The 72,089-nt window shown below is 36.1% G+C and overlaps 1 protein-coding gene across 1 annotated transcript; it reads right to left on the bottom strand.

The window, feature by feature from the left end:
- Positions 1-20,405: 20,405 nt before the first annotated feature.
- LOC139888337 (uncharacterized mitochondrial protein AtMg00860-like) lies at positions 20,406-30,635 on the bottom strand. The gene is made up of 2 exons (XM_071871350.1): positions 30,130-30,635; positions 20,406-20,580 (listed from the first exon to the last, which is right to left on the bottom strand). Exons 1-2 carry the CDS (start codon positions 30,633-30,635, stop codon positions 20,406-20,408), a joined length of 681 nt encoding a protein of 226 aa, XP_071727451.1.
- Positions 30,636-72,089: the final 41,454 nt, after the last annotated feature.

The following is a 72,089-nucleotide window of genomic DNA, read 5'->3' as shown; positions in this document are numbered from 1 at the left end:
AACAGTGATGGATCTGTGAGAGGCATATTGAAATTTGGAAAGAAAGTCAAGAAGACTGTTCCAGCATTCAGAGTTGTTTGTACTGTTGCAATACAAGCATCTTGATATCTTGTAAACCTTGAATCAAGGAGAGCTATTCGAGAGACTACTCCAAGTCCTTTTCTCCCATGAAAAGTAAGAGCTAATCTGATAGCACCAAAGTGCATATGTGTGTAACCTGCTCTCTGCCAATTAGGGATTAAATGTTTTGGTAATTCAAGAGATACCAACTGCTCTTTTGAATCAGAAGGGATTTGATATTGATCAAATCGAGAAGCTTGGATAAATTCTTTTGTTTTTGGATTTTTCGATGAGTGAAATACTTGAGAAGCTACTCTAGAAATTGAAGAAGAAGGTTTTTTATAAACATCATAAGGATTAACTACAGGATATCTAGATTCTGGAATTTTAGATTCGTCATCTATATATGATAACTGATATAGATAATCTAATTTTGAAGAGGGTAAAGAAGATGAGTTTGATGGAGATCTGAAAGACATATTTAGAAGTGATCTGGTATTACACACCTTTTGCAAAGTTTTCTGATGTTGGGTTTCAGGTTTTGAAAACAATAATTTTCTTTTACCAACTTCCTACGGCTACGTGTTCAAACAACGCCATTTCCTCGGCTACAATAACACTCCGGCCTCCGGGAATATCTTGTAAGAGAACATTATTGTACATATTTCTAGTCATTCAAACTAGATATCATCCATGTTTTCTGATGTAAAATTCCAAACATAGTTTGGCTAATACAGAGCATACTTATCTAGGATGAACAATAGTTTTACTAATAAAAGAAATAGCAAAACTTTTGATATTTAAGCACTCTTTGCATAAAAGGGTGTTTTACCAGATGAGGTGTTTAGTGACTCATTAATGGGTGTATTACCAGCTCTGATACCAAGGAGGGGGGTTGTCTCAGTGAGGAGAGAAACATTTAAAACAAAGTGGGAAAATAGAGAAGCAGAAGGAGAGAATTACAACAAACTGGGTAATTTATTATACAAGGAAGAAGAAGTTGTGATCTTTTTTAAGTTATGATCCAACTCCATTCTATCAATACATATTTATAGGCCATAAAAGTGGAAATGACCTGCTACCTCTTAAAGAGGTTACCGGATGACTTGTTACCTGCTAATCAGGTAAAAGCTCAATTATTGATGTAATGACATCATTGCTTACATCACTCACAATTATTGATCTAATTACATCATTGCTTACATCACTCACAATTATTGATCTAATGACATCATTGCACACATCACACCACACTATGACATCATTGCATACATAATATTACACAAATACATAAATACGTATTTTAATCTGTATCCGGCCACTCATCACTGTCGAAATCATCTCTAGGGTGCCTGTACTGTTCTTCTTCTGATGATGTTTCATCCATGTGATTGTTTGGATCTGTATTGATTATGGTTTCCATTAAATCTCTTTCACGAATAGTATTCTTAACAAAAGCATCCAAAGCTGTTGCTGGTGACTGGCTTAGAGGGTGATCTGCTTGTCGAAAAGATGTTGAGTCAATGAATGTATGAGGTAATCCGTTGAGCTGACTCATTTCTACCTTGAATAATAACCACTGTTCTGGGTGAACATCTTTTGTACTGATGAGATTATATCCATACCAGCCATGGATTTTTACAAATGAATCTTGATGGATTATTGTGCCGTTTGGAGACTGTGAACATCGGACCAGGTTCTGATGGAAAATAACTACAACATATGTAGTGAGGAAATTGCCAAATATTGATTCCCAATAAGACATTGTTTGATATCTTAGAAGGAATTTGAGAGTATTTCGAAACATTTGTTGTTCATCTTGGGGATTTCCTACTTGTGTTAAGAACAAATATCTGTTCATCACTTGTGCATTGAATACAATTGCAATGTAATGACACCTGGATAGATTGAGGAAGAAAGGGATTGCTTCAGGGACAAGGTGATATGGATCATGAATGTGGAAAAGGTTGAGAAAAGGGTATTCAGAATTGAAGGTCATTCCTCGAAATGGAGAGCTTCCATATTTTCTAGCAAGTATTTTCCAATATGCTGTCCATGTTTCATGACAGTAGACAGGAATTGACTTTTCTAGGATTTTTTCTGTGATTTCATGTGGGAGTTGATCCATTCTTTGCCATACTGTTGATTGAGGTGCTGATGATGAAGATGAAGATTCTGCATCTGGTTGTAAAACTGCTATAACAGGAATGAGTAAATTGCTTTGTTCTGCACCTTTTCTTGAAAGAAAATCTGGAAGAAAATTGGTTGATCCTTTTATGTGTTTGACTTCAAAATCATATTGGGAAAACCATTCTGCCCATCTGAGTAATTGAGGATGTGGGATTGTCTTGTTCTTGAATTGTAACATTTTAGGAAATGAAGACATATCCATTTCAATAAGAAATTTGTGACCAATAAGGTGAAAAGCAAACCTTTTGATACCATTTTTGACTGCAAGGATTTCTTTGAAAGTAGAATGGTAGTGTGTTTCAGAAGGTTTGAAATGACCACTTTGATAACCACAGATGTTGCGGTTACCATTAATTTCTTCTAAGAGGACTGCTCCCCAGTGTTCATCACTTGCATCTGTCTGTAATATTCTTTTTCCATTGGATGGAATTTGGAGGGGAGGGAGATTATCAGTTAGTCTCTTAAGTTGTTGCACTGCTTTGGTTTGTTGAAAATTCCAGGGTGGAGGGTTCTTTTTGAGCATATCATACAATGGTTTGGTTAAATGGGAAAGGTTTTTGATGAATGGGGACATGTAATTTACTATACCAAGAAATTGTTGAATTTCCTTGGTAGTGGAAAGCATGTCTGGGAATTCAAGTAGTTTTTTCGCTACATGAGGTTGAAGGTGATATTGAGAGTTGTTGATGGTCATTCCCAAGAAATCAATTTGAGTTGTTGCCAGAATCATCTTTCTTTCTGAGAGCATAATTCCATATTGCAAAAGCAATGAATGAAATTTGTTTAGCAGTACTAAATGCTCTTCTTCATTTTTTGAAAAGAGAAGAATGTCATCAATATAAATTACTGCACTTGAGAGAATTGGTTCAAAGATCTTGATCATTGCTTTTTGAAAAGCTGAAGGAGCACTTTTTAGACCAAAGGGCATCACTGTCCATTGATAGTGATGATCAGGGATACAAAAAGCTGTTTTGTATCTTTCTTCAGGATGAATGCCAATCTGCCAAAAACCTACTTTAAGATCAAACTTGGAAAAAACTTTTGCATTGGTTAGGCTTTGGAAGAGAGTCCATCTGTTTGGAAGAGGAAACTTATCATCTGCAAGGAATTCATTCAAAGGCTTGTAGTTGATTACAAGTCTTTTCTTGCCACGTATCTGTTCTGAATGTTTGTTGACATAGAAAGCTTCACACGCCCATGGGGATGTTGTTGGTTCAATCAGGCCTTCTTGCTGGAGTTGGGAAAGTTCTTGGACTGCAAGTTGTAAGTCTTCTGGATTCATTCCTTGGTGGCTTGCTTTTGTTGGATTGACATCTTCATTGAGCTTGAAAGGTAGTTTGATGAAAAACTCTGGATTCTGCCATAAAGGATTCTTGCATTTTTGAAGAAATTCTGTATGTGAATTAGCACAGGATGTACTAATTATCTTTGTTGAAAATTCTCCAAAATTGTTGTCAATTGTGTGTACCTGCAAATGGGTTAGTGATAACCAGGGTAATACAAAAGACTTATATTTTAGACCTTGGTTTGACCATGAAAGATTTTTGATTTGACTCAAGATATCAAAACCTAATAACAAATCGTTATTGGGAAGATGAGATCCTAAAACTCTATGACGTATTATACATTGTGGAAAGAGTTTTATGAGTAAAGGTTTACTAATAAGTTCTATAGAAAGAGAAGAACTATTAGCTGTTCGAAAGGTTTGAGAACATGGTTGCCACATATGAGAGGGGAGGAGATCTGGATTCATAATGGTTGAAGAAGAACCTGTATCAAAAAAGGCGATAAGGGTTTGAGGTTTTGAATAGTGGGTAAGGAGTATTTGGACTGGTGCATAAGGGACACTTCTTTCAACAGGATAGATTCCTTGAATATCTATCATCATCGATTCATTTTCTGAAGTATCTTCTGAGCAATTTGATTCAGAATCAGACAATTGGATCATTAAAATTGTTTCATCATTGGGCTCATCATCTAATGAAAATAAAGATTCGATGTCATGATCAGACGAGTCTTCTTCTGTAATCATCGAGACTTGTTTCATGAATTTATCTTTTTTCTTGTTTCTGCATTCCTTTGCAAAATGACCACTTTTGCCACAAATGAAGCATCGATTTTTCCCTTTAAAAGAATTTTTATTTTTCTTTCTTAGGAATTTCCATTTTCCTCGTTTGAAAGGCTTCATCTTGTAGTTTCTGTATTTCTTGAATCTTGTGGATCTTTTGGAAGAACAATTGCATTTTTCATCTTTGCACTTTATCTTAAATCTTCTGTCATCACATGCGTTGCCAAGCTTAGAGCCAGTTTCTTCAACGTATTTGAGAAATTTTTTGTGATTACAAAACTTTTCCAATGCTTCAGTAATGAATTGGTATAGAACACCTAATGAAACATCTTTCAATTGCTTGCCTGTTTTCTGGATAGTTCGTGTTGCTTCTATTGCCAGAGGTTCAGGAAAAGAGTTCAAGAAAACTTGTTTGAGATTAACATCATCTATTCCACCAAGCATATAAAATCTTTTTGACATTCGATTATAATGCTTATTCAGGTGTTTTGATTCGAAGGAGCAGCATTTCATTTTTAAAAATTCTTCACGAGCTGCAGTAAGCATCTGATCTCCAGTACCAAGAAATTCTGTGTGAATATAATTCATGAGATCAATTGGGGTTCTTGCTGAAAGGATTTCTATCTGTCGGTATTCGCCAAGAGAATGATACCAATCAGAGAGTCTGCCTTCAAGTCTTGCAACAAATCGTCTACAGACTTCATGCATATCATTTTCTTCTAATTCAGCCGTGCACCATGCAAGAAAATGTTGCATGCGATCTCGCCATTGCGAAAAAGGAATATCATCAATAGTGAAACTTTTGAACGTTATGGATTGTGATGTTTGATGGGTTTCCGTGTAAGGAGTTTCAAGATCATCAAAGTGAAGTTCTTCTTGATCTGCCATGTATAGTTCTTCAAAAGCTTGAAACGGATCAAATGGTTCTGGAATTGGCTTTTTTGGCTTGATATGGGGTTTCAGATTTAGTGGTTGTATGGTAAGAGATTTCAAAAATGCACTTATAGGGTTTTCTTGTTATAGGGCCATGGTTTCAAGGGTTTCATTTGCTGTTGAGGTTGAAGCACCAATAAAAGCATCGGGTTCATCTGGTTCAGTTTTGGGTACTTTTGGTTTAACTTGTGGTTTGGAGTCTATGGTATGTTTTGGTTTTAGTGAGAATGGGTTAACTGATGGGTGGAATGAAGAGTTTGCTTGAAGTGTTTGAATCTGGATGTTTGGTTGTGAAACTCTTGGGGAAAAAGGGTTTGAAGGAAAAGATGAGGGTTGATTTTGTTTATTCTGAAAATAAAATAATTGGTTTTCAAGGGCTTTTTTCTCTTGTTCTTTTTGAGAGAGGAGTTCAGAATAATTTATAGTACCTTTCATTGTAGTAACCACCATCATCAATTCTTTATGAAGTACATCAATTTTGGCTTTGATTTCTGCAGTAGTTGCTTCTATGGAAAAAACTTTAGATTTCATTTTTTCATTGTCATCTGAAAGCCTTTTTAATACTTTATTTTGAGCAACTTGATTTTCTGATTGCCAATTAAGCACTTGCTCAACAAGTGGTTGTTGAGTTCGTCTGCCTTGATGATCAATAGCTACAGGGGCTTCTATTTTCCATGAATGAGAGATTTTCTCTGGGTTTTGAAAAGGTTTAAGAGGTGGGAATTCTTGTTCATATGATGGGTTTTGTAGTTCAAACATGTTGCATTCCGGTTGTAGGATACGATTAGATCTGGTTCTGGGGTTTCTTCTTGATCGTCTGGTAGATGGTTGAGGATCTTCTATATCTTCATCAGATTCAGAATCATCTTGATGATTTAGACATAGATAGCATTTACAAATGGAATCATCATACCATATATGTCCTGTGACTGGATCTTTACCATGATAAACAGGATTTCCTTCACTTGTAAAATATGTAACTTTTAGTGGATCAGAATCTAATACGTTTAGTTCTGAGGGAACTACTGGACAATTCTGAACAATATTTGGTTTTGGAAAACGGATCTCAACTAGACCATCTGATCTAGTATGGAAAACTGGATCTGTTGATTGGGCTATTTGTGTCTGGGAGTGGATTGATTCATAATTTGTTAACCAAGAAGAAGGGAGTAATTCACAAAGGGCTTCTTTGGTTATTTGTTTTGGGATGTAGGAAAGACTAGGTGTAGCTGTTGAATCTATATTAAGAAATATAGCATCTTCTGTGTTTATGTGAGATGGAACTGGTATGTCAAAAGCATGGTTTTGTACTCTGTAAACCATTTGGTAGTGAAGAGTAGCAGCATATGTGTTTACCTGAGGTGCTCCAGTTATCTGCATCTGGACTTTCAAGGCTGTCAACAGTGATGGATCTGTGAGAGGCATATTGAAATTTGGAAAGAAAGTCAAGAAGACTGTTCCAGCATTCAGAGTTGTTTGTACTGTTGCAATACAAGCATCTTGATATCTTGTAAACCTTGAATCAAGGAGAGCTATTCGAGAGACTACTCCAAGTCCTTTTCTCCCATGAAAAGTAAGAGCTAATCTGATAGCACCAAAGTGCATATGTGTGTAACCTGCTCTCTGCCAATTAGGGATTAAATGTTTTGGTAATTCAAGAGATACCAACTGCTCTTTTGAATCAGAAGGGATTTGATATTGATCAAATCGAGAAGCTTGGATAAATTCTTTTGTTTTTGGATTTTTCGATGAGTGAAATACTTGAGAAGCTACTCTAGAAATTGAAGAAGAAGGTTTTTTATAAACATCATAAGGATTAACTACAGGATATCTAGATTCTGGAATTTTAGATTCGTCATCTATATATGATAACTGATATAGATAATCTAATTTTGAAGAGGGTAAAGAAGATGAGTTTGATGGAGATCTGAAAGACATATTTAGAAGTGATCTGGTATTACACACCTTTTGCAAAGTTTTTTGATGTTGGGTTTCAGGTTTTGAAAACAATAATTTTCTTTTACCAACTTCCTACGGCTACGTGTTCAAACAACGCCATTTCCTCGGCTACAATAACACTCCGGCCTCCGGGAATATCTTGTAAGAGAACATTATTGTACATATTTCTAGTCATTCAAACTAGATATCATCCATGTTTTCTGATGTAAAATTCCAAACATAGTTTGGCTAATACAGAGCATACTTATCTAGGATGAACAATAGTTTTACTAATAAAAGAAATAGCAAAACTTTTGATATTTAAGCACTCTTTGCATATAAAGGTGATTTACCAGATGAGGTGTTTAGTGACTCATTAATGGGTGTATTACCAGCTCTGATACCAAGGAATTGGCATTCATCCTGAAGAAAGATACAAAACAGCTTTTTGTATCCCTGATCATCACTATCAATGGACAGTGATGCCCTTTGGTCTAAAAAGTGCTCCTTCAGCTTTTCAAAAAGCAATGATCAAGATCTTTGAACCAATTCTCTCAAGTGCAGTAATTTATATTGATGACATTCTTCTCTTTTCAAAAAATGAAGAAGAGTATTTAGTACTGCTAAACAAATTTCATTCATTGCTTTTGCAATATGGAATTATGCTCTCAGAAAGAAAGATGATTCTGGCAACAACTCAAATTGATTTCTTGGGAATGACCATCAACAACTCTCAATATCACCTTCAACCTCATGTAGCGAAAAAACTACTTGAATTCCCAGACATGCTTTCCACTACCAAGGAAATTCAACAATTTCTTGGTATAGTAAATTACATGTCCCCATTCATCAAAAACCTTTCCCATTTAACCAAACCATTGTATGATATGCTCAAAAAGAACCCTCCACCCTGGAATTTTCAACAAACCAAAGCAGTGCAACAACTTAAGAGACTAACTGATAATCTCCCTCCCCTCCAAATTCCATCCAATGGAAAAAGAATATTGCAGACAGATGCAAGTGATGAACACTGGGGAGCAGTCCTCTTAGAAGAAATTAATGGTAACCGCAACATCTGTGGTTATCAAAGTGGTCATTTCAAACCTTCTAAAACACACTACCATTCTACTTTCAAAGAAATCCTTGCAGTCAAAAATTGTATCAAAAGGTTTGCTTTTCACCTTATTGGTCACAAATTTCTTATTGAAATGGATATGTCTTCATTTCCTAAAATGTTACAATTCAAGAACAAGACAATCCCACATCCTCAATTACTCAGATGGGCAGAATGGTTTTCCCAATATGATTTTGAAGTCAAACACATAAAAGGATCAACCAATTTTCTTCCAGATTTTCTTTCAAGAAAAGGTGCAGAACAAAGCAATTTACTCATTCCTGTTATAGCAGTTTTACAACCAGATGCAGAATCTTCATCTTCATCATCAGCACCTCAATCAACAGTATGGCAAAGAATGGATCAACTCCCACATGAAATCACAGAAAAAATCCTAGAAAAGTCAATTCCTGTCTACTGTCATGAAACATGGACAGCATATTGGAAAATACTTGCTAGAAAATATGGAAGCTCTCCATTTCGAGGAATGACCTTCAATTCTGAATACCCTTTTCTCAACCTTTTCCACATTCATGATCCATATCACCTTGTCCCTGAAGCAATCCCTTTCTTCCTCAATCTATCCAGGTGTCATTACATTGCAATTGTATTCAATGCACAAGTGATGAACAGATATTTGTTCTTAACACAAGTAGGAAATCCCCAAGATGAACAACAAATGTTTCGAAATACTCTCAAATTCCTTCTAAGATATCAAACAATGTCTTATTGGGAATCAATATTTGGCAATTTCCTCACTACATATGTTGTAGTTATTTTCCATCAGAACCTGGTCCGATGTTCACAGTCTTCAAACGGCACAATAATCCATCAAGATTCATTTGTAAAAATCCATGGCTGGTATGGATATAATCTCATCAGGACAAAAGATGTTCACCCAGAACAGTGGTTATTATTCAAGGTAGAAATGAGTCAGCTCAACGGATTACCTCATACATTCATTGACTCAACATCTTTTCGACAAGCAGATCACCCTCTAAGCCAGTCACCAGCAACAGCTTTGGATGCTTTTGTTAAGAATACTATTCGTGAAAGAGATTTAATGGAAACCATAATCAATACAGATCCAAACAATCACATGAATGAAACATCATCAGAAGAAGAACAGTACAGGCACCCTAGAGATGATTTCGACAGTGATGAGTGGCCGGATACAGATTAAAATACGTATTTATGTATTTGTGTAATATTATGTATGCAATGATGTCATAGTGTGGTGTGATGTGTGCAATGATGTCATTAGATCAATAATTATGAGTGATGTAAGCAATGATGTAATTAGATCAATAATTGTGAGTGATGTAAGCAATGATGTCATTACATCAATAATTGAGCTTTTACCTGATTAGCAGGTAACAAGTCATCCGGTAACCTCTTTAAGAGGTAGCAGGTCATTTCCACTTTTATGGCCTATAAATATGTATTGATAGAATGGAGTTGGATCATAACTTAAAAAAGATCACAACTTCTTCTTCCTTGTATAATAAATTACCCAGTTTGTTGTAATTCTCTCCTTCTGCTTCTCTATTTTCCCACTTTGTTTTACGAGTTTCTCTCCTCACTGAGACAACCCCCCTCCTTGGTATCAGAGCTGGTAATACACCCATTAATGAGTCACTAAACACCTCATCTGGTAAAACACCCTTATATGCAAAGAGTGCTTAAATATCAAAAGTTTTGCTATTTCTTTTATTAGTAAAACTATTGTTCATCCTAGATAAGTATGCTCTGTATTAGCCAAACTATGTTTGGAATTTTACATCAGAAAACATGGATGATATCTAGTTTGAATGACTAGAAATATGTACAATAATGTTCTCTTACAAGATATTCCCGGAGGCCGGAGTGTTATTGTAGCCGAGGAAATGGCGTTGTTTGAACACGTAGCCGTAGGAAGTTGGTAAAAGAAAATTATTGTTTTCAAAACCTGAAACCCAACATCAGAAAACTTTGCAAAAGGTGTGTAATACCAGATCACTTCTAAATATGTCTTTCAGATCTCCATCAAACTCATCTTCTTTACCCTCTTCAAAATTAGATTATCTATATCAGTTATCATATATAGATGACGAATCTAAAATTCCAGAATCTAGATATCCTGTAGTTAATCCTTATGATGTTTATAAAAAACCTTCTTCTTCAATTTCTAGAGTAGCTTCTCAAGTATTTCACTCATCGAAAAATCCAAAAACAAAATAATTTATCCAAGCTTCTCGATTTGATCAATATCAAATCCCTTCTGATTCAAAAGAGCAGTTGGTATCTCTTGAATTACCAAAACATTTAATCCCTAATTGGCAGAGAGCATGTTACACACATATGCACTTTGGTGCTATCAGATTAGCTCTTACTTTTCATGGGAGAAAAGGACTTGGAGTAGTCTCTCGAATAGCTCTCCTTGATTCAAGGTTTACAAGATATCAAGATGCTTGTATTGCAACAGTACAAACAACTCTGAATGCTGGAACAGTCTTCTTGACTTTCTTTCCAAATTTCAATATGCCTCTCACAGATCCATCACTGTTGACAGCCTTGAAAGTCCAGATGCAGATAACTGGAGCACCTCAGGTAAACACATATGCTGCTACTCTTCACTACCAAATGGTTTACAAAGTACAAAACCATGCTTTTGACATACCAGTTCCATCTCACATAAACACAGAAGATGCTATATTTCTTAATATAGATTCAACAGCTACACCTAGTCTTTCCTACATCCCAAAACAAATAACCAAAGAAGCTCTTTGTGAATTAATCCCTTCTTCTTGGTTAACAAATTATGAATCAATCCACTCCCAAACACAAACAGCCCAATCAACAGATCCAGTTTTCCATACTAGATCAGATGGTCTAGTTGAGATCCGTTTTCCAAAACCAAATATTGTTCAGAATTGTCCAGTAGTTCCCTCAGAACTAAACGTATTAGATTCTGATCCACTAAAAGTTGCATATTTTACAAGTGAAGGAAATCCTGTTTATCATGGTAAGGATCCAGTCACAGGACATATATGGTATGATGATTCCATTTGTAAATGCTATCTATGTCTAAATCATCAAGATGATTCTGAATCTGATGAAGATATAGAAGATCCTCAACCATTTACCAGACGATCAAGAAGAAACCCCAGAACCAGATCTAATTGTATCCTACAACCGGAATGCAACATGTTTGAACTACAAAACCCATCATATGAACAAGAATTCCCACCTCTTAAACCGTTTCAAAACCCAGAGAAAATCTCTCATTCATGGAAAATAGAAGCCCCTGTAGCTATTGATCATCAAGGCAGACGAACTCAACAACCACTTGTTGAGCAAGTGCTTAATTGGCAATCAGAAAATCAAGTTGCTCAAAATAAAGTATTAAAAAGGCTTTCAGATGACAATGAAAAAATGAAATCTAAAGTTTTTTCCATAGAAGCAACTACTGCAGAAATCAAAGCCAAAATTGATGTACTTCATAAAGAATTGATGATGGTGGTTACTACAATGAAAGGTACTATAAATTATTCTGAACTCCTCTCTCAAAAAGAACAAGAGAAAAAAGCCCTTGAAAACCAATTATTTTATTTTCAGAATAAACAAAATCAACCCTCATCTTTTCCTTCAAACCCTTTTTCCCCAAGAGTTACACAACCAAACATCCAGATTCAAACACTTCAAGCAAACTCTTCATTCCACCCATCAGTTAACCCATTCTCACTAAAACCAAAACATACCATAGACTCCAAACCACAAGTTAAACCAAAAGTACCCAAAACTGAACCAGATGAACCCGATGCTTTTATTGGTGCTTCAACCTCAACCTCAACAGCAAATGAAACCCTTGAAACCATGGCCCTACAACAAGAAAACCCGATAAGTGCATTTTTGAAATCTCTTACCATACAACCACCAAATCTGAAACCCCATATCAAGCCAAAAAAGCCAATTCCAGAACCATTTGATCCGTTTCAAGCTTTTGAAGAACTATACATGGCAGATCAAGAAGAACTTTACTTTGATGATCTTGAAACTCCTTACACGGAAACCCACCAAACATCACAATCCATAACGTTCAAAAGTTTCACTATTGATGATATTCCTTTTTCGCAATGGCGAGATCGCATGCAACATTTTCTTGCATGGTGCACGGCTGAATTAGAAGAAAATGATATGCATGAAGTCTGTAGACGATTTGTTGCAAGACTTGAAGGCAGACTCTCTGATTGGTATCATTCTCTTGGCGAATACCGACAGATAGAAATCCTTTCAGCAAGATCCCCAATTGATCTCATGAATTATATTCACACAGAATTTCTTGGTACTGGAGATCAGATGCTTACTGCAGCTCGTGAAGAATTTTTGAAAATGAAATGCTGCTCCTTCGAATCAAAACACCTGAATAAGCATTATAATCGAATGTCAAAAACATTTTATATGCTTGGTGGAATAGATGATGTTAATCTCAAACAAGTTTTCTTGAACTCTTTTCCTGAACCTCTGGCAATAGAAGCAACACGAACTATCCAGAAAACAGGCAAGCAATTGAAAGATGTTTCATTAGGTGTTCTATACCAATTCATTACTGAAGCATTGGAAAAGTTTTGTAATCACAAAAAATTTCTCAAATACGTTGAAGAAACTGGCTCTAAGCTTGGCAACGCATGTGATGACAGAAGATTTAAGATAAAGTGCAAAGATGGAAAATGCAATTGTTCTTCCAAAAGATCCACAAGATTCAAGAAATACAGAAACTACAAGATGAAGCCTTTCAAACGAGGAAAATGGAAATTCCTAAGAAAGAAAAATAAAAATTCTTTTAAAGGGAAAAATCGATGCTTCATTTGTGGCAAAAGTGGTCATTTTGCAAAGGAATGCAGAAACAAGAAAAAAGATAAATTCATGAAACAAGTCTCGATGATTACAGAAGAAGACTCGTCTGATCATGACATTGAATCTTTATTTTCATTAGATGATGAGCCCAATGATGAAACAATTTTAATGATCCAATTGTCTGATTCTGAATCAAATTGCTCAGAAGATACTTCAGAAAATGAATCGATGATGATAGATATTCAAGGAATCTATCCTGTTGAAAGAAGTGTCCCTTATGCACCAGTCCAAATACTCCTTACCCACTATTCAAAACCTCAAACCCTTGTCGCTCTTTTTGATACAGGTTCTTCTTCAACCATTATGAATCCAGATCTCCTCCCCTCTCATATGTGGCAACCATGTTCTCAAACCTTTCGAACAGCTAATAGTTCTTCTCTTTCTATAGAACTTATTAGTAAACCTTTACTCATAAAACTCTTTCCACAATGTATAATACGTCATAGAGTTTTAGGATCTCATCTTCCTAATAAAGATTTGTTATTAGGTTTTGATATCTTGAGTCAAATCAAAAATCTTTCATGGTCAAACCAAGGTCTAAAATATAAGTCTTTTGTATTACCCTGGTTATCACTAACCCATTTGCAGGTACACACAATTGACAACAATTTTGGAGAATTTTCAACAAAGATAATTAGTACATCCTGTGCTAATTCACATACAGAATTTCTTCAAAAATGCAAGAATCCTTTATGGCAGAATCCAGAGTTTTTCATCAAACTACCTTTCAAGCTCAATGAAGATGTCAATCCAACAAAAGCAAGCCACCAAGGAATGAATCCAGAAGACTTACAACTTGCAGTCCAAGAACTTTCCTAACTCCAGCAAGAAGGCCTGATTGAACCAACAACATCCCCATGGGCGTGTGAAGCTTTCTATGTCAACAAACATTCAGAGCAGATACGTGGCAAGAAAAGACTTGTAATCAACTACAAGCCTTTGAATGAATTCCTTGCAGATGATAAGTTTCCTCTTCCAAACAGATGGACTCTCTTCCAAAGCCTAACCAATGCAAAAGTTTTTTCCAAGTTTGATCTTAAAGATGAAAACCTAATAACATCCGGAAAGTGGGAAATACAAAAGTTTTGTGAATAAAGATAGGGGGTATTAACATAATATATACAAAAATCATAATTTGTTAAATTTGTGGTTAACAAATTATGAATCAATCCACTCCCAGACACAAACAGCCCAATCAACAGATCCAGTTTTCCACACTAGATCAGATGGTCTAGTTGAGATCCGTTTTCCAAAACCAAATATTGTTCAGAATTGTCCAGTAGTTCCCTCAGAACTAAACGTATTAGATTCTGATCCACTAAAAGTTGCATATTTTACAAGTGAAGGAAATCCTGTTTATCATGGTAAAGATCCAGTCACAGGACATATATGGTATGATGATTCCATTTGTAAATGCTATCTATGTCTAAATCATCAAGATGATTCTGAATCTGATGAAGATATAGAAGATCCTCAACCATTTACCAGACGATCAAGAAGAAACCCCAGAACCAGATCTAATCGTATCCTACAACCGGAATGCAACATGTTTGAACTACAAAACCCATCATATGAACAAGAATTCCCACCTCTTAAACCGTTTCAAAACCCAGAGAAAATCTCTCATTCATGGAAAATAGAAGCCCCTGTAGCTATTGATCATCAAGGCAGACGAACTCAACAACCACTTGTTGAGCAAGTGCATAATTGGCAATCAGAAAATCAAGTTGCTCAAAATAAAGTATTAAAAAAGCTTTCAGATGACAATGAAAAAATGAAATCTAAAGTTTTTTCCATAGAAGCAACTACTGCAGAAATCAAAGCCAAAATTGATGTACTTCATAAAGAATTGATGATGGTGGTTACTACAATGAAAGGTACTATAAATTATTCTGAACTCCTCTCTCAAAAAGAACAAGAGAAAAAAGCCCTTGAAAACCAATTATTTTATTTTCAGAATAAACAAAATCAACCCTCATCTTTTCCTTCAAACCCTTTTTCCCCAAGAGTTTCACAACCAAACATCCAGATTCAAACACTTCAAGCAAACTCTTCATTCCACCCATCAGTTAACCCATTCTCACTAAAACCAAAACATACCATAGACTCCAAACCACAAGTTAAACCAAAAGTACCCAAAACTGAACCAGATGAACCCGATGCTTTTATTGGTGCTTCAACCTCAACCTCAACAGCAAATGAAACCCTTGAAACCATGGCCCTACAACAAGAAAACCCGATAAGTGCATTTTTGAAATCTCTTACCATACAACCACTAAATCTGAAACCCCATATCAAGCCAAAAAAGCCAATTCCAGAACCATTTGATCCGTTTCAAGCTTTTGAAGAACTATACATGGCAGATCAAGAAGAACTTCACTTTGATGATCTTGAAACTCCTTACACAGAAACCCACCAAACATCACAATCCATAACGTTCAAAAGTTTCACTATTGATGATATTCCTTTTTCGCAGTGGCGAGATCGCATGCAACATTTTCTTGCATGGTGCACGGCTGAATTAGAAGAAAATGATATGCATGAAGTCTGTAGACGATTTGTTGCAAGACTTGAAGGCAGACTCTCTGATTGGTATCATTCTCTTGGCGAATACCGACAGATAGAAATCCTTTCAGCAAGAACCCCAATTGATCTCATGAATTATATTCACACAGAATTTCTTGGTACTGGAGATCAGATGCTTACTGCAGCTCGTGAAGAATTTTTGAAAATGAAATGCTGCTCCTTCGAATCAAAACACCTGAATAAGCATTATAATCGAATGTCAAAAAGATTTTATATGCTTGGTGGAATAGATGATGTTAATCTCAAACAAGTTTTCTTGAACTCTTTTCCTGAACCTCTGGCAATAGAAGCAACACGAACTATCCAGAAAACAGGCAAGCAATTGAAAGATGTTTCATTAGGTGTTCTATACCAATTCATTACTGAAGCATTGGAAAAGTTTTGTAATCACAAAAAATTTCTCAAATACGTTGAAGAAACTGGCTCTAAGCTTGGCAACGCATGTGATGACAGAAGATTTAAGATAAAGTGCAAAGATGGAAAATGCAATTGTTCTTCCAAAAGACCCACAAGATTCAAGAAATACATAAACTACAAGATGAAGCCTTTCAAACGAGGAAAATGGAAATTCCTAAGAAAGAAAAATAAAAATTCTTTTAAAGGGAAAAATCGATGCTTCATTTGTGGCAAAAGTGGTCATTTTGCAAAGGAATGCAGAAACAAGAAAAAAGATAAATTCATGAAACAAGTCTCGATGATTACAGAAGAAGACTCGTCTGATCATGACATTGAATCTTTATTTTCATTAGATGATGAGCCCAATGATGAAACAATTTTAATGATCCAATTGTCTGATTCTGAATCAAATTTCTCAGAAGATACTTCAGAAAATGAATCGATGATGATAGATATTCAAGGAATCTATCCTGTTGAAAGAAGTGTCCCTTATGCACCAGTCCAAATACTCCTTACCCACTATTCAAAACCTCAAACCCTTATCGCTTTTTTTGATACAGGTTCTTCTTCAACCATTATGAATCCAGATCTCCTCCCATCTCATATGTGGCAACCATGTTCTCAAACCTTTCGAACAGCTAATAGTTCTTCTCTTTCTATAGAACTTATTAGTAAACCTTTACTCATAAAACTCTTTCCACAATGTATAATACGTCATAGAGTTTTAGGATCTCATCTTCCCAATAAAGATTTGTTATTAGGTTTTGATATCTTGAGTCAAATCAAAAATCTTTCATGGTCAAACCAAGGTCTAAAATATAAGTCTTTTGTATTACCCTGGTTATCACTAACCCATTTGCAGGTACACACAATTGACAACAATTTTGGAGAATTTTCAACAAAGATAATTAGTACATCCTGTGCTAATTCACATACAGAATTTCTTCAAAAATGCAAGAATCCTTTATGGCAGAATCCAGAGTTTTTCATCAAACTACCTTTCAAGCTCAATGAAGATGTCAATCCAACAAAAGCAAGCCACCAAGGAATGAATCCAGAAGACTTACAACTTGCAGTCCAAGAACTTTCCCAACTCCAGCAAGAAGGCCTGATTGAACCAACAACATCCCCATGGGCGTGTGAAGCTTTCTATGTCAACAAACATTCAGAACAGATACGTGGCAAGAAAAGACTTGTAATCAACTACAAGCCTTTGAATGAATTCCTTGCAGATGATAAGTTTCCTCTTCCAAACAGATGGACTCTCTTCCAAAGCCTAACCAATGCAAAAGTTTTTTCCAAGTTTGATCTTAAAGCAGGTTTTTGGCAGATTGGCATTCATCCTGAAGAAAGATACAAAACAGCTTTTTGTATCCCTGATCATTACTATCAATGGACAGTGATGCCCTTTGGTCTAAAAAGTGCTCCTTCAGCTTTTCAAAAAGCAATGATCAAGATCTTTGAACCAATTCTCTCAAGTGCAGTAATTTATATTGATGACATTCTTCTCTTTTCAAAAAATGAAGAAGAGCATTTAGTACTGCTAAACAAATTTCATTCATTGCTTTTGCAATATGGAATTATGCTCTCAGAAAGAAAGATGATTCTGGCAACAACTCAAATTGATTTCTTGGGAATGACCATCAACAACTCTCAATATCAACTTCAACCTCATGTAGCGAAAAAACTACTTGAATTCCCAGACATGCTTTCCACTACCAAGGATATTCAACAATTTCTTGGTATAGTAAATTACATGTCCCCATTCATCAAAAACCTTTCCCATTTAACCAAACCATTGTATGATATGCTCAAAAAGAACCCTCCACCCTGGAATTTTCAACAAACCAAAGCAGTGCAACAACTTAAGAGACTAACTGATAATCTCCCTCCCCTCCAAATTCCATCCAATGGAAAAAGAATATTACAGACAGATGCAAGTGATGAACACTGGGGAGCAGTCCTCTTAGAAGAAATTAATGGTAACCGCAACATCTGTGGTTATCAAAGTGGTCATTTCAAACCTTCTGAAACACACTACCATTCTACTTTCAAAGAAATCCTTGCAGTCAAAAATGGTATCAAAAGGTTTGCCTTTCACCTTATTGGTCACAAATTTCTTATTGAAATGGATATGTCTTCATTTCCTAAAATGTTACAATTCAAGAACAAGACAATCCCACATCCTCAATTGCTCAGATGGGCAGAATGGTTTTCCCAATATGATTTTGAAGTCAAACACATAAAAGGATCAACCAATTTTCTTCCAGATTTTCTTTCAAGAAAAGGTGCAGAACAAAGCAATTTACTCATTCCTGTTATAGCAGTTTTACAACCAGATGCAGAATCTTCATCTTCATCATCAGCACCTCAATCAACAGTATGGCAAAGAATGGATCAACTCCCACATGAAATCACAGAAAAAATCCTAGAAAAGTCAATTCCTGTCTACTGTCATGAAACATGGACAGCATATTGGAAAATACTTGCTAGAAAATATGGAAGCTCTCCATTTCGAGGAATGACCTTCAATTCTGAATACCCTTTTCTCAACCTTTTCCACATTCATGATCCATATCACCTTGTCCCTGAAGCAATCCCTTTCTTCCTCAATCTATCCAGGTGTCATTACATTGCAATTGTATTCAATGCACAAGTGATGAACAGATATTTGTTCTTAACACAAGTAGGAAATCCCCAAGATGAACAACAAATGTTTCGAAATACTCTCAAATTCCTTCTAAGATATCAAACAATGTCTTATTGGGAATCAATATTTGGCAATTTCCTCACTACATATGTTGTAATTATTTTCCATCAGAACCTGGTCCGATGTTCACAGTCTCCAAACGGCACAATAATCCATCAAGATTCATTTGTAAAAATCCATGGCTGGTATGGATATAATCTCATCAGTACAAAAGATGTTCACCTAGAACAGTGGTTATTATTCAAGGTAGAAATGAGTCAGCTCAACGGATTACCTCATACATTCATTGACTCAACATCTTTTCGACAAGCAGATCACCCTCTAAGCCAGTCACCAGCAACAGCTTTGGATGCTTTTGTTAAGAATACTATTCGTGAAAGAGATTTAATGGAAACCATAATCAATACAGATCCAAACAATCACATGGATGAAACATCATCAGAAGAAGAACAGTACAGGCACCCTAGAGATGATTTCGACAGTGATGAGTGGCCGGATACAGATTAAAATACGTATTTATGTATTTGTGTAATATTATGTATGCAATGATGTCATAGTGTGGTGTGATGTGTGCAATGATGTCATTAGATCAATAATTGTGAGTGATGTAAGCAATGATGTAATTAGATCAATAATTGTGAGTGATGTAAGCAATGATGTCATTACATCAATAATTGAGCTTTTACCTGATTAGCAGGTAACAAGTCATCCGGTAACCTCTTTAAGAGGTAGCAGGTCATATCCACTTTTATGGCCTATAAATATGTATTGATAGAATGGAGTTGGATCATAACTTAAAAAAGATCACAACTTCTTCTTCCTTGTATAATAAATTACCCAGTTTGTTGTAATTCTCTCCTTCTGCTTTTCTATTTTCCCACTTTGTTTTACGAGTTTCTTTCCTCACTGAGACAACCCCCCTCCTTGGTATCAGAGCTGGTAATACACCCATTAATGAGTCACTAAACACCTCATCTGGTAAAACACCCTTATATGCAAAGAGTGCTTAAATATCAAAAGTTTTGCTATTTCTTTTATTAGTAAAACTATTGTTCATCCTAGATAAGTATGCTCTGTATTAGCCAAACTATGTTTGGAATTTTACATCAGAAAACATGGATGATATCTAGTTTGAATGACTAGAAATATGTACAATAATGTTCTCTTACAAGATATTCCCGGAGGCCGGAGTGTTATTGTAGCCGAGGAAATGGCGTTGTTTGAACACGTAGCCGTAGGAAGTTGGTAAAAGAAAATTATTGTTTTCAAAACCTGAAACCCAACATCAGAAAACTTTGCAAAAGGTGTGTAATACCAGATCACTTCTAAATATGTCTTTCAGATCTCCATCAAACTCATAGTATACCAGATAACTGGAGCACCTCAGGTAAACACATATGCTGCCACTCATCACTGTCGAAATCATCTCTAGGGTGCCTGTACTGTTCTTCTTCTGATGATGTTTCATCCATGCGATTGTTTGGATCTGTATTGATTATGGTTTCCATTAAATCTCATTCACGAATAGTATTCTTAACAAAAGCATCTAAAGCTGTTGCTGGTGACTGGCTTAGAGGGTGATCTGCTTGTCGAAAAGATGTTGAGTCAATGAATGTATGAGGTAATCCGTTGAGCTGACTCATTTCTACCTTGAATAATAACCACTGTTCTGGGTGAACATCTTTTGTACTGATGAGATTATATCCATACCAGCCATGGATTTTTACAAATGAATCTTGATGGATTATTGTGCCGTTTGGAGACTGTGAACATCGGACCAGGTTCTGATGGAAAATAACTACAACATATGTAGTGAGGAAATTTCCAAATATTGATTCCCAATAAGACATTGTTTGATATCTTAGAAGGAATTTGAGAGTATTTCGAAACATTTGTTGTTCATCTTGGGGATTTCCTACTTGTGTTAAGAACAAATATCTGTTCATCACTTGTGCATTGAATACAATTGCAATGTAATGACACCTGGATAGATTGAGGAAGAAAGGGATTGCTTCAGGGACAAGGTGATATGGATCATGAATGTGGAAAAGGTTGAGAAAAGGGTATTCAGAATTGAAGGTCATTCCTCGAAATGGAGAGCTTCCATATTTTCTAGCAAGTATTTTCCAATATGCTGTCCATGTTTCATGACAGTAGACAGGAATTGACTTTTCTAGAATTTTTTCTGTGATTTCATGTGGGAGTTGATCCATTCTTTGCCTTGATTGAGGTGCTGATGATGAAGATGAAGATTCTGCATCTGGTTGTAAAACTGCTATAACAGGAATGAGTAAATTGCTTTGTTCTGCACCTTTTCTTGAAAGAAAATCTGGAAGAAAATTGGTTGATCCTTTTATGTGTTTAACTTCAAAATCATATTGGGAAAACCATTCTGTAGCGACCCCGACAAATCGTCAAGTGACGGCGTCGGCTACGTGGGTCCCATTACCTGATTATAAGTCTTTAAGATAACGTTTGACCAAAATATGTCGCCTTCATTTCAAAATAAAGATTGTTTCAAAGTTTACAAGAATTGTTCAACCAAAAGTTAAGTTACAACGTTATGAGTACGATTGAAATCTAGGCGACACGGTTTAAAGTAAAGTCAAAAGACGCTCCATGAAAAGCATGTATACTCGACATCCAAAGCAAGTATCAAATAATGAGCGGAAGCATGTATCACATATCGTGCAAGACCTGAGAAAAACATAGAAATCTGTCAACGAAAAACGTTGGTGAAATCATAGGTTTAGTAAGTAAATTGTATTGAACCACAAGGTTCTTTAAGAATTGCTCAACCAGAATCATTCACATTCCAAAATAGTATTTGTATCACGAGCACCCAATTATCAAGGCTTAACCGAATCTTCCCACTGAATTTTGAATTTAGTGTTAGAACTTACACTATACATTGTTGAAATTATATTTCATTCACTAACGGTAGTGAACCGTCTGAATGAGGGTTTGTTAAACCCGTATGGCCACACAACATAATTACACGCTTACACTTACACCCTGCAAGTGGAACTAATGATAATTGGATTGAGGACTTTTGTTCAAACTCGTATGCATCTTTGTATTCGTATTTGTTCACAATGTAAAAGCATGAAAAGTAAATAAGTATGAAATGTATGTGTTTCTCAGCCCACAATGTAAAGAATAAAAGTGATTGAAAAAGTGGGACTATGATCTCACCTTGAGTGCAAGAGTTAATAAAGTACTTCGACAAGTAAACGCGTGCAAAGACAAAGCTAGTCTTGACCTAAACATATAGGTTATATCAATAACGATAAACACAAAACGGTCAAAGATGTTCAATTAGTCATATGGCTCAATACGACTCGATTAATATAGCATGTGAAGCAAATTGTCAAGTTTCATGCAAGATACAAGTATAAAAGCATGTTAGGAAGATTGCATAATTAATTGGTTAAGTTTGACAAAAAGTCAAACTTGGTCGGGTCAAAGTCAACGAAAAAGTCAACATGTTCGGGTCGGGTCCCGGACTATTTTTCTATGCTAATTATTCATATACAAGTATATTAGAACAAGTTTCGTGTGAATCGGAGGTCGGTAGCTAGTCAAACATTTCACGTGAAATGGGACAAAGTGGTCAGAATCTGACCAGGCCAATCCGCGCGCCGCGCGGGGATGGGGCGCGCCGCGCCACCATCTGGGCAGAGAATTCTGGTCAGTTTTTCAAAGTATGCACGAACCAAAACCTTTTCCAACCCAACTCTTGACCCGCAAACACTTATAATGCCTATCATATATCGTTGGAAAGGTATTTTGACGAGAAATACAACTAAGCACTTATGGTCCAACAATAACATCATTTACAATAGCCGAAATCTCGTCAATTGATCAAGAAAGGTTTATTTTCAAAGTTTCAAGTTCGTAAAACGTATTTTATGATTCGGGAATCCAATTTACACATACGATATGCCGTTTCGAAGGTAATTAAGCATACATTGCATCTAAACACTTACTAACAACATTAACAAGCATTCAACGCATCAAAAGTTCATTTCAAAGTCTAACAAACCCTAACCAAAATTCACAAAAATCAATAATCGGGTTTTTGAAGTTTTCTTAATCAACCTACGCATCAAAACGAAGCTAGTGATACTAGTAACACAATTAAAACATGAACTTTAACAATCAAACAACATTTAATCTTCCAAAATGCAAGATTAAGCAAACCCATTTCAAATGTTCAAACTAGTTACTCAAAACAACAAATCGAGCAAGTAAATCATATATTCATGCTAGACACGAGCCATAGACACTAACTAACACCATTTCAAATCAAAAACACGAATTTAGAGAAATCTAGAGTTTTAGAAATGTTACCCAAACGAGATGAAGTTAGTATCAAATCGTAGAGAATGAAGAGAGGATCACGAAAATGTAATTTGTTTTGTTGTAAGCCTCCTAGATCGAATTTAGATGATGATTTTATGAAGTTGGGGTTTGTGTGTGTGTTCTTGCTAGAGAGAAAGAGAGAGAGAGGGAGATGGTTGAATGGTGGTGATTGGGGTGGACTAGTTGACCTAGTCAACTAGTTTGCCCCGTGCCAATTTTAGTCCCTCGAGTTTAGAAGCGGGTGCGGGATTTAACCGATCGAATATTTTTAAAACGCAAGTTAACGAGAGATGTTATAATTAAATAACGAGAATATTATGAACGTTCGTCAACGGAGTCGACGAATTTAAATACGAAAGATATTATTTAAAAAAAAAAGCCGGTGTTAAAATAAATTTAACGGAAAAACGCGGGATGTTACATTATCCACACCTCAAAAGAAATTTCGTCCCGAAATTTAGTTGGAAGTAGTAGTCGATATCTCTTACTCGAGACTTTACGTTGTTCATAATATGAATAAGTGTAGGTACGTCCTTGAGTGTTCTCATGAATTTGGATAGTCAGGGTTTTACGTTGTATTAAGGTTTGGTTTTACGATCCATGATTTCAACCAGTTTTCCCATGAAGAGGAGTTTGTCATCAATAGTTGGTGCATCTAAAAGGATTGCACATTCCTGTTCCGCATGACACGTTTCTAAGTTTGTTACACGAAATGTAGGATAAATGGAAACTTAATTGAGTCGGAAGTTCTAAACGGTAGGAAGCGGTTCTAATACGCCCCAAGGTTTCAAAAGGTTCAATATTGCGGTTATAACCTTCCTCGATTTCCCAAAATGGATTACACCTTTCCAAGGTGCGGGTTCTCAATATTACGCGATTACACACTGGGATTTGTGAGGTTTTCAACTAAGTTTGGTATAACTCTTCTGGCGACCATGGGTTGTCTCTAGCCCGCCTCGGACTCTAACGATCTCAATTGTTGTTTCTTGATGGAGTTCAGATTTGGCGATTTGCTTGCCGCATGCTTTGGTTAAATGAACAGGGGTATGACATTTGCGGTCATATAGGGTTTCGGAAGTGCTGCGTTAATATACGAGTGATAGCTGTCGTAGTAAGGGGAACTACTAAAGGTGACAATACCAGTCTGTAACATGTCTTTCCAAGATTGAATCGTACGTTTGCTCGGTTCGTCGGTTGTGGGGGATACGCGGTACATATGTCTAAGCGGGTTCCCAAGGTCTCTTGCAACGCTAGAGGTGAAACGAGTATTTCAATACAGGATAAATGACGAAGATACACCGTGTTGGAATAGAATTTCTTAAGATATGTTTGAACAAGTCAGTTAGGGTTCGAAAAATGTTCGTTAGGACTATTCACCCTCGTGGCGAATACTAATGTAATATGAGGAGTTTCTCTATCCATGGAGAAATGTTACAAGGAGTTTCCTTAACAGAAATGCGAGCGATGAGGATAGGAGTGAAATGAGGACTTTGAATAGGATGAGCTTACATCTCGAGGTTGCCATAACGTGCCTCTAGTTGTAACAAAATGAAGCCTGAAAGAGAAACGAGATAGTACACGTAATTGTATAGTTCGGGGTTGAATAATGGTTGGACGATTATCAGCAACGCAAGGGCGTTAAGTCAAAGAAGAGTGAAGTATCGTTGGATTGTGTGCTATCTTAAATTCCAGTAATATCAGACGGTGACGGTGAAATAACAGAGGTATGTAGTGTGGTACGTGATGACGAGAAGATTGATCGGATCCACAATTTAGTATTCGAATTCTTCGTGTAAAATAACGAATTTTAGTTATGTTGATTTTTGAGTCGAGAGAGTATGCCTTTCGGCGTCCAAGTAGAAATATTTCCATATTTGAGTCCCACCTGGCGCTATACGAATTAAGCTAGTAAGGTTGGTGTGAATAATCACGTTCAAGATTCGGGCACGTAGAGGTTTAGATTTCTACCTTAATGAGTTATCGAGGGTAAAGAACGAGCATCACGAGAAAAAGTCGAAAATGAATCTGCGGTAAGTCTGAGTCATGAGAGTTTCCTGATTACATGTGGCTTGATTTGGAGATTTATTGTAATGCCTCGACCATTAACATCATGGTCTAGAAAATTGGACTTCGTTCAACAGAAATTCTCACTCGGAGAATTTGGTATAAAGTTGCTCTTTTCTCAAAAGTTCGAGCGTAAGATGGTGATGTTGTTCGTTTTCCTTCTTTACTTAAATAAGTTAAGACGTCATCTATAAATACGATAACAGATTTGTCTAGATAAGTTTGCATACGTGGTTTAGGAGGTTTATGGATACGGATGAGCCTTGGATAAATCGAATGGTACTAAGAGAAATTTACAACTAACGTTGCGAGTTCGGAAAAGACTCAGGAGACATCGTCTCCCTTAACCCCCAATTGATGATAACCGGAACGGAGGTCGATTTGGAAACTACGGGATTCGTGCAAATAATCATGAGGTAATGGATACGAGGGAGAGGGTATCGGTTTCCAACCGAAAATTACTCAGTTCACAACAATCTATACAAGATGATGGGGAAACATTTTTTTTTTTTTTTTTTTTTTTTTTTTTAACGAATAGGTTTCGAGTTCCCTAGTTCTATAGGTGTCAAGTCAAAAGTCTTAACGTATATCCTCCAATAAAATTTATAGGCACACAATATTTTCCGTTGGTCATTTAAATCGTCTAAGTAATATCTAGGGGAAAAAAGTGGAATGTAAAGAGCACGAGTCAAAGACTTGGTTAATAAACATCTAGCGGTAATCGAATCGAATAAGTATGAAATATACTGTTTGTTGTGAAGAAACGTACCCGTGACTAGTCCATCGTCGTCTCGGGTATCCTAGGTGTCGATTTTGAAAGTTCAACGGCGTGCGTTGGGGTTGATTTTCTTGTTTGGGCACGCACTCCTAAAATGACCCGGTTGACCACATTCAAAACAAACACCCGTCTTGGGTGCATTGTGCTCCTTTTGGGCGACGGGAGCGGTATTCCTACAATCGTGGGCTACATGGCCACTTCTTTGACACTTCAAGCAAAATGGTTTGCCAAATTCACCTAAATGATGTTTGTAGCACTCGTTACAATACGGTAGGTGTCCGGTATAACCTTTCTTGCCGTTGGGGATGAAGGGCTTCTTGGCGGGGTTGTTGTAATTGCTTGATTGGGGGGCTTCCCATTTTCTTTTGTTGTCACCCGACTTATCCTCGGCTTTACGTGCCGGCACTTCAATCTCGTCCACTGTTTCAATCAATTGGCGGGCCATATTCAAAGCCTCTTGGTGGTTAGCGGGTTTGGATGACATTACTCCTTGTTTGATGCTCTTGGGGAGACCATCCATGTAAAGTTCAACCCTTAAAGATTCGGGGTTCACAAGATTTGGGCACATCAAAGCAAGTTCGGAGAATCGTTGATTATAGGCCTTAAGGTCATTCCCGACCGCTTTTAAAGTTCTTAGTTCGTGTTCGAGCTTACGGGTCTCTTCGCGCGGGAAGTATTCGGTGATCATCTTTTTCTGTAAGTCGGCCCATGAGAGTGTGTGGGCTTCATCGATACCCACCGACAGCACATACGTATTCCACCATGTGAGGGCGATACCAGCAAAAGTGTGGGTGGAATATTTGACTTTGTCTTGGTCCCGACAACCGCTTATGCTAAAAACGGCTTCTGTTTGCTCAAACCATCGGGTGAGCACAACCGGTCCTCCGGTCCCATCGAAGGTGTGAGGTTTGCACCCCATGAAAGTTTTGTAGGAGCAACCCTCGTTTGAATTTCCGGCTCCATGGTTGTTGTGGTTGTGGTTGTTATTGATGTCGGAGGAGGTACTAGCCATAGCCGCACCTATGGCGGCGGCTATCATGCGTTGCAAAGCTTGTTCGGAAGTTTCATTACGTGGCCCGCGACGGGGAGGCATTGTTCCTTCAAGACACAAGAATATCTTTGATTAGTATTCTCAATAATACTAATCATGATATGGAATGATGATGTAGAGAAAATTTTCCTTGACTCGCCTTAAATTCTTTATGTCATAATGTCGGAATGTCCATATGAATCACCGTAATATAATCCCGGAAATTATATTACCCTGATTCTCATGTGCATTTAACATTACTTCATAAAGTCAAGGTGGCGCGTCAACAAAATTTATCAACGTAAGATCAAGATCGAATACGAGTTAGATATGATAGAAGAGTTCGAGTATAAATGCACAAATAGTCAAGTAATTCCTACTTCAGTCTATATGCCGGTTGTAGTCTAGATTCACCTATGTACCCTATGACTCGGGGTGGACACAAATGAACTCTAAATCCCTACAACCAAGGCTCTGATACCACTTGTAGCGACCCCGACAAATCGTCAAGTGACGGCGTCGGCTACGTGGGTCCCATTACCTGATTATAAGTCTTTAAGATAACGTTTGACCAAAATATGTCGCCTTCATTTCAAAATAAAGATTGTTTCAAAGTTTACAAGAATTGTTCAACCAAAAGTTAAGTTACAACGTTATGAGTACGATTGAAATCTAGGCGACACGGTTTAAAGTAAAGTCAAAAGACGCTCCATGAAAAGCATGTATACTCGACATCCAAAGCAAGTATCAAATAATGAGCGGAAGCATGTATCACATATCGTGCAAGACCTGAGAAAAACATAGAAATCTGTCAACGAAAAACGTTGGTGAAATCATAGGTTTAGTAAGTAAATTGTATTGAACCACAAGGTTCTTTAAGAATTGCTCAACCAGAATCATTCACATTCCAAAATAGTATTTGTATCACGAGCACCCAATTATCAAGGCTTAACCGAATCTTCCCTCTGAATTTTGAATTTAGTGTTAGAACTTACACTATACATTGTTGAAATTATATTTCATTCACTAACGGTAGCGAACCGTCTGAATGAGGGTTTGTTAAACCCGTATGGCCACACAACATAATTACACGCTTACACTTACACCCTGCAAGTGGAACTAATGATAATTGGATTGAGGACTTTTGTTCAAACTCGTATGCATCTTTGTATTCGTATTTGTTCACAATGTAAAAGCATGAAAAGTAAATAAGTATGAAATGTATGTGTTTCTCAGCCCACGATGTAAAGAATAAAAGTTATTGAAAAAGTGGGACTATGATCTCACCTTGAGTGCAAGAGTTAATAAAGTACTTCGACAAGTAAACGCGTGCAAAGACAAAGCTAGTCTTGACCTAAACATATAGGTTATATCAATAACGATAAACACAAAACGGTCAAAGATGTTCAATTAGTCCTATGGCTCAATACGACTCGATTAATATAGCATGTGAAGCAAATTGTCAAGTTTCATGCAAGATACAAGTATAAAAGCATGTTAGGAAGATTGCATAATTAATTGGTTAAGTTTGACAAAAAGTCAAACTTGGTCGGGTCAAAGTCAACGAAAAAGTCAACATGTTCGGGTCGGGTCCCGGACTATTTTTCTATGCTAATTATTCATATACAAGTATATTAGAACAAGTTTCGTGTGAATCGGAGGTCGGTAGCTAGTCAAACATTTCACGTGAAATGGGACAAAGTGGTCAGAATCTGACCAGGCCAATCCGCGCGCCGCGCGGGGATGGGGCGCGCCGCGCCACCATCTGGGCAGAGAATTCTGGTCAGTTTTTCAAAGTATGCACGAACCAAAACCTTTTCCAACCCAACTCTTGACCCGCAAACACTTATAATGCCTATCATATATCGTTGGAAAGGTATTTTGACGAGAAATACAACTAAGCACTTATGGTCCAACAATAACATCATTTACAATAGCCGAAATCTCGTCAATTGATCAAGAAAGGTTTATTTTCAAAGTTTCAAGTTCGTAAAACGTATTTTATGATTCGGGAATCCAATTTACACATACGATATGCCGTTTCGAAGGTAATTAAGCATACATTGCATCTAAACACTTACTAACAACATTAACAAGCATTCAACGCATCAAAAGTTCATTTCAAAGTCTAACAAACCCTAACCAAAATTCACAAAAATCAATAATCGGGTTTTTGAAGTTTTCTTAATCAACCTACGCATCAAAACGAAGCTAGTGATACTAGTAACACAATTAAAACATGAACTTTAACAATCAAACAACATTTAATCTTCCAAAATGCAAGATTAAGCAAACCCATTTCAAATGTTCAAACTAGTTACTCAAAACAACAAATCGAGCAAGTAAATCATATATTCATGCTAGACACGAGCCATAGACACTAACTAACACCATTTCAAATCAAAAACACGAATTTAGAGAAATCTAGAGTTTTAGAAATGTTACCCAAACGAGATGAAGTTAGTATCAAATCGTAGAGAATGAAGAGAGGATCACGAAAATGTAATTTGTTTTGTTGTAAGCCTCCTAGATCGAATTTAGATGATGATTTTATGAAGTTGGGGTTTGTGTGTGTGTTCTTGCTAGAGAGAAAGAGAGAGAGAGGGAGATGGTTGAATGGTGGTGATTGGGGTGGACTAGTTGACCTAGTCAACTAGTTTGCCCCGTGCCAATTTTAGTCCCTCGAGTTTAGAAGCGGGTGCGGGATTTAACCGATCGAATATTTTTAAAACGCAAGTTAACGAGAGATGTTATAATTAAATAACGAGAATATTATGAACGTTCGTCAACGGAGTCGACGAATTTAAATACGAAAGATATTATTTAAAAAAAAAGCCGGTGTTAAAATAAATTTAACGGAAAAACGCGGGATGTTACACATTCTGCCCATCTGAGCAATTGAGGATGTGGGATTGTCTTGTTCTTGAATTGTAACATTTTAGGAAATGAAGACATATCCATTTCAATAAGAAATTTGTGGCCAATAAGGTGAAAAGCAAACCTTTTGATACCATTTTTGACTGCAAGGATTTCTTTGAAAGTAGAATGGTAGTGTGTTTCAGAAGGTTTGAAATGACCACTTTGATAACCACAGATGTTGCGGTTACCATTAATTTCTTCTAAGAGGACTGCTCCCCAGTGTTCATCACTTGCATCTGTCTGCAATATTCTTTTTCCATTGGATGGAATTTGGAGGGGAGGGAGATTATCAGTTAGTCTCTTAAGTTGTTGCACTGCTTTGGTTTGTTGAAAATTCCAGGGTGGAGGGTTCTTTTTGAGCATATCATACAATGGTTTGGTTAAATGGGAAAGGTTTTTGATGAATGGGGACATGTAATTTACTATACCAAGAAATTGTTGAATATCCTTGGTAGTGGAAAGCATGTCTGGGAATTCAAGTAGTTTTTTCGCTACATGAGGTTGAAGGTGATATTGAGAGTTGTTGATGGTCATTCCCAAGAAATCAATTTGAGTGGTTGCCAGAATCATCTTTCTTTCTGAGAGCATAATTCCATATTGCAAAAGCAATGAATGAAATTTGTTTAGCAGTACTAAATGCTCTTCTTCATTTTTTGAAAAGAGAAGAATGTCATCAATATAAATTACTGCACTTGAGAGAATTGGTTCAAAGATCTTGATCATTGCTTTTTGAAAAGCTGAAGGAGCACTTTTTAGACCAAAGGGCATCACTGTCCATTGATAGTGATGATCAGGGATACAAAAAGCTATTTTGTATCTTTCTTCAGGATGAATGCCAATCTGCCAAAAACCTGCTTTAAGATCAAACTTGGAAAAAACTTTTGCATTGGTTAGGCTTTGGAAGAGAGTCCATCTGTTTGGAAGAGGAAACTTATCATCTGCAAGGAATTCATTCAAAGGCTTGTAGTTGATTACAAGTCTTTTCTTGCCACGTATCTGTTCTGAATGTTTGTTGACATAGAAAGCTTCACACGCCCATGGGGATGTTGTTGGTTCAATCAGGCCTTCTTGCTGGAGTTGGGAAAGTTCTTGGACTGCAAGTTGTAAGTCTTCTGGATTCATTCCTTGGTGGCTTGCTTTTGTTGGATTGACATCTTCATTGAGCTTGAAAGGTAGTTTGATGAAAAACTCTGGATTCTGCCATAAAGGATTCTTGCATTTTTGAAGAAATTCTGTATGTGAATTAGCACAGGATGTACTAATTATCTTTGTTGAAAATTCTCCAAAATTGTTGTCAATTGTGTGTACCTGCAAATGGGTTAGTGATAACCAGGGTAATACAAAATACTTATATTTTAGACCTTGGTTTGACCATGAAAGATTTTTGATTTGACTCAAGATATCAAAACCTAATAACAAATCTTTATTAGGAAGATGAGATCCTAAAACTCTATGACGTATTATACATTGTGGAAAGAGTTTTATGAGTAAAGGTTTACTAATAAGTTCTATAGAAAGAGAAGAACTATTAGCTGTTCGAAAGGTTTGAGAACATGGTTGCCACATATGAGAGGGGAGGAGATCTGGATTCATAATGGTTGAAGAAGAACCTGTATCAAAAAAGGCGATAAGGGTTTGAGGTTTTGAATAGTGGGTAAGGAGTATTTGGACTGGTGCATAAGGGACACTTCTTTCAACAGGATAGATTCCTTGAATATCTATCATCATCGATTCATTTTCTGAAGTATCTTCTGAGAAATTTGATTCAGAATCAGACAATTGGATCATTAAAATTGTTTCATCATTGGGCTCATCATCTAATGAAAATAAAGATTCGATGTCATGATCAGACGAGTCTTCTTCTGTAATCATCGAGACTTGTTTCATGAATTTATCTTTTTTCTTGTTTCTGCATTCCTTTGCAAAATGACCACTTTTGCCACAAATGAAGCATCGATTTTTCCCTTTAAAAGAATTTTTATTTTTCTTTCTTAGGAATTTCCATTTTCCTCGTTTGAAAGGCTTCATCTTGTAGTTTCTGTATTTCTTGAATCTTGTGGATCTTTTGGAAGAACAATTGCATTTTCCATCTTTGCACTTTATCTTAAATCTTCTGTCATCACATGCGTTGCCAAGCTTAGAGCCAGTTTCTTCAACGTATTTGAGAAATTTTTTGTGATTACAAAACTTTTCCAATGCTTCAGTAATGAATTGGTATAGAACACCTAATGAAACATCTTTCAATTGCTTGCCTGTTTTCTGGATAGTTCGTGTTGCTTCTATTGCCAGAGGTTCAGGAAAAGAGTTCAAGAAAACTTGTTTGAGATTAACATCATCTATTCCACCAAGCATATAAAATCTTTTTGACATTCGATTATAATGCTTATTCAGGTGTTTTGATTCGAAGGAGCAGCATTTCATTTTTAAAAATTCTTCACGAGCTGCAGTAAGCATCTGATCTCCAGTACCAAGAAATTCTGTGTGAATATAATTCATGAGATCAATTGGGGATCTTGCTGAAAGGATTTCTATCTGTCGGTATTCGCCAAGAGAATGATACCAATCAGAGAGTCTGCCTTCAAGTCTTGCAACAAATCGTCTACAGACTTCATGCATATCATTTTCTTCTAATTCAGCCGTGCACCATGCAAGAAAATGTTGCATGCGATCTCGCCACTGCGAAAAAGGAATATCATCAATAGTAAAACTTTTGAACGTTATGGATTGTGATGTTTGGTGGGTTTCTGTGTAAGGAGTTTCAAGATCATCAAAGTGAAGTTCTTCTTGATCTGCCATGTATAGTTCTTCAAAAGCTTGAAACGGATCAAATGGTTCTGGAATTGGCTTTTTTGGCTTGATATGGGGTTTTGGATTTGGTGGTTGTATGGTAAGAGATTTCAAAAATGCACTTATCGGGTTTTCTTGTTGTAGGGCCATGGTTTCAAGGGTTTCATTTGCTGTTGAGGTTGAGGTTGAAGCACCAATAAAAGCATCGGGTTCATCTGGTTCAGTTTTGGGTACTTTTGGTTTAACTTGTGGTTTGGAGTCTATGGTATGTTTTGGTTTTAGTGAGAATGGGTTAACTGATGGGTGGAATGAAGAGTTTGCTTGAAGTGTTTGAATCTGGATGTTTGGTTGTGAAACTCTTGGGGAAAAAGGGTTTGAAGGAAAAGATGAGGGTTGATTTTGTTTATTCTGAAAATAAAATAATTGGTTTTCAAGGGCTTTTTTCTCTTGTTCTTTTTGAGAGAGGAGTTCAGAATAATTTATAGTACCTTTCATTGTAGTAACCACCATCATCAATTCTTTATGAAGTACATCAATTTTGGCTTTGATTTCTGTAGTAGTTGCTTCTATGGAAAAAACTTTAGATTTCATTTTTTCATTGTCATCTGAAAGCTTTTTTAATACTTTATTTTGAGCAACTTGATTTTCTGATTGCCAATTAAGCACTTGCTCAACAAGTGGTTGTTGAGTTCGTCTGCCTTGATGATCAATAGCTACAGGGGCTTCTATTTTCCATGAATGAGAGATTTTCTCTGGGTTTTGAAAAGGTTTAAGAGGTGGGAATTCTTGTTCATATGATGGGTTTTGTAGTTCAAACATGTTGCATTCCGGTTGTAGGATACGATTAGATCTGGTTCTGGGGTTTCTTCTTGATCGTCTGGTAAATGGTTGAGGATCTTCTATATCTTCATCAGATTCAGAATCATCTTGATGATTTAGACATAGATAGCATTTACAAATGGAATCATCATACCATATATGTCCTGTGACTGGATCTTTACCATGATAAACAGGATTTCCTTCACTTGTAAAATATGCAACTTTTAGTGGATCAGAATCTAATACGTTTAGTTCTGAGGGAACTACTGGACAATTCTGAACAATATTTGGTTTTGGAAAACGGATCTCAACTAGACCATCTGATCTAGTGTGGAAAACTGGATCTGTTGATTGGGCTGTTTGTGTCTGGGAGTGGATTGATTCATAATTTGTTAACCAAGAAGAAGGGAGTAATTCACAAAGGGCTTCTTTGGTTATTTGTTTTGGGATGTAGGAAAGACTAGGTGTAGCTGTTGAATCTATATTAAGAAATATAGCATCTTCTGTGTTTATGTGAGATGGAACTGGTATGTCAAAAGCATGGTTTTGTACTCTGTAAACCATTTGGTAGTGAAGAGTAGCAGCATATGTGTTTACCTGAGGTGCTCCAGTTATCTGCATCTGGACTTTCAAGGCTGTCAACAGTGATGGATCTGTGAGAGGCATATTGAAATTTGGAAAGAAAGTCAGGAAGACTGTTCCAGCATTCAGAGTTGTTTGTACTGTTGCAATACAAGCATCTTGATATCTTGTAAACCTTGAATCAAGGAGAGCTATTCGAGAGACTACTCCAAGTCCTTTTCTCCCATGAAAAGTAAGAGCTAATCTGATAGCACCAAAGTGCATATGTGTGTAACCTGCTCTCTGCCAATTAGGGATTAAATGTTTTGGTAATTCAAGAGATACCAACTGCTCTTTTGAATCAGAAGGGATTTGATATTGATCAAATCGAGAAGCTTGGATAAATTCTTTTGTTTTTGGATTTTTCGATGAGTGAAATACTTGAGAAGCTACTCTAGAAATTGAAGAAGAAGGTTTTTTATAAACATCATAAGGATTAACTAAAGGATATCTAGATTCTGGAATTTTAGATTCGTGATCTATATATGATAACTGATATAGATAATCTAATTTTGAAGAGGGTAAAGAAGATGAGTTTGATGGAGATCTGAAAGACATATTTAGAAGTGATCTGGTATTACACACCTTTTGCAAAGTTTTCTGATGTTGGGTTTCAGGTTTTGAAAACAATAATTTTCTTTTACCAACTTCCTACGGCTACGTGTTCAAACAACGCCATTTCCTCGGCTACAATAACACTCCGGCCTCCGGGAATATCTTGTAAGAGAACATTATTGTACATATTTCTAGTCATTCAAACTAGATATCATCCATGTTTTCTGATGTAAAATTCCAAACATAGTTTGGCTAATACAGAGCATACTTATCTAGGATGAACAATAGTTTTACTAATAAAAGAAATAGCAAAACTTTTGATATTTAAGCACTCTTTGCATATAAGGGTGTTTTACCAGATGAGGTGTTTAGTGACTCATTAATGGGTGTATTACCAGCTCTGATACCAAGGAGGGGGGTTGTCTCAGTGAGGAGAGAAACTCGTAAAACAAAGTGGGAAAATAGAGAAGCAGAAGGAGAGAATTACAACAAACTGGGTAACATATTATACAAGGAAGAAGAAGTTGTGATCTTTTTTAAGTTATGATCCAACTCCATTCTATCAATACATATTTATAGGCCATAAAAGTGGAAATGACCTGCTACCTCTTAAAGAGGTTACCGGATGACTTGTTACCTGCTAATCAGGTAAAAGCTTAATTATTGATGTAATGACATCATTGCTTACATCACTCACAATTATTGATCTAATTACATCATTGCTTACATCACTCACAATTATTGATCTAATGACATCATTGCACACATCACACCACACTATGACATCATTGCATACATAATATTACACAAATACATAAATACGTATTTTAATCTGTATCCGGCCACTCATCACTGTCGAAATCATCTCTAGGGTGCCTGTACTGTTCTTCTTCTGATGATGTTTCATTCATGTGATTGTTTGGATCTGTATTGATTATGGTTTCCATTAAATCTCTTTCACGAATAGTATTCTTAACAAAAGCATCCAAAGCTGTTGCTGGTGACTGGCTTAGAGGGTGATCTGCTTGTCGAAAAGATGTTGAGTCAATGAATGTATGAGGTAATCCGTTGAGCTGACTCATTTCTACCTTGAATAATAACCACTGTTCTGGGTGAACATCTTTTGTCCTGATGAGATTATATCCATACCAGCCATGGATTTTTACAAATGAATCTTGATGGATTATTGTGCCGTTTGGAGACTGTGAACATCGGACCAGGTTCTGATGGAAAATAATTACAACATATGTAGTGAGGAAATTGCCAAATATTGATTCCCAATAAGACATTGTTTGATATCTTAGAAGGAATTTGAGAGTATTTCGAAACATTTGTTGTTCATCTTGGGGATTTCCTACTTGTGTTAAGAACAAATATCTGTTCATCACTTGTGCATTGAATACAATTGCAATGTAATGACACCTGGATAGATTGAGGAAGAAAGGGATTGCTTCAGGGACAAGGTGATATGGATCATGAATGTGGAAAAGGTTGAGAAAAGGGTATTCAGAATTGAAGGTCATTCCTCGAAATGGAGAGCTTCCATATTTTCTAGCAAGTATTTTCCAATATGCTGTCCATGTTTCATGACAGTAGACAGGAATTGACTTTTCTAGGATTTTTTCTGTGATTTCATGTGGGAGTTGATCCATTCTTTGCCATACTGTTGATTGAGGTGCTGATGATGAAGATGAAGATTCTGCATCTGGTTGTAAAACTGCTATAACAGGAATGAGTAAATTGCTTTGTTCTGCACCTTTTCTTGAAAGAAAATCTGGAAGAAAATTGGTTGATCCTTTTATGTGTTTAACTTCAAAATCATATTGGGAAAACCATTCTGCCCATCTGAGCAATTGAGGATGTGGGATTGTCTTGTTCTTGAATTGTAACATTTTAGGAAATGAAGACATATCCATTTCAATAAGAAATTTGTGACCAATAAGGTGAAAGGCAAACCTTTTGATACCATTTTTGACTGCAAGGATTTCTTTGAAAGTAGAATGGTAGTGTGTCTCAGAAGGTTTGAAATGACCACATTGATAACCACATAATTGGAGCACCTCTTTATGATAACAAGGATCTAAATGGAGAGAAACTAATTTAATGACCATGTCATCAGTTATTTAAGCTTGTGATTACAAAACTTTTCCAATGCTTCAGTAATGAATTGGTATAGAACACCTAATGAAACATCTTTCAATTGCTTGCCTGTTTTCTGGATAGTTCGTGTTGCTTCTATTGCCAGAGGTTCAGGAAAAGAGTTCAAGAAAACTTGTTTGAGATTAACATCATCTATTCCACCAAGCATATAAAATCTTTTTGACATTCGATTATAATGCTTATTCAGGTGTTTTGATTCGAAGGAGCAGCATTTCATTTTTAAAAATTCTTCACGAGCTGCAGTAAGCATCTGATCTCCAGTACCAAGAAATTCTGTGTGAATATAATTCATGAGATCAATTGGGGATCTTGCTGAAAGGATTTCTATCTGTCGGTATTCGCCAAGAGAATGATACCAATCAGAGAGTCTGCCTTCAAGTCTTGCAACAAATCGTCTACAGACTTCATGCATATCATTTTCTTCTAATTCAGCCGTGCACCATGCAAGAAAATGTTGCATGCGATCTCGCCACTGCGAAAAAGGAATATCATCAATAGTGAAACTTTTGAACGTTATGGATTGTGATGTTTGGTGGGTTTCTGTGTAAGGAGTTTCAAGATCATCAAAGTGAAGTTCTTCTTGATCTGCCATGTATAGTTCTTCAAAAGCTTGAAACGGATCAAATGGTTCTGGAATTGGCTTTTTTGGCTTGATATGGGGTTTTGGATTTGGTGGTTGTATGGTAAGAGATTTCAAAAATGCACTTATCGGGTTTTCTTGTTGTAGGGCCATGGTTTCAAGGGTTTCATTTGCTGTTGAGGTTGAGGTTGAAGCACCAATAAAAGCATCGGGTTCATCTGGTTCAGTTTTGGGTACTTTTGGTTTAACTTGTGGTTTGGAGTCTATGGTATGTTTTGGTTTTAGTGAGAATGGGTTAACTGATGGGTGGAATGAAGAGTTTGCTTGAAGTGTTTGAATCTGGATGTTTGGTTGTGAAACTCTTGGGGAAAAAGGGTTTGAAGGAAAAGATGAGGGTTGATTTTGTTTATTCTGAAAATAAAATAATTGGTTTTCAAGGGCTTTTTTCTCTTGTTCTTTTTGAGAGAGGAGTTCAGAATAATTTATAGTACCTTTCATTGTAGTAACCACCATCATCAATTCTTTATGAAGTACATCAATTTTGGCTTTGATTTCTGCAGTAGTTGCTTCTATGGAAAAAACTTTAGATTTCATTTTTTCATTGTCATCTGAAAGCCTTTTTAATACTTTATTTTGAGCAACTTGATTTTCTGATTGCCAATTAAGCACTTGCTTAACAAGTGGTTGTTGAGTTCGTCTGCCTTGATGATCAATAGCTACAGGGGCTTCTATTTTCCATGAATGAGAGATTTTCTCTGGGTTTTGAAAAGGTTTAAGAGGTGGGAATTCTTGTTCATATGATGGGTTTTGTAGTTCAAACATGTTGCATTCCGGTTGTAGGATACGATTAGATCTGGTTCTGGGGTTTCTTCTTGATCGTCTGGTAAATGGTTGAGGATCTTCTATATCTTCATCAGATTCAGAATCATCTTGATGATTTAGACATAGATAGCATTTACAAATGGAATCATCATACCATATATGTCCTGTGACTGGATCTTTACCATGATAAACAGGATTTCCTTCACTTGTAAAATATGCAACTTTTAGTGGATCAGAATCTAATACGTTTAGTTCTGAGGGAACTACTGGACAATTCTGAACAATATTTGGTTTTGGAAAACAGATCTCAACTAGACCATCTGATCTAGTATGGAAAACTGGATCTGTTGATTGGGCTGTTTGTGTCTGGGAGTGGATTGATTCATAATTTGTTAACCAAGAAGAAGGGAGTAATTCACAAAGGGCTTCTTTGGTTATTTGTTTTGGGATGTAGGAAAGACTAGGTGTAGCTGTTGAATCTATATTAAGAAATATAGCATCTTCTGTGTTTATGTGAGATGGAACTGGTATGTCAAAAGCATGGTTTTGTACTCTGTAAACCATTTGGTAGTGAAGAGTAGCAGCATATGTGTTTACCTGAGGTGCTCCAGTTATCTGCATCTGGACTTTCAAGGCTGTCAACAGTGATGGATCTGTGAGAGGCATATTGAAATTTGGAAAGAAAGTCAGGAAGACTGTTCCAGCATTCAGAGTTGTTTGTACTGTTGCAATACAAGCATCTTGATATCTTGTAAACCTTGAATCAAGGAGAGCTATTCGAGAGACTACTCCAAGTCCTTTTCTCCCATGAAAAGTAAGAGCTAATCTGATAGCACCAAAGTGCATATGTGTGTAACCTGCTCTCTGCCAATTAGGGATTAAATGTTTTGGTAATTCAAGAGATACCAACTGCTCTTTTGAATCAGAAGGGATTTGATATTGATCAAATCGAGAAGCTTGGATAAATTCTTTTGTTTTTGGATTTTTCGATGAGTGAAATACTTGAGAAGCTACTCTAGAAATTGAAGAAGAAGGTTTTTTATAAACATCATAAGGATTAACTACAGGATATGTAGATTCTGGAATTTTAGATTCGTCATCTATATATGATAACTGATATAGATAATCTAATTTTGAAGAGGGTAAAGAAGATGAGTTTGATGGAGATCTGAAAGACATATTTAGAAGTGATATGGTATTACACACCTTTTGCAAAGTTTTCTGATGTTGGGTTTCAGGTTTTGAAAACAATAATTTTCTTTTACCAACTTCCTACGGCTACGTGTTCAAACAACGCCATTTCCTCGGCTACAATAACACTCCGGCCTCCGGGAATATCTTGTAAGAGAACATTATTGTACATATTTCTAGTCATTCAAACTAGATATCATCCATGTTTTCTGATGTAAAATTCCAAACATTGTTTGGCTAATACAGAGCATACTTATCTAGGATGAACAATAGTTTTACTAATAAAAGAAATAGCAAAACTTTTGATATTTAAGCACTCTTTGCATATAAGGGTGTTTTACCAGATGAGGTGTTTAGTGACTCATTAATGGGTGTACTACCAGCTCTGATACCAAGGAGGGGGGTTGTCTCAGTGAGGAGAGAAACTCGTAAAACAAAGTGGGAAAATAGAGAAGCAGAAGGAGAGAATTACAACAAACTGGGTAATTTATTATACAAGGAAGAAGAAGTTGTGATCTTTTTTAAGTTATCATCCAACTCCATTCTATCAATACATATTTATAGGCCATAAAAGTGGATATGACCTGCTACCTTTTAAAGAGGTTACCGGATGACTTGTTACCTGCTAATCAGGTAAAAGCTCAATTATTGATGTAATGACATCATTGCTTACATCACTCACAATTATTGATCTAATTACATCATTGCTTACATCACTCACAATTATTGATCTAATGACATCATTGCACACATCACACCACACTATGACATCATTGCATACATAATATTACACAAATACATAAATACGTATTTTAATCTGTATCCGTATTTTAATCTGTATCCGGCCACTCATCACTGTCGAAATCATCTCTAGGGTGCCTGTACTGTTCTTCTTCTGATGATGTTTCATCCATGTGATTGTTTGGATCTGTATTGATTATGGTTTCCATTAAATCTCTTTCACGAATAGTATTCTTAACAAAAGCATCCAAAGCTGTTGCTGGTGACTGGCTTAGAGGGTGATCTGCTTGTCGAAAAGATGTTGAGTCAATGAATGTATGAGGTAATCCGTTGAGCTGACTCATTTCTACCTTGAATAATAACCACTGTTCTGGGTGAACATCTTTTGTCCTGATGAGATTATATCCATACCAGCCATGGATTTTTACAAATGAATCTTGATGGATTATTGTGCCGTTTGGAGACTGTGAACATCGGACCAGGTTCTGATGGAAAACAACTACAACATATGTAGTGAGGAAATTGCCAAATATTGATTCCTAATAAGACATTGTTTGATATCTTAGAAGGAATTTGAGAGTATTTCGAAACATTTGTTGTTCATCTTGGGGATTTCCTACTTGTGTTAAGAACAAATATCTGTTCATCACTTGTGCATTGAATACAATTGCAATGTAATGACACCTGGATAGATTGAGGAAGAAAGGGATTGCTTCAGGGACAAGGTGATATGGATCATGAATGTGGAAAAGGTTGAGAAAAGGGTATTCAGAATTGAAGGTCATTCCTCGAAATGGAGAGCTTCCATATTTTCTAGCAAGTATTTTCCAATATGCTGTCCATGTTTCATGACAGTAGACAGGAATTGACTTTTCTAGGATTTTTTCTGTGATTTCATGTGGGAGTTGATCCATCCTTTGCCATACTGTTGATTGAGGTGCTGATGATGAAGATGAAGATTCTGCATCTGGTTGTAAAACTGCTATAACAGGAATGAGTAAATTGCTTTGTTCTGCACCTTTTCTTGAAAGAAAATCTGGAAGAAAATTGGTTGATCCTTTTATGTGTTTAACTTCAAAATCATATTGGGAAAACCATTCTGCCCATCTGAGCAATTGAGGATGTGGGATTGTCTTGTTCTTGAATTGTAACATTTTAGGAAATGAAGACATATCCATTTCAATAAGAAATTTGTGACCAATAAGGTGAAAAGCAAACCTTTTGATACCATTTTTGACTGCAAGGATTTCTTTGAAAGTAGAATGGTAGTGTGTTTCAGAAGGTTTGAAATGACCACTTTGATAACCACAGATGTTGCGGTTACCATTAATTTCTTCTAAGAGGACTGCTCCCCAGTGTTCATCACTTGCATCTGTCTGCAATATTCTTTTTCCATTGGATGGAATTTGGAGGGGAGGGAGATTATCAGTTAGTCTCTTAAGTTGTTGCACTGCTTTGGTTTGTTGAAAATTCCAGGGTGGAGGGTTCTTTTTGAGCATATCATACAATGGTTTGGTTAAATGGGAAAGGTTTTTGATGAATGGGGACATGTAATTTACTATACCAAGAAATTGTTGAATTTCCTTGGTAGTGGAAAGCATGTCTGGGAATTCAAGTAGTTTTTTCGCTACATGAGGTTGAAGGTGATATTGAGAGTTGTTGATGGTCATTCCCAAGAAATCAATTTGAGTTGTTGCCAAAATCATCTTTCTTTCTGAGAGCATAATTCCATATTGCAAAAGCAATGAATGAAATTTGTTTAGCAGTACTAAATGCTCTTCTTCATTTTTTGAAAAGAGAAGAATGTCATCAATATAAATTACTGCACTTGAGAGAATTGGTTCAAAGATTTTGATCATTGCTTTTTGAAAAGCTGAAGGAGCACTTTTTAGACCAAAGGGCATCACTGTCCATTGATAGTGATGATCAGGGATACAAAAAGCTGTTTTGTATCTTTCTTCAGGATGAATGCCAATCTGCCAAAAACCTGCTTTAAGATCAAACTTGGAAAAAACTTTTGCATTGGTTAGGCTTTGGAAGAGAGTCCATCTGTTTGGAAGAGGAAACTTATCATCTGCAAGGAATTCATTCAAAGGCTTGTAGTTGATTACAAGTCTTTTCTTGCCACGTATCTGTTCTGAATGTTTGTTGACATAGAAAGCTTCACACGCCCATGGGGATGTTGTTGGTTCGATCAGGCCTTCTTGCTGGAGTTGGGAAAGTTCTTGGACTGCAAGTTGTAAGTCTTCTGGATTCATTCCTTGGTGGCTTGCTTTTGTTGGATTGACATCTTCATTGAGCTTGAAGGGTAGTTTGATGAAAAACTCTGGATTCTGCCATAAAGGATTCTTGCATTTTTGAAGAAATTCTGTATGTGAATTAGCACAGGATGTACTAATTATCTTTGTTGAAAATTCTCCAAAATTGTTGTCAATTGTGTGTACCTGCAAATGGGTTAGTGATAACCAGGGTAATACAAAAGACTTATATTTTAGACCTTGGTTTGACCATGAAAGATTTTTGATTTGACTCAAGATATCAAAACCTAATAACAAATCTTTATTGGGAAGATGAGATCCTAAAACTCTATGACGTATTATACATTGTGGAAAGAGTTTTATGAGTAAAGGTTTACTAATAAGTTCTATAGAAAGAGAAGAACTATTAGCTGTTCGAAAGGTTTGAGAACATGGTTGCCACATATGAGAGGGGAGGAGATCTGGATTCATAATGGTTGAAGAAGAACCTGTATCAAAAAAAGCGATAAGGGTTTGAGGTTTTAAATAGTGGGTAAGGAGTATTTGGACTGGTGCATAAGGGACACTTCTTTCAACAGGATAGATTCCTTGAATATCTATCATCATCGATTCATTTTCTGAAGTATCTTCTGAGAAATTTGATTCAGAATCAGACAATTGGATCATTAAAATTGTTTCATCATTGGGCTCATCATCTAATGAAAATAAAGATTCAATGTCATGATCAGACGAGTCTTCTTCTGTAATCATCGAGACTTGTTTCATGAATTTATCTTTTTTCTTGTTTCTGCATTCCTTTGCAAAATGACCACTTTTGCCACAAATGAAGCATCGATTTTTCCCTTTTAAAGAATTTTTATTTTTCTTTCTTAGGAATTTCCATTTTCCTCGTTTGAAAGGCTTCATCTTGTAGTTTCTGTATTTCTTGAATCTTGTGGGTCTTTTGGAAGAACAATTGCATTTTCCATCTTTGCACTTTATCTTAAATCTTCTGTCATCACATGCGTTGCCAAGCTTAGAGCCAGTTTCTTCAACGTATTTGAGAAATTTTTTGTGATTACAAAACTTTTCCAATGCTTCAGTAATGAATTGGTATAGAACACCTAATGAAACATCTTTCAATTGCTTGCCTGTTTTCTGGATAGTTCGTGTTGCTTCTATTGCCAGAGGTTCAGGAAAAGAGTTCAAGAAAACTTGTTTGAGATTAACATCATCTATTCCACCAAGCATATAGAATCTTTTTGTGGTGTTCATATATCTATACAACATATTAATGAGTCACTGAGACAACCCCCCTCCTTGGTATCAGAGCTGGTAATACACCCATTAATGAGTCACTAAACACCTCATCTGGTAAAACACCTTTATATGCAAAGAGTGCTTAAATATCAAAAGTTTTGCTATTTCTTTTATTAGTAAAACTATTGTTCATCCTAGATAAGTATGCTCTGTATTAGCCAAACTATGTTTGGAATTTTACATCAGAAAACATGGATGATATCTAGTTTGAATGACTAGAAATATGTACAATAATGTTCTCTTACAAGATATTCCCGGAGGCCGGAGTGTTATTGTAGCCGAGGAAATGGCGTTGTTTGAACACGTAGCCGTAGGAAGTTGGTAAAAGAAAATTATTGTTTTCAAAACCTGAAACCCAACATCAGAAAACTTTGCAAAAGGTGTGTAATACCAGATCACTTCTAAATATGTCTTTCAGATCTCCATCAAACTCATCTTCTTTACCCTCTTCAAAATTAGATTATCTATATCAGTTATCATATATAGATGACGAATCTAAAATTCCAGAATCTAGATATCCTGTAGTTAATCCTTATGATGTTTATAAAAAACCTTCTTCTTCAATTTCTAGAGTAGCTTCTCAAGTATTTCACTCATCGAAAAATCCAAAAACAAAAGAATTTATCCAAGCTTCTCGATTTGATCAATATCAAATCCCTTCTGATTCAAAAGAGCAGTTGGTATCTCTTGAATTACCAAAACATTTAATCCCTAATTGGCAGAGAGCAGGTTACACACATATGCACTTTGGTGCTATCAGATTAGCTCTTACTTTTCATGGGAGAAAAGGACTTGGAGTAGTCTCTCGAATAGCTCTCCTTGATTCAAGGTTTACAAGATATCAAGATGCTTGTATTGCAACAGTACAAACAACTCTGAATGCTGGAACAGTCTTCCTGACTTTCTTTCCAAATTTCAATATGCCTCTCACAGATCCATCACTGTTGACAGCCTTGAAAGTCCAGATGCAGATAACTGGAGCACCTCAGGTAAACACGTATGCTGCTACTCTTCACTACCAAATGGTTTACAGAGTACAAAACCATGCTTTTGACATACCAGTTCCATCTCACATAAACACAGAAGATGCTATATTTCTTAATATAGATTCAACAGCTACACCTAGTCTTTCCTACATCCCAAAACAAATAACCAAAGAAGCCCTTTGTGAATTACTCCCTTCTTCTTGGTTAACAAATTATGAATCAATCCACTCCCAGACACAAACAGCCCAATCAACAGATCCAGTTTTCCATACTAGATCAGATGGTCTAGTTGAGATCCGTTTTCCAAAACCAAATATTGTTCAGAATTGTCCAGTAGTTCCCTCAGAACTAAACGTATTAGATTCTGATCCACTAAAAGTTGCATATTTTATAAGTGAAGGAAATCCTGTTTATCATGGTAAAGATCCAGTCACAGGACATATATGGTATGATGATTCCATTTGTAAATGCTATCTATGTCTAAATCATCAAGATGATTCTGAATCTGATGAAGATATAGAAGATCCATCTGATGAAGATATAGAAGATCCTCAACCATTTACCAGACGATCAAGAAGAAACCCCAGAACCAGATCTAATCGTATCCTACAACCGGAATGCAACATGTTTGAACTACAAAACCCATCATATGAACACGAATTCCCACCTCTTAAACCTTTTCAAAACCCAGAGAAAATCTCTCATTCATGGAAAATAGAAGCCCCTGTAGCTATTGATCATCAAGGCAGACGAACTCAACAACCACTTGTTGAGCAACTGCTTAATTGGCAATCAGAAAATCAAGTTGCTCAAAATAAAGTATTAAAAAGGCTTTCAGATGACAATGAAAAAATGAAATCTAAAGTTTTTTCCATAGAAGCAACTACTGCAGAAATCAAAGCCAAAATTGATGTACTTCATAAAGAATTGATGATGGTGGTTACTACAATGAAAGGTACTATAAATTATTCTGAACTCCTCTCTCAAAAAGAACAAGAGAAAAAAGCCCTTGAAAACCAATTATTTTATTTTCAGAATAAACAAAATCAACCCTCATCTTTTCCTTCAAACCCTTTTTCCCCAAGAGTTTCACAGCCAAACATCCAGATTCAAACACTTCAAGCAAACTCTTCATTCCACCCATCAGTTAACCCATTCTCACTAAAACCAAAACATACCATAGACTCCAAACCACAAGTTAAACCAAAAGTACCCAAAACTGAACCAGATGAACCCGATGCTTTTATTGGTGCTTCAACCTCAACCTCAACAGCAAATGAAACCCTTGAAACCATGGCCCTACAACAAGAAAACCCGATAAATGCATTTTTGAAATCTCTTACCATACAACCACTAAATCCAAAACCCCATATCAAGCCAAAAAAGCCAATTCCAGAACCATTTGATCCGTTTCAAGCTTTTGAAGAACTATACATGGCAGATCAAGAAGAACTTCACTTTGATGATCTTGAAATCCTTACACGGAAACCCACCAAACACCACAATCCATAACGTTCAAAAGTTTCACTATTGATGATATTCCTTTTTCGCAGTGGCGAGATCGCATGCAACATTTTCTTGCATGGTGCACGGCTGAATTAGAAGAAAATGATATGCATGAAGTCTGTAGACGATTTGTTGCAAGACTTGAAGGCAGACTCTCTGATTGGTATCATTCTCTTGGCGAATACCGACAGATAGAAATCCTTTCAGTAAGATCCCCAATTGATCTCATGAATTATATTCACACAGAATTTCTTGGTACTGGAGATCAGATGCTTACTGCAGCTCGTGAAGAATTTTTAAAAATGAAATGCTGCTCCTTCGAATCAAAACACCTGAATAAGCATTATAATCGAATGTCAAAAAGATTTTATATGCTTGGTGGAATAGATGATGTTAATCTCAAACAAGTTTTCTTGAACTCTTTTCCTGAACCTCTGGCAATAGAAGCAACACGAACTATCCAGAAAACAGGCAAGCAATTGAAAGATGTTTCATTAGGTGTTCTATACCAATTCATTACTGAAGCATTGGAAAAGTTTTGTAATCACAAAAAATTTCTCAAATACGTTGAAGAAACTGGCTCTAAGCTTGGCAACGCATGTGATGACAGAAGATTTAAGATAAAGTGCAAAGATGGAAAATGCAATTGTTCTTCCAAAAGATCCACAAGATTCAAGAAATACAGAAACTACAAGATGAAGCCTTTCAAACGAGGAAAATGGAAATTCCTAAGAAAGAAAAATAAAAATTCTTTTAAAGGGAAAAATCGATGCTTCATTTGTGGCAAAAGTGGTCATTTTGCAAAGGAATGCAGAAACAAGAAAAAAGATAAATTCATGAAACAAGTCTCGATGATTACAGAAGAAGACTCGTCTGATCATGACATCGAATCTTTATTTTCATTAGATGATGAGCCCAATGATGAAACAATTTTAATGATCCAATTGTCTGATTCTGAATCAAATTGCTCAGAAGATACTTCAGAAAATGAATCGATGATGATAGATATTCAAGGAATCTATCCTGTTGAAAGAAGTGTCCCTTATGCACCAGTCCAAATACTCCTTACCCACTATTCAAAACCTCAAACCCTTATCGCCTTTTTTGATACAGGTTCTTCTTCAACCATTATGAATCCAGATCTCCTCCCCTCTCATATGTGGCAACCATGTTCTCAAACCTTTCGAACAGCTAATAGTTCTTCTCTTTCTATAGAACTTATTAGTAAACCTTTACTCATAAAACTCTTTCCACAATGTATAATACGTCATAGAGTTTTAGGATCTCATCTTCCTAATAAAGATTTGTTATTAGGTTTTGATATCTTGAGTCAAATCAAAAATCTTTCATGGTCAAACCAAGGTCTAAAATATAAGTCTTTTGTATTACCCTGGTTATCACTAACCCATTTGCAGGTACACACAATTGACAACAATTTTGGAGAATTTTCAACAAAGATAATTAGTACATCCTGTGCTAATTCACATACAGAATTTCTTCAAAAATGCAAGAATCCTTTATGGCAGAATCCAGAGTTTTTCATCAAACTACCTTTCAAGCTCAATGAAGATGTCAATCCAACAAAAGCAAGCCACCAAGGAATGAATCCAGAAGACTTACAACTTGCAGTCCAAGAACTTTCCCAACTCCAGCAAGAAGGCCTGATCGAACCAACAACATCCCCATGGGCGTGTGAAGCTTTCTATGTCAACTAACATTCAGAACAGATACGTGGCAAGAAAAGACTTGTAATCAACTACAAGCCTTTGAATGAATTCCTTGCAGATGATAAGTTTCCTCTTCCAAACAGATGGACTCTCTTCCAAAGCCTAACCAATGCAAAAGTTTTTTCCAAGTTTGATCTTAAAGCAGGTTTTTGGCAGATTGGCATTCATCCTGAAGAAAGATACAAAACAGCTTTTTGTATCCCTGATCATCACTATCAATGGACAGTGATGCCCTTTGGTCTAAAAAGTGCTCCTTCAGCTTTTCAAAAAGCAATGATCAAGATCTTTGAACCAATTCTCTCAAGTGCAGTAATTTATATTGATGACATTCTTCTCTTTTCAAAAAATGAAGAAGAGCATTTAGTACTGCTAAACAAATTTCATTCATTGCTTTTGCAATATGGAATTATGCTCTCAGAAAGAAAGATGATTCTGGCAACAACTCAAATTGATTTCTTGGGAATGACCATCAACAACTCTCAATATCACCTTCAACCTCATGTAGCGAAAAAACTACTTGAATTCCCAGACATGCTTTCCACTACCAAGGAAATTCAACAATTTCTTGGTATAGTAAATTACATGTCCCCATTCATCAAAAACCTTTCCCATTTAACCAAACCATTGTATGATATGCTCAAAAAGAACCCTCCACCCTGGAATTTTCAACAAACCAAAGCAGTGCAACAACTTAAGAGACTAACTGATAATCTCCCTCCCCTCCAAATTCCATCCAATGGAAAAAGAATATTGCAGACAGATGCAAGTGATGAACACTGGGGAGCAGTCCTCTTAGAAGAAATTAATGGTAACCGCAACATCTGTGGTTATCAAAGTGGTCATTTCAAACCTTCTGAAACACACTACCATTCTACTTTCAAAGAAATCCTTGCAGTCAAAAATGGTATCAAAAGGTTTGCTTTTCACCTTATTGGTCACAAATTTCTTATTGAAATGGATATGTCTTCATTTCCTAAAATGTTACAATTCAAGAACAAGACAATCCCACATCCTCAATTGCTCAGATGGGCAGAATGGTTTTCCCAATATGATTTTGAAGTTAAACACATAAAAGGATCAACCAATTTTCTTCCAGATTTTCTTTCAAGAAAAGGTGCAGAACAAAGCAATTTACTCATTCCTGTTATAGCAGTTTTACAACCAGATGCAGAATCTTCATCTTCATCATCAGCACCTCAATCAACAGTATGGCAAAGAATGGATCAACTCCCACATGAAATCACAGAAAAAATCCTAGAAAAGTCAATTCCTGTCTACTGTCATGAAACATGGACAGCATATTGGAAAATACTTGCTAGAAAATATGGAAGCTCTCCATTCCGAGGAATGACCTTCAATTCTGAATACCCTTTTCTCAACCTTTTCCACATTCATGATCCATATCACCTTGTCCCTGAAGCAATCCCTTTCTTCCTCAATCTATCCAGGTGTCATTACATTGCAATTGTATTCAATGCACAAGTGATGAACAGATATTTGTTCTTAACACAAGTAGGAAATCCCCAAGATGAACAACAAATGTTTCGAAATACTCTCAAATTCCTTCTAAGATATCAAACAATGTCTTATTGGGAATCAATATTTGGCAATTTCCTCACTACATATGTTGTAGTTATTTTCCATCAGAACCTGGTCCGATGTTCACAGTCTCCAAACGGCACAATAATAGATTCATTTGTAAAAATCCATGGCTGGTATGGATATAATCTCATCAGTACAAAAGATGTTCACCCAGAACAGTGGTTATTATTCAAGGTAGAAATGAGTCAGCTCAACGGATTACCTCATACATTCATTGACTCAACATCTTTTCGACAAGCAGATCACCCTCTAAGCCAGTCACCAGCAACAGCTTTGGATGCTTTTGTTAAGAATACTATTCGTGAAAGAGATTTAATGGAAACCATAATCAATACAGATCCAAACAATCACATGGATGAAACATCATCAGAAGAAGAACAGTACAGGCACCCTAGAGATGATTTCGACAGTGATGAGTGGCCGGATACAGATTAAAATACGTATTTATGTATTTGTGTAATATTATGTATGCAATGATGTCATAGTGTGGTGTGATGTGTGCAATGATGTCATTAGATCAATAATTGTGAGTGATGTAAGCAATGATGTAATTAGATCAATAATTGTGAGTGATGTAAGCAATGATGTCATTACATCAATAATTGAGCTTTTACCTGATTAGCAGGTAACAAGTCATCCGGTAACCTCTTTAAGAGGTAGCAGGTCATTTCCACTTTTATGGCCTATAAATATGTATTGATAGAATGGAGTTGGATCATAACTTAAAAAAGATCACAACTTCTTCTTCCTTGTATAATAAATTACCCAGTTTGTTGTAATTCTCTCCTTCTGCTTCTCTATTTTCCCACTTTGTTTTACGAGTTTCTCTCCTCACTGAGACAACCCCCCTCCTTGGTATCAGAGCTGTAAAACTCCCATTAATGAGTCACTAAACACCTCATCTGGTAAAACACCCTTATATGCAAAGAGTGCTTAAATATCAAAAGTTTTGCTATTTCTTTTATTAGTAAAACTATTGTTCATCCTAGATAAGTATGCTCTGTATTAGCCAAACTATGTTTGGAATTTTACATCAGAAAACATGGATGATATCTAGTTTGAATGACTAGAAATATGTACAATAATGTTCTCTTACAAGATATTCCCGGAGGCCGGAGTGTTATTGTAGCCGAGGAAATGGCGTTGTTTGAACACGTAGCCGTAGGAAGTTGGTAAAAGAAAATTATTGTTTTCAAAACCTGAAACCCAACATCAGAAAACTTTGCAAAAGGTGTGTAATACCAGATCACTTCTAAATATGTCTTTCAGATCTCCATCAAACTCATCTTCTTTACCCTCTTCAAAATTAGATTATCTATATCAGTTATCATATATAGATGACGAATCTAAAATTCCAGAATCTAGATATCCTGTAGTTAATCCTTATGATGTTTATAAAAAACCTTCTTCTTCAATTTATAGAGTAGCTTCTCAAGTATTTCACTCATCGAAAAATCCAACAACAAAAGAATTTATCCAAGCTTCTCGATTTGATCAATATCAAATCCCTTCTGATTCAAAAGAGCAGTTGGTATCTCTTGAATTACCAAAACATTTAATCCCTAATTGGCAGAGAGTAGGTTACACACATATGCACTTTGGTGCTATCAGATTAGCTCTTACTTTTCATGGGAGAAAAGGACTTGGAGTAGTCTCTTGAATAGCTCTCCTTGATTCAAGGTTTACAAGATATCAAGATGCTTGTATTGCAACAGTACAAACAACTCTGAATGCTGGAACCGTCTTCCTGACTTTCTTTCCAAATTTCAATATGCCTCTCACAGATCCATCACTGTTGACAGCCTTGAAAGTCCAGATGCAGATAACTGGAGCACCTCAGGTAAACACATATGCTGCTACTCTTCACTACCAAATGGTTTACAGAGTACAAAACCATGCTTTTGACATACCAGTTCCATCTCACATAAACACAGAAGATGCTATATTTCTTAATATAGATTCAACAGCTGCACCTAGTCTTTCCTACATCCCAAAAAAAATAACCAAAGAAGCCCTTTGTGAATTACTCCCTTCTTCTTGGTTAACAAATTATGAATCAATCCACTCCCAGACACAAACAGCCCAATCAACAGATCCAGTTTTCCACACTAGATCAGATGGTCTAGTTGAGATCCGTTTTCCAAAACCAAATATTGTTCAGAATTGTCCAGTAGTTCCCTCAGAACTAAACGTATTAGATTCTGATCCACTAAAAGTTGCATATTTTACAAGTGAAGGAAATCCTGTTTATCATGGTAAAGATCCAGTCACAGGACATATATGGTATGATGATTCCATTTGTAAATGCTATCTATGTCTAAATCATCAAGATGATTCTGAATCTGATGAAGATATAGAAGATCCTCAACCATTTACCAGACGATCAAGAAGAAACCCCAGAACCAGATCTAATCGTATCCTACAACCGGAATGCAACATGTTTGAACTACAAAACCCATCATATGAACAAGAATTCCCACCTCTTAAACCGTTTCAAAACCCAGAGAAAATCTCTCATTCATGGAAAATAGAAGCCCCTGTAGCTATTGATCATCAAGGCAGACGAACTCAACAACCACTTGTTGAGCAAGTGCTTAATTGGCAATCAGAAAATCAAGTTGCTCAAAATAAAGTATTAAAAAAGCTTTCTGTCATAACCCGTCCTTAACCATAAGAACGCGTTAGATAACGTATGATTTCATTGCGAGGTATTGACCTCTATATGAGACATTTTTGAAAGAAAACTGCATATATTATACATTACAAACCATAACCATTATTTTTGTTACAAGCTTAAGACAATAAAAAGAAGATTAACGTTTAGCGATAATCTTCGACTTACAAACTTTACAAATGATGACAACAACACGGTTTCTAGCATATTTTACAATACAACATCTCGGATATGCAGTTTTATTTTTGACACAAACATGCGTACGCAAGATCCTGGTTAGATCCAACATGATGCAGCGGAAGCTTTAGAAATCACCTGAGAATAGACATGTTTTAAAAGGTCAACATAAAGTTGGTGAGATATAGGTTTAATGCCGGCAGCAATATATATATAGACCACAAGATTTCGTATATAAACAGTTTAATAAAAGTATTCTAAGTGGTTGAGCACTTGATAACCATACTTAACATTTTCACGTCGCATATTCCCTTTAATATGAAATCTTACTACACCGTACCAAGTGTAGTCACAAAACGAAGTACTGTGCAACCGTTGAATACTGGTCGTCCAGTCCGGTTGGGGTTGTCAGGCCCGATAGATCTATCAACAGGATTCGCGTTTACAATACCGCTGTAAATATTAGTTACCAAGCTACAGGGAAGTATGCCAGTGGTACAACTCAACGTAGAATATATTTTTCAGTTACTTGTGTCCATAATGTAAAACATAAAATACATGTATTCTCATCCCGAAATATTTAGAGTTTAAAAGTGGGACTATATACTCACTCTTGTCTTGATGATATATATAATTTGACTCGGTCTTCCGGTTGATATCACGAACCTATCCATATATAATATATCAATATGTTTTCATTTTAAAACAAACGTCATATATATATATACTTGTTATACTTTTAATATTTTGAATATTTCCTTAGTCCGTAGTTAGCATTTCGATGTTAGTAATTCAATTTTAATGGTTCATTTTTAGATGTTTAATATACCCGCAATGAAATAAATAAAACCCCCAACGAAATAAATAAAACCCCATCGTATATGTATTGGTCGAGATTAATCTTGACCCATGGTACCGGTGTTGTCAAATGACGTGTTGCGTACATAAAGTACCGGTGTTGTCAAATGACGTGTTGCGTACAATCATGGGATCTTATGATTAATCTTCTCGTGTTGCTTACGGGTGATCCTGAACCATATGAAATTGAATTATGAGTACATATATATAAAATATCATGTTATCTTGGAAGTATGTGATTTTATGTAAATTTTTCCAATGAATCCCGAAGTTGAAAATGTCTAGGATAGCCAATTTTGTTTCGGTCATAGTTTCTTCGTTACAAGTCCGTTTTCGTTGATTCAAATTGCCATCTTCTTGGATCGAGTTCTTCTTTAAGACTATGAACTGTAAATACCTTGGTTTGTATTCAAAATCATACGGCATAGGTGAAAGTTTAGTGAAACATATGAAGTTAAACATTTTTGTTACAACAAAATCATTTAATGACCATTTTTCCAAAAATACTTATACTTTGAAAAACCAAGTTTTACCTTGTTAAATTAACATATAAATAAGTTATATTACATGTCTTGAAGTATTTTAAAAGTTAAGTTAGAAGGATCTATTTAGTTTGCAAACAAGTTTGAAAACATTCAAACTATGTTCTTGTTGTTAAACTTTTGTACCACAAAATAAGATAGCTATATATATATGAATCGAATAAGGTTATGAACATAGATTCTACCTCAAGTTCCTTGGATAAGTTTGCTGTAAAAGAGGAGTAAGAAGCTAGAATCAAAAGGGTGATAGAAGTGGATGAAAGATTGGAAGTAAGTTGGTGTTCTTGGAGGGTTTTCTTGAAGTGTTTTTGTATGGTTTTCTTATGGTGTTTTAGTATGGTTTTTGAAGCTAGATCTTTATGGAACTTTGCTGGATTGTTATGGAGTTTAGAGAGTAAGAAAGAGTGTGTGTTTTTAGCTAGAGAATGGATGTTTAAATGAAGCAAAATGATGATCCTTGTGACCTCCTTAAAAACGTGGGAATGGGGGGACAAAGACAAAAATTTCAAGTTATGATTTCATGTATCTAGCCTTATTTGTGTCCAAGTTCAATTACCTAGCTCTAAGGGCAGTAACAAGAGTAGGTTTGGTGGTGATTTGATGTGTATTTACTATTAGTAAATACGTATAGAAGCTAGGTATGATACGAGTATAAATACTCTAGGTATACGTATAGAAATTTTGTGAAAAATGGAATGAGAATTCAAATATAGCTATCTTTTGTGAATACACTTATATGGTTTTATGTATTTAAGTCTTTAAAAGTGATTAAATACATTACTTATACAATATATGTATAAACATTATATGTCTTAAGTATTTATGTCAAATAACGTTACGTATAGTTATCGTTTTTGAAAACTTAAGTTAGTAGTTTCAAAATACACATATAACTTGTTGTTATTAATATAAAATGAGGTATTAAAACATTTATTAATCATGTTAAATATGTATATATACATTTATATACACAAACGTATAATTATCATATATTGTATAGTTCGTGATATCATCGGTCAAACTAGACGGTCAAACGTTGTGTAAAACTCTTTTCGGAAATATAAGTCTCGACAATTTGGATTGCTTATCATGTTGGCAAGGTTTAATTTATGTAAATATTAATCTTATAAGTATAGAATGATCGAAAAAGTGCGGGTCGTTACATTACCTCCCCGTTAAATAAATTTCGTCCCGAAATTTTAAAATTGTACCTATTTTGCGTCATCGAGAAACAAATGCGGATACTTTCGTTTCATCTGATCCTCTCGTTCCCAAGTAAACTCGGGACCTCTTCTAGCATTCCAACGAACCTTAACAATCGGTATATTACTCTGTTTGAGCTGTTTAACTTCACGGTCCATGATTTCAATTGGTTCTTCGACGAATTGTAGTTTCTCGTCGACATGGATTTCTTCAAGAGGAATGGTAAGGTCTTCCTTTGCAAGACACTTCTTCAGGTTTGAGACGTGAAAGGTATTATGTACTCCAGCGAGTTGTTGCGGTAACTCGAGTCGATAAGCTACCGGTCCAATGCGTTCGATAATCTTGAACGGGCCTACATATCTTGGGTTCAGTTTACCCCTTTTTCCAAAGCGTATTACACCTTTCCACGGTGACACCTTTAACATAACCATGTCCCCGATCTGAAACTCTAATGGTTTCCTTCGGACATCGGCGTAGCTCTTTTGGCGACTACGGGCTGTTTTCAATTTCTCCTTGATTTGTACTATCTTTTCAGTAGTTTCATGTATGATCTCGGGACCAGTTAATTGTCGATCTCCTACTTCATTCCAACAGATAGGAGATCTACACTTCCTTCCATACAGTGCTTCGAATGGTGCAGCTTTAATGCTCGCATGATAACTATTATTATACGAGAATTCTGCTAACGGTAAATACTTATCCCATCCGTTTCCAAAATCGATCACACATGCCCTGAGCATGTCTTCAAGAGTCTGAATTGTTCTTTCACTCTGCCCGTCAGTTTGCGGATGATATGCGGTACTCATATCCAAACGAGTTCCTAGTGCCTCCTGTAGTGATTGCCAGAACTTTGAGGTAAATCTACTATCACGATCAGATATAATGGAAATAGGTATTCCATGCCTTGAAACAACTTCCTTTATATACAATCGTAATAGTTTCTCCATTCTATCTGTTTCCTTTATAGGCAAGAAATGTGTATACTTGGTGAGACGATCAACAATCACCCAAATGGTGTCGTATCCCCAGGCAGTCTTTGGTAACTTTGTGATGAAATCCATGGTAATACCATCCCATTTCCATTCTGGGATTTTTGGTTGTTGAAGTAACCCTGACGGCTTTTGATGTTCTGCTTTGACTTTAGAACAAGTTAAACACTCCCCAACATATGTTGCAACGTCGGTCTTTAAATTAGGCCACCAATAACGTGTCTTAAGATCTTGATACATCTTTCCAACTCCAGGATGTATCGAGTATCTTGTCTTATGTGCCTCGTTCAATATCAACTTCCTTAATCCACCCAACTTCGGTACCCAAATACGATTTGCAAAATACCGAATTCCATCTTCCCGTACAACAAGTTGTTTCTCGTACTTTTTCATTATTTCATTCTTTATGTTTTCTTCATTGAGTGCTTCTCGTTGAACTTCTTTGATTTGTGAGTTGAGATTCATACGAATTTTTATGTTCATTGCTCGAACTCGAATTGGTTCTCGTTCTTTTCTGCTTAAAGCATCAGCCACCACGTCTGCCTTCCCGGGATGATAACGAATTTCACAATCATAGTCGTTTATTAACTCGACCCACCTACGTTGCCTCATGTTCTATTGTTTCTGATCAAAAATATGTTGAAGGCTTTTATGATCAGTAAACACAGTGAATTTAACCCCATACAAGTAGTGTCTCCACATCTTCAATGCAAACACGACTGCTCCCAATTCTAGATCATGCGTCGTATAATTTCGCTCGTGAATCTTCAATTGTCGGGATGCAAATGCAATAACTTTCTTCCGTTGCATAAGAACACAACCAAAACCTTGTCGCGAAGCGTCACAATATATTTCAAAATCATCGTTCCCTTCTGGTAACGATAAAATAGGCGCCGTAGTTAACTTCTTCTTCAGTAATTGAAATGCGTTCTCCTGCTCCGAGGTCCATTCGTATTTCTTCCCTTTTTGCGTTAATGCTGTCAACGGCTTAGCTATTCGGGAAAAAGCTTGAATAAACCTTCTATAATAACCGGCTAAACCCAAAAATTGGCGTATCTGTGTTGGTGTCTTAGGAGTCTCCCATTTTTCAATAGCTTCAGTTTTTGCTGGATCAACCTGAATTCCTTCGCTATTAACAACGTGACCAAGAAATTGCACTTCTTTCAACCAGAAAGCACACTTAGAAAATTTAGCATAAAGTTGTTCTTTTCTCAACAACTCCAGTATCAACCTTAAATGCTCTTCATGCTCTTGCTCACTCTTGGAATAGATAAGAATATCATCAATGAAAACGATAACAAACTTATCTAAATACGGACTACAAACTCGATTCATGAGGTCCATGAATACAGCTGGCGCATTTGTCAATCCAAACGGCATAACCAAAAATTCGTAATGACCATAACGTGTCCGAAAAGCAGTTTTCGGAATATCCTCTTCTTTGACGCGTAGTTGATGATAGCCCGATCTTAAGTCGATTTTCGAATAAACACATGATCCTTGCAATTGATCAAATAAGTCATCAATTCTCGGTAGTGGATACCGATTCTTGATAGTTAACTTATTTAATTCACGATAGTCTATACACATCCTAAAAGATCCATCTTTCTTCTTAACAAACAAAATTGGAGCTCCCCACGGTGAAGTACTCGGTCGTATGAATCCACGGTCCAGTAATTCTTTTAACTGACTTTGAAGTTCTTTTAACTCGGACGGTGCAAGTCTATATGGAGCACGAGCCACTGGGGCAGCTCCTGGTACTAAATCTATTTGAAATTCTACCGATCTAAATGGAGGTAATCCCGGCAATTCTTCCGGAAAAACTTCAGGAAAATCTCTTGCCACAGGCACGTCGTTGATGCACTTTTCTTTCTTTTCGACTTTATTAACATGTGCTAAAATAGCGTAACATCCCTTTTCTAAACACTTCTTGGCTTCCAAACAGCTAATGAGTTTTAGCTTTGAATTACCCTTCTCTCCATAAATCATCACCGGTATTTTATCCTTACCAGGAATACGAATTGCCTTCTTGGCACAAACAACTTCCGCTCCTATTTTGGACATCCAGTCCATGCCGACTATTACATCAAAACCTCCTAATTCTACGGGTATTAAGTCGATTTTAAACGTTTCTCCGGCTAGATTTATTTCACAATCACGACAAATTTTATCGGCTTTAATTAGTTTACCATTAGCTAACTCAATCAAGTACTTAGCATCTAGAGGTAATGATGAACAATTCAATTTAGTGTAAAAATTTACACACACGTAACTTCTATCGGCGCCAGTATCAAATAAGATAGATGCTGATAAGTTATTAATGGTAAACGTACCCGTAACAAGCTCCGGGTCTTCTCGTGCCTCTCTAGCATTAATAACAAACGCTCTTCCACGTGCAGGTCCGCCATTCTGATTCGGGCACTGGCTCTTATAGTGACCTTGTTTTCCACACCCAAAACAAGTAATGTTAGCCAAAGCAGTTCTATTTGCGTTGGTGGCAGGAGTCTTGTTACCATTTGCATTTGTAACGAGAGCCTTACAATCTTCAGCAAGATGTCCCTGTCTATTGCATTTAGTGCACAACACACTACAGTAACCAAAATGATGTTTGTGACAACGGTTGCATAAAGGACTTTGTCCTTTGTAAGCAAAGCCTGAACCACTACCCGCACCTTTCGTGGTTTCTTGTTTCTTATAAGGTTGTTGTTGGTTACCTCGATCATAACCTCCATTCCACTTTTTCTTGTTCCCCAATACCTTCACCTCAGTATTGAATGCTTTCTTGTCCAAAATGACCTGATCCATTAGCTCGTTCGCCATGGTTATAGCTTCATGAATTGTTTTAGGTTTCGATGCCGTAACGTTTGCCTTAACCTTTTTGGGCAAACCACCTTTGTACATTTCAATCTTCCGTGCTTCGGTTGGAACCAATTCAGGACATAGTAAAACCAATTCCATGAATCGCTGATTGTAGTTGGTGATTTCAGTACCAACCACCTTCAAACTTCGCAACTCATCTTCTAACTTAATAACCTCATTCCTTGGACAATACTCGGTGATTATCATCGCTTTGAATTCTTCCCATGGAGTATCATAAGCTACATCTCCTCCTACCGCCTTCACATAATTCTTCCACCATGTGAGTGCACTATCTTGTAAAGTGCACGATGCAAACTTGGTCATGTCTTTTTCATCACAACCACTGATTTTGAACACCGTCTCCATCTTTTCTATCCATCGGGTTAAACCGATCGGTCCTTCCGTTCCACTGAATGATGATGGCTTGCAAGCTTGAAACGTCTTGTAGGAGCATCCTACACGAGGATTTGGATTAACTGCAGCAGCTCTTGCAGCCTCAACCCATAACATTCTGTCGTTCACTCGCTGGTTGATGAGTTCCTCGAGTTCTTGTTCCGTCATTCGATTCAATCGCGCCATTTCCTAATGAAAGAAAATAATTATTCACATGGAATATTATAGATGTAGTGTGTATTTATAGTACATTTATAGCTTGTTAATAATATGAACCAGGTATTATTATAAAAGCCTTTTCTTCTTATTAGCGTTTTATAATTATATCTTGGGTAGTACCTACCCGTTAATGTTCATACTTAATAGCTTAGTACAGAATCAATTACTACAATCTAAATAATACTTAACCATGGAAAATTATTGCATTTCATACTTCGCTATTTTACATATGCTTACATCAAACTTTAAACAAACCACACTAATAATATTATACAAAACATTATGTGATTCCATGGTTTAATACGGCAGCGCATCATTTGGTCTATTTCCCAAAACATTTATGTCCAGGGAATCCCCCAACGCGAATCCTAGCTGTCTCCCTACGTTTTGGCTGAGGTGCCGAAGAACTAGATGCGGGGATAGCACTAATAGGAATAGCGGGGATAGGGGTGGTAGTGTTGAGTGGAATTGGTGCCACTTCATTCTCATTAAACTCGGGATTTGGATTTTCTAATTCATTAGCCTTTCGTTTCTTTCCTAGTTCGAACTCGTCTTTTGTAATTTCCTGTATTTCTTCCTCGGGTTCACTTTCCTCCTCGGGTTCACTTTCCTCCTCGGGTTCACTTTCCGGGTTCTCTATAGTTGGTTCATCCGGAAATTGTGAGTCTTTCCCAAAAATACCACTTTCGTCATCGGATATGTTAATGACTGGAACACCATATGAAGGTTCTGATTCGGAGTCGCTGAATGTGATAATAAGTTTTGAGCCCGACATCTATCACACAACAACTAACCCATTAGTACTTACATAATATTTACATATAAATTTTAACCAACAGTGATAAGCAATGGTTTTTAAAATCAGACCCGGTCAAAGTCCAGACTTACTAATGTATCCTAACGACTTCTTGGTTAGACACACTAATGCAAACCTGGTTCGCTAAGACCAACGCTCTGATACCACATGTCATAACCCGTCCTTAACCATAAGAACGCGTTAGATAACGTATGATTTCATTGCGAGGTATTGACCTCTATATGAGACATTTTTGAAAGAAAACTGCATATATTATACATTACAAACCATAACCATTATTTTTGTTACAAGCTTAAGACAATAAAAAGAAGATTAACGTTTAGCGATAATCTTCGACTTACAAACTTTACAAATGATGACAACAACACGGTTTCTAGCATATTTTACAATACAACATCTCGGATATGCAGTTTTATTTTTGACACAAACATGCGTACGCAAGATCCTGGTTAGATCCAACATGATGCAGCGGAAGCTTTAGAAATCACCTGAGAATAGACATGTTTTAAAAGGTCAACATAAAGTTGGTGAGATATAGGTTTAATGCCGGTAGCAATATATATATAGACCACAAGATTTCGTATATAAACAGTTTAATAAAAGTATTCTAAGTGGTTGAGCACTTGATAACCATACTTAACATTTTCACGTCGCATATTCCCTTTAATATGAAATCTTACTACACCGTACCAAGTGTAGTCACAAAACGAAGTACTGTGCAACCGTTGAATACTGGTCGTCCAGTCCGGTTGGGGTTGTCAGGCCCGATAGATCTATCAACAGGATTCGCGTTTACAATACCGCTGTAAATATTAGTTACCAAGCTACAGGGAAGTATGCCAGTGGTACAACTCAACGTAGAATATATTTTTCAGTTACTTGTGTCCATAATGTAAAACATAAAATACATGTATTCTCATCCCGAAATATTTAGAGTTTAAAAGTGGGACTATATACTCACTCTTGTCTTGATGATATATATAATTTGACTCGGTCTTCCGGTTGATATCACGAACCTATCCATATATAATATATCAATATGTTTTCATTTTAAAACAAACGTCATATATATATATACTTGTTATACTTTTAATATTTTGAATATTTCCTTAGTCCGTAGTTAGCATTTCGATGTTAGTAATTCAATTTTAATGGTTCATTTTTAGATGTTTAATATACCCGCAATGAAATAAATAAAACCCCCAACGAAATAAATAAAACCCCATCGTATATGTATTGGTCGAGATTAATCTTGACCCATGGTACCGGTGTTGTCAAATGACGTGTTGCGTACATAAAGTACCGGTGTTGTCAAATGACGTGTTGCGTACAATCATGGGATCTTATGATTAATCTTCTCGTGTTGCTTACGGGTGATCCTGAACCATATGAAATTGAATTATGAGTACATATATATAAAATATCATGTTATCTTGGAAGTATGTGATTTTATGTAAATTTTTCCAATGAATCCCGAAGTTGAAAATGTCTAGGATAGCCAATTTTGTTTCGGTCATAGTTTCTTCGTTACAAGTCCGTTTTCGTTGATTCAAATTGCCATCTTCTTGGATCGAGTTCTTCTTTAAGACTATGAACTGTAAATACCTTGGTTTGTATTCAAAATCATACGGCATAGGTGAAAGTTTAGTGAAACATATGAAGTTAAACATTTTTGTTACAACAAAATCATTTAATGACCATTTTTCCAAAAATACTTATACTTTGAAAAACCAAGTTTTACCTTGTTAAATTAACATATAAATAAGTTATATTACATGTCTTGAAGTATTTTAAAAGTTAAGTTAGAAGGATCTATTTAGTTTGCAAACAAGTTTGAAAACATTCAAACTATGTTCTTGTTGTTAAACTTTTGTACCACAAAATAAGATAGCTATATATATATGAATCGAATAAGGTTATGAACATAGATTCTACCTCAAGTTCCTTGGATAAGTTTGCTGTAAAAGAGGAGTAAGAAGCTAGAATCAAAAGGGTGATAGAAGTGGATGAAAGATTGGAAGTAAGTTGGTGTTCTTGGAGGGTTTTCTTGAAGTGTTTTTGTATGGTTTTCTTATGGTGTTTTAGTATGGTTTTTGAAGCTAGATCTTTATGGAACTTTGCTGGATTGTTATGGAGTTTAGAGAGTAAGAAAGAGTGTGTGTTTTTAGCTAGAGAATGGATGTTTAAATGAAGCAAAATGATGATCCTTGTGACCTCCTTAAAAACGTGGGAATGGGGGGACAAAGACAAAAATTTCAAGTTATGATTTCATGTATCTAGCCTTATTTGTGTCCAAGTTCAATTACCTAGCTCTAAGGGCAGTAACAAGAGTAGGTTTGGTGGTGATTTGATGTGTATTTACTATTAGTAAATACGTATAGAAGCTAGGTATGATACGAGTATAAATACTCTAGGTATACGTATAGAAATTTTGTGAAAAATGGAATGAGAATTCAAATATAGCTATCTTTTGTGAATACACTTATATGGTTTTATGTATTTAAGTCTTTAAAAGTGATTAAATACATTACTTATACAATATATGTATAAACATTATATGTCTTAAGTATTTATGTCAAATAACGTTACGTATAGTTATCGTTTTTGAAAACTTAAGTTAGTAGTTTCAAAATACACATATAACTTGTTGTTATTAATATAAAATGAGGTATTAAAACATTTATTAATCATGTTAAATATGTATATATACATTTATATACACAAACGTATAATTATCATATATTGTATAGTTCGTGATATCATCGGTCAAACTAGACGGTCAAACGTTGTGTAAAACTCTTTTCGGAAATATAAGTCTCGACAATTTGGATTGCTTATCATGTTGGCAAGGTTTAATTTATGTAAATATTAATCTTATAAGTATAGAATGATCGAAAAAGTGCGGGTCGTTACACTTTCAGATGACAATGAAAAAATGAAATCTAAAGTTTTTTCCATAGAAGCAACTACTGCAGAAATCAAAGCCAAAATTGATGTACTTCATAAAGAATTGATGATGGTGGTTACTACAATGAAAGGTACTATAAATTATTCTGAACTCCTCTCTCAAAAAGAACAAGAGAAAAAAGCCCTTGAAAACCAATTATTTTATTTTCAGAATAAACAAAATCAACCCTCATCTTTTCCTTCAAACCCTTTTTCCCCAAGAGTTTCACAACCAAACATCCAGATTCAAACACTTCAAGCAAACTCTTAATTCCACCCATCAGTTAACCCATTCTCACTAAAACCAAAACATACCATAGACTCCAAACCACAAGTTAAACCAAAAGTACCCAAAACTGAACCAGATGAACCCGATGCTTTTATTGGTGCTTCAACCTCAACCTCAACAGCAAATGAAACCCTTGAAACCATGGCCCTACAACAAGAAAACCCGGTAAGTGCATTTTTGAAATCTCTTACCATACAACCACTAAATCCAAAACCCCATATCAAGCCAAAAAAGCCAATTCCAGAACCATTTGATCCGTTTCAAGCTTTTGAAGAACTATACATGGCAGATCAAGAAGAACTTCACTTTGATGATCTTGAAACTCCTTACACGGAAACCCACCAAACACCACAATCCATAACGTTCAAAAGTTTCACTATTGATGATATTCCTTTTTCGCAATGGCGAGATCGCATGCAACATTTTCTTGCATGGTGCACGGCTGAATTAGAAGAAAATGATATGCATGAAGTCTGTAGACGATTTGTTGCAAGACTTGAAGGCAGACTCTCTGATTGGTATCATTCTCTTGGCGAATACCGACAGATAGAAATCCTTTCAGCAAGATCCCCAATTGATCTCATGAATTATATTCACACAGAATTTCTTGGTACTGGAGATCAGATGCTTACTGCAGCTCGTGAAGAATTTTTAAAAATGAAATGCTGCTCCTTCGAATCAAAACACCTGAATAAGCATTATAATCGAATGTCAAAAAGATTTTATATGCTTGGTGGAATAGATGATGTTAATCTCAAACAAGTTTTCTTGAACTCTTTTCCTGAACCTCTGGCAATAGAAGCAACACGAACTATCCAGAAAACAGGCAAGCAATTGAAAGATGTTTCATTAGGTGTTCTATACCAATTCATTACTGAAGCATTGGAAAAGTTTTGTAATCACAAAAAATTTCTCAAATACGTTGAAGAAACTGGCTCTAAGCTTGGCAACGCATGTGATGACAGAAGATTTAAGATAAAGTGCAAAGATGAAAAATGCAATTGTTCTTCCAAAAGATCCACAAGATTCAAGAAATACAGAAACTACAAGATGAAGCCTTTCAAACGAGGAAAATGGAAATTCCTAAGAAAGAAAAATAAAAATTCTTTTAAAGGGAAAAATCGATGCTTCATTTGTGGCAAAAGTGGTCATTTTGCAAAGGAATGCAGAAACAAGAAAAAAGATAAATTCATGAAACAAGTCTCGATGATTACAGAAGAAGACTCGTCTGATCATGACATTGAATCTTTATTTTCATTAGATGATGAGCCCAATGATGAAACAATTTTAATGATCCAATTGTCTGATTCTGAATCAAATTGCTCAGAAGATACTTCAGAAAATGAATCGATGATGATAGATATTCAAGGAATCTATCCTGTTGAAAGAAGTGTCCCTTATGCACCAGTCCAAATACTCCTTACCCACTATTCAAAACCTCAAACCCTTATCGTTTTTTTTGATACAGGTTCTTCTTCAACCATTATGAATCCAGATCTCCTCCCCTCTCATATGTGGCAACCATGTTCTCAAACCTTTCGAACAGCTAATAGTTCTTCTCTTTCTATAGAACTTATTAGTAAACCTTTACTCATAAAACTCTTTCCACAATGTATAATACGTCATAGAGTTTTAGGATCTCATCTTCCCAATAAAGATTTGTTATTAGGTTTTGATATCTTGAGTCAAATCAAAAATCTTTCATGGTCAAACCAAGGTCTAAAATATAAGTCTTTTGTATTACCCTGGTTATCACTAACCCATTTGCAGGTACACACAATTGACAACAATTTTGGAGAATTTTCAACAAAGATAATTAGTACATCCTGTGCTAATTCACATACAGAATTTCTTCAAAAAAGCAAGAATCCTTTATGGCAGAATCCAGAGTTTTTCATCAAACTACCTTTCAAGCTCAATGAAGATGTCAATCCAACAAAAGCAAGCCACCAAGGAATGAATCCAGAAGACTTACAACTTGCAGTCCAAGAACTTTCCCAACTCCAGCAAGAAGGCCCGATTAAACCAACAACATCCCCATGGGCGTGTGAAGCTTTCTATGTCAACAAACATTCAGAACAGATACGTGGCAAGAAAAGACTTGTAATCAACTACAAGCCTTTGAATGAATTCCTTGCAGATGATAAGTTTCCTCTTCCAAACAGATGGACTCTCTTCCAAAGCCTAACCAATGCAAAAGTTTTTTCCAAGTTTGATCTTAAAGCAGGTTTTTGGCAGATTGGCATTCATCCTGAAGAAAGATACAAAACAGCTTTTTGTATCCCTGATCATCACCATCAATGGACAGTGATGCCCTTTGGTCTAAAAAGTGCTCCTTCAGCTTTTCAAAAAGCAATGATCAAGATCTTTGAACCAATTCTCTCAAGTGCAGTAATTTATATTGATGACATTCTTCTCTTTTCAAAAAATGAAGAAGAGCATTTAGTACTGCTAAATAAATTTCATTCATTGCTTTTGCAATATGGAATTATGCTCTCAGAAAGAAAGATGATTCTGGCAACAACTCAAATTGATTTCTTGGGAATGACCATCAACAACTCTCAATATCACCTTCAACCTCATGTAGCGAAAAAACTACTTGAATTCCCAGACATGCTTTCCACTACCAAGGAAATTCAACAATTTCTTGGTATAGTAAATTACATGTCCCCATTCATCAAAAACCTTTCCCATTTAACCAAACCATTGTATGATATGCTCAAAAAGAACCCTCCACCCTGGAATTTTCAACAAACCAAAGCAGTGCAACAACTTAAGAGACTAACTGATAATCTCCCTCCCCTCCAAATTCCATCCAATGGAAAAAGAATATTGCAGACAGATGCAAGTGATGAACACTGGGGAGCAGTCCTCTTAGAAGAAATTAATGGTAACCGCAACATCTGTGGTTATCAAAGTGGTCATTTCAAACCTTCTGAAACACACTACCATTCTACTTTCAAAGAAATCCTTGCAGTCAAAAATGGTATCAAAAGGTTTGCTTTTCACCTTATTGGTCACAAATTTCTTATTGAAATGGATATGTCTTCATTTCCTAAAATGTTACAATTCAAGAACAAGACAATCCCACATCCTCAATTACTCAGATGGGCAGAATGGTTTTCCCAATATGATTTTGAAGTCAAACACATAAAAGGATCAACCAATTTTCTTCCAGATTTTCTTTCAAGAAAAGGTGCAGAACAAAGCAATTTACTCATTCCTGTTATAGCAGTTTTACAACCAGATGCAGAATCTTCATCTTCATCATCAGCACCTCAATCAACAGTATGGCAAAGAATGGATCAACTCCCACATGAAATCACAGAAAAAATCCTAGAAAAGTCAATTCCTGTCTACTGTCATGAAACATGGACAGCATATTGGAAAATACTTGCTAGAAAATATGGAAGCTCTCCATTTCGAGGAATGACCTTCAATTCTGAATACCCTTTTCTCAACCTTTTCCACATTCATGATCCATATCACCTTGTCCCTGAAGCAATCCCTTTCTTCCTCAATCTATCCAGGTGTCATTACATTGCAATTGTATTCAATGCACAAGTGATGAACAGATATTTGTTCTTAACACAAGTAGGAAATCCCCAAGATGAACAACAAATGTTTCGAAATACTCTCAAATTCCTTCTAAGATATCAAACAATGTCTTATTGGGAATCAATATTTGGCAATTTCCTCACTACATATGTTGTAATTATTTTCCATCAGAACCTGGTCCGATGTTCACAGTCTCCAAACGGCACAATAATCCATCAAGATTCATTTGTAAAAATCCATGGCTGGTATGGATATAATCTCATCAGGACAAAAGATGTTCACCCAGAACAGTGGTTATTATTCAAGGTAGAAATGAGTCAGCTCAACGGATTACCTCATACATTCATTGACTCAACATCTTTTCGACAAGCAGATCACCCTCTAAGCCAGTCACCAGCAACAGCTTTGGATGCTTTTGTTAAGAATACTATTCGTGAAAGAGATTTAATGGAAACCATAATCAATACAGATCCAAACAATCACATGGATGAAACATCATCAGAAGAAGAACAGTACAGGCACCCTAGAGATGATTTCGACAGTGATGAGTGGCCGGATACAGATTAAAATACGTATTTATGTATTTGTGTAATATTATGTATGCAATGATGTCATAGTGTGGTGTGATGTGTGCAATGATGTCATTAGATCAATAATTGTGAGTGATGTAAGCAATGATGTAATTAGATCAATAATTGTGAGTGATGTAAGCAATGATGTCATTACATCAATAATTGAGCTTTTACCTGATTAGCAGGTAACAAGTCATCCGGTAACCTCTTTAAGAGGTAGCAGGTCATTTCCACTTTTATGGCCTATAAATATGTATTGATAGAATGGAGTTGGATCATAACTTAAAAAAGATCACAACTTCTTCTTCCTTGTATAATAAATTACCCAGTTTGTTGTAATTCTCTCCTTCTGCTTCTCTATTTTCCCACTTTGTTTTACGAGTTTCTCTCCTCACTGAGACAACCCCCCTCCTTGGTATCAGAGCTGTAAAACTCCCATTAATGAGTCACTAAACACCTCATCTGGTAAAACACCCTTATATGCAAAGAGTGCTTAAATATCAAAAGTTTTGCTATTTCTTTTATTAGTAAAACTATTGTTCATCCTAGATAAGTATGCTCTGTATTAGCCAAACTATGTTTGGAATTTTACATCAGAAAACATGGATGATATCTAGTTTGAATGACTAGAAATATGTACAATAATGTTCTCTTACAAGATATTCCCGGAGGCCGGAGTGTTATTGTAGCCGAGGAAATGGCGTTGTTTGAACACGTAGCCGTAGGAAGTTGGTAAAAGAAAATTATTGTTTTCAAAACCTGAAACCCAACATCAGAAAACTTTGCAAAAGGTGTGTAATACCAGATCACTTCTAAATATGTCTTTCAGAGCTCCATCAAACTCATCTTCTTTACCCTCTTCAAAATTAGATTATCTATATCAGTTATCATATATAGATGACGAATCTAAAATTCCAGAATCTAGATATCCTGTAGTTAATCCTTATGATGTTTATAAAAAACCTTCTTCTTCAATTTCTAGAGTAGCTTCTCAAGTATTTCACTCATCGAAAAATCCAAAAACACAAGAATTTATCCAAGCTTCTCGATTTGATCAATATCAAATCCCTTCTGATTCAAAAGAGCAGTTGGTATCTCTTGAATTACCAAAACATTTAATCCCTAATTGGCAGAGAGCAGGTTACACACATATGCACTTTGGTGCTATCAGATTAGCTCTTACTTTTCATGGGAGAAAAGGACTTGGAGTAGTCTCTCGAATAGCTCTCCTTGATTCAAGGTTTACAAGATATCAAGATGCTTGTATTGCAACAGTACAAACAACTCTGAATGCTGGAACAGTCTTCTTGACTTTCTTTCCAAATTTCAATATGCCTCTCACAGATCCATCACTGTTGACAGCCTTGAAAGTCCAGATGCAGATAACTGGAGCACCTCAGGTAAACACATATGCTGCTACTCTTCACTACCAAATGGTTTACAGAGTACAAAACCATGCTTTTGACATACCAGTTCCATCTCACATAAACACAGAAGATGCTATATTTCTTAATATAGATTCAACAGCTACACCTAGTCTTTCCTACATCCCAAAACAAATAACCAAAGAAGCCCTTTGTGAATTACTCCCTTCTTCTTGGTTAACAAATTATGAATCAATCCACTCCCAGACACAAACAGCCCAATCAACAGATCCAGTTTTCCACACTAGATCAGATGGTCTAGTTGAGATCCGTTTTCCAAAACCAAATATTGTTCAGAATTGTCCAGTAGTTCCCTCAGAACTAAACGTATTAGATTCTGATCCACTAAAAGTTGCATATTTTACAAGTGAAGGAAATCCTGTTTATCATGGTAAGGATCCAGTCACAGGACATATATGGTATGATGATTCCATTTGTAAATGCTATCTATGTCTAAATCATCAAGATGATTCTGAATCTGATGAAGATATAGAAGATCCTCAACCATCTACCAGACGATCAAGAAGAAACCCCAGAACCAGATCTAATCGTATCCTACAACCGGAATGCAACATGTTTGAACTACAAAACCCATCATATGAACAAGAATTCCCACCTCTTAAACCTTTTCAAAACCCAGAGAAAATCTCTCATTCATGGAAAATAGAAGCCCCTGTAGCTATTGATCATCAAGGCAGACGAACTCAATAACCACTTGTTGAGCAAGTGCTTAATTGGCAATCAGAAAATCAAGTTGCTCAAAATAAAGTATTAAAAAAGCTTTCAGATGACAATGAAAAAATGAAATCTAAAGTTTTTTCCATAGAAGCAACTACTGCAGAAATCAAAGCCAAAATTGATGTACTTCATAAAGAATTGATGATGGTGGTTACTACAATGAAAGGTACTATAAATTATTCTGAACTCCTCTCTCAAAAAGAACAAGAGAAAAAAGCCCTTGAAAACCAATTATTTTATTTTCAGAATAAACAAAATCAACCCTCATCTTTTCCTTCAAACCCTTTTTCCCCAAGAGTTTCACAACCAAACATCCAGATTCAAACACTTCAAACAAACTCTTCATTCCACCCATCAGTTAACCCATTCTCACTAAAACCAAAACATACCATAGACTCCAAACCACAAGTTAAACCAAAAGTACCCAAAACTGAACCAGATGAACCCGATGCTTTTATTGGTGCTTCAACCTCAACCTCAACAGCAAATGAAACCCTTGAAACCATGGCCCTACAACAAGAAAACCCGATAAGTGCATTTTTGAAATCTCTTACCATACAACCACTAAATCCAAAACCCCATATCAAGCCAAAAAAGCCAATTCCAGAACCATTTGATCCGTTTCAAGCTTTTGAAGAACTATACATGGCAGATCAAGAAGAACTTCACTTTGATGATCTTGAAACTCCTTACACAGAAACCCACCAAACATCACAATCCATAACGTTCAAAAGTTTCACTATTGATGATATTCCTTTTTCGCAATGGCGAGATCGAATGCAACATTTTCTTGCATGGTGCACGGCTGAATTAGAAGAAAATGATATGCATGAAGTCTATAGACGATTTGTTGCAAGACTTGAAGGCAGACTCTCTGATTGGTATCATTCTCTTGGCGAATACCGACAGATAGAAATCCTTTCAGCAAGAACCCCAATTGATCTCATGAATTATATTCACACAGAATTTCTTGGTACTGGAGATCAGATGCTTACTGCAGCTCGTGAAGAATTTTTAAAAATGAAATGCTGCTCCTTCGAATCAAAACACCTGAATAAGCATTATAATCGAATGTCAAAAAGATTTTATATGCTTGGTGGAATAGATGATGTTAATCTCAAACAAGTTTTCTTGAACTCTTTTCCTGAACCTCTGGCAATAGAAGCAACACGAACTATCCAGAAAACAGGCAAGCAATTGAAAGATGTTTCATTAGGTGTTCTATACCAATTCATTACTGAAGCATTGGAAAAGTTTTGTAATCACAAAAAATTTCTCAAATACGTTGAAGAAACTGGCTCTAAGCTTGGCAACGCATGTGATGACAGAAGATTTAAGATAAAGTGCAAAGATGAAAAATGCAATTGTTCTTCCAAAAGATCCACAAGATTCAAGAAATACAGAAACTACAAGATGAAGCCTTTCAAACGAGGAAAATGGAAATTCCTAAGAAAGAAAAATAAAAATTCTTTTAAAGGGAAAAATCGATGCTTCATTTGTGGCAAAAGTGGTCATTTTGCAAAGGAATGCAGAAACAAGAAAAAAGATAAATTCATGAAACAAGTCTCGATGATTACAGAAGAAGACTCGTCTGATCATGACATTGAATCTTTATTTTCATTAGATGATGAGCCCAATGATGAAACAATTTTAATGATCCAATTGTCTGATTCTGAATCAAATTGCTCAGAAGATACTTCAGAAAATGAATCGATGATGATAGATATTCAAGGAATCTATCCTGTTGAAAGAAGTGTCCCTTATGCACCAGTCCAAATACTCCTTACCCACTATTCAAAACCTCAAACCCTTATCGCCTTTTTTGATACAGGTTCTTCTTCAACCATTATGAATCCAGATCTCCTCCCCTCTCATATGTGGCAACCATGTTCTCAAACCTTTCGAACAGCTAATAGTTCTTCTCTTTCTATAGAACTTATTAGTAAACCTTTACTCATAAAACTCTTTCCACAATGTATAATACGTCATAGAGTTTTAGGATCTCATCTTCCTAATAAAGATTTGTTATTAGGTTTTGATGTCTTGAGTCAAATCAAAAATCTTTCATGGTCAAACCAAGGTCTAAAATATAAGTCTTTTGTATTACCCTGGTTATCACTAACCCATTTG

The sequence above is a fragment of the Rutidosis leptorrhynchoides genome, chromosome 1, assembly GCF_046630445.1.
Source record: "Rutidosis leptorrhynchoides isolate AG116_Rl617_1_P2 chromosome 1, CSIRO_AGI_Rlap_v1, whole genome shotgun sequence".
NCBI lineage: Eukaryota > Viridiplantae > Streptophyta > Magnoliopsida > Asterales > Asteraceae > Rutidosis > Rutidosis leptorrhynchoides.
The sequence above is the reverse complement of the archived record's forward strand: the minus strand, read 5'-3'. Positions and strand labels throughout refer to the sequence as shown.

Coding starts and splice junctions, on each gene's coding strand:
- LOC139888337 (XM_071871350.1), bottom strand. CDS start 30,635: ATGCTCTCAGAAAGAAAGATGATTCTGGCAACCACTCAAATTGATTTC. Junction 20,581..30,129: donor GTCAAAAATGGTATCAAAAG/GTTTGCTTTTCA, acceptor TAATCTCATCAG/TACAAAAGATGTTCACCCAG.